The sequence below is a fragment of the Taudactylus pleione genome, unplaced genomic scaffold, assembly GCF_031769625.1.
Source record: "Taudactylus pleione unplaced genomic scaffold, aTauple2 ptg000100l, whole genome shotgun sequence".
NCBI lineage: Eukaryota > Metazoa > Chordata > Amphibia > Anura > Myobatrachidae > Taudactylus > Taudactylus pleione.
The window spans coordinates 10,493,316-10,565,404 of record NW_028284502.1 but is presented as its reverse complement, the minus strand read 5'-3'; the positions used below and the strand labels follow the sequence as shown (position 1 = coordinate 10,565,404).

At 46.9% G+C, this 72,089-nt stretch overlaps 2 protein-coding genes across 2 annotated transcripts; both read right to left on the bottom strand.

Annotated features, from left to right (window-relative positions):
- Nucleotides 1-23,325: 23,325 nt before the first annotated feature.
- LOC148526362 (cytoplasmic dynein 1 light intermediate chain 2-like) lies at nucleotides 23,326-41,043 on the bottom strand. The gene is made up of 4 exons (XM_088470450.1): nucleotides 41,033-41,043; nucleotides 25,441-25,527; nucleotides 23,682-24,316; nucleotides 23,326-23,498 (listed from the first exon to the last, which is right to left on the bottom strand). The coding sequence occupies exons 1-4, from the start codon at nucleotides 41,041-41,043 to the stop codon at nucleotides 23,326-23,328; spliced, it is 906 nt and encodes a 301-aa protein (XP_088326576.1).
- On the bottom strand, nucleotides 40,738-69,694 carry FSHB (follicle stimulating hormone subunit beta). The gene is made up of 3 exons (XM_088470480.1): nucleotides 69,569-69,694; nucleotides 45,071-45,224; nucleotides 40,738-41,672 (listed from the first exon to the last, which is right to left on the bottom strand). The coding sequence occupies exons 2-3, from the start codon at nucleotides 45,221-45,223 to the stop codon at nucleotides 41,448-41,450; spliced, it is 378 nt and encodes a 125-aa protein (XP_088326606.1). The 5' UTR covers nucleotide 45,224; nucleotides 69,569-69,694; the 3' UTR covers nucleotides 40,738-41,447.
- Nucleotides 69,695-72,089: the final 2,395 nt, after the last annotated feature.

Below are 72,089 nucleotides of genomic sequence, written 5' to 3'. Positions count from 1 at the left end.
TCCCACTGCACTAATGTCGGATACCGGACGCACGTCTAACACCAACATAGCAGTCAAGGCCTCAGTTATACGTTTTGCTTCAGGATGACTGCTGTCGTACTTCATCCTCATCGCTAGGGACTGTTGGAGGGTCAATTGTTTAGTAAAAGTAGTGATGTTCCTACTTCCTCTCTGGGATGATGAACAACTCCCAGCAGCAGCAACAGCACTAGTAGGAAGTGGTTCTTGATCTTTCCCTATTTTATTTTTATCAGAGAAAGTTTGGTCCTCCATTTATGTTATATTGATATATATACGTGCGGCTAAAGCGCACACAAACACAGAAAATATTTTTTTATTTTTGCTGGAGAGTAGTGCACTTTGTGGGTTACACCACCCTTTAAGAAATGAGCCAGCCGGCTCTTTACTTATGGGACACAGGCGCACGCTTGGCGCTGCTCCTTTGTTGATGCACGTGCAGCCACAGTGCACACAAGTCACAAACACAGAAAATATATATTTTTTTGGTTTGGAGTGTACTTTGGGGGTTACAGAACCCTTTAACGGTCAAGCCAGCCGGCCCTTTACTTATGACACAGGCGCACGCTTGCCACTACTTTGTTGATGCACGTGCGGCTACTGCGCACACAATTCACAAACACAGAAAATAATTTTTTTTTTGGTTTGGACTGGAGTGTACTTTCGGGGGTTACAGCACCCTTTAATGGTCAAGCCAGCCGGCCCTTTACTTATGACACAGGCGCACACTTGGCACTACTTTGTTGATGCACGTGCGGCTACTGCGCACACAATTCACAAACACAGAAAATAATTTTTTTTTTGGTTTGGACTGGAGTGTACTTTCGGGGGTTACAGCACCCTTTAACGGTCAAGCCAGCCGGCCCTTTACTTATGACACAGGCGCACACTTGGCACTACTTTGTTGATGCACGTGCGGCTACTGCGCACACAATTCACAAACACAGAAAATAATTTTTTTTCGGTTTGGACTGGAGTGTACTTTGGGGGTTACAGCACCCTTTAACGGTCAAGCCAGCCGGCCCTTTACTTATGACACAGGCGCACGCTTGGCACTACTTTGTTGATGCACGTGCGGCTACTGCGCACACAATTCACAAACACAGAAAATAATTTTTTTTTTGGTTTGGACTGGAGTGTACTTTCGGGGGTTACAGCACCCTTTAACGGTCAAGCCAGCCGGCCCTTTACTTATGACACAGGCGCACGCTTGGCACTACTTTGTTGATGCACGTGCGGCTACTGCGCACACAATTCACAAACACAGAAAATAAATTTTTTTTTGGTTTGGACTGGAGTGTACTTTGGGGGTTACAGCACCCTTTAACGGTCAAGCCAGCTGGCCCTTTACTTATGACACAGGCGCACGCTTGGCACTACTTTGTTGATGCACATGCGGCTACTGCGCACACAATTCACAAACACAGAAAATAATTTTTTTTTTGGTTTGGACTGGAGTGTACTTTGGGGGTTACAGCACCCTTTAACGGTCAAGCCAGCCGGCCCTTTACTTATGACACAGGCGCACGCTTGGCACTACTTTGTTGATGCACGTGCGGCTACTGCGCACACAATTCACAAACACAGAAAATAATTTTTTTTTTGGTTTGGACTGGAGTGTACTTTCGGGGGTTACAGCACCCTTAACGGTCAAGCCAGCCGGCCCTTTACTTATGACACAGGCGCACGCTTGGCACTACTTTGTTGATGCACGTGCGGCTACTGCGCACACAATTCACAAACACAGAAAATAATTTTTTTTTGGTTTGGACTGGAGTGTACTTTCGGGGGTTACAGCACCCTTTAACGGTCAAGCCAGCCGGCCCTTTACTTATGACACAGGCGCACGCTTGGCACTACTTTGTTGATGCACGTGTGGCTACTGCGCACACAATTCACAAACACAGAAAATAATTTTTTTTTTGGTTTGGACTGGAGTGTACTTTCGGGGGTTACAGCACCCTTAACGGTCAAGCCAGCCGGCCCTTTACTTATGACACAGGCGCACGCTTGGCACTACTTTGTTGATGCACGTGCGGCTACTGCGCACACAATTCACAAACACAGAAAATAATTTTTTTTTGGTTTGGACTGGAGTGTACTTTCGGGGGTTACAACACCCTTTAACGGTCAAGCCAGCCGGCCCTTTACTTATGACACAGGCGCACGCTTGGCACTACTTTGTTGATGCACGTGCGGCTACTGCGCACACAATTCACAAACACAGAAAATAATTTTTTTTTAGGTTTGGACTGGAGTGTACTTTGGGGGTTACAGCACCCTTTAACGGTCAAGCCAGCCGGCCCTTTACTTATGACACAGGCGCACGCTTGGCACTACTTTGTTGATGCACGTGCGGCTACTGCGCACACAATTCACAAACACAGAAAATAATTTTTTTTTTGGTTTGGACTGGAGTGTACTTTCGGGGGTTACAGCACCCTTAACGGTCAAGCCAGCCGGCCCTTTACTTATGACACAGGCGCACGCTTGGCACTACTTTGTTGATGCACGTGCGGCTACTGCGCACACAATTCACAAACACAGAAAATAATTTTTTTTTTGGTTTGGACTGGAGTGTACTTTGGGGGTTACAGCACCCTTTAACGGTCAAGCCAGCCGGCCCTTTACTTATGACACAGGCGCACGCTTGGCACTACTTTGTTGATGCACGTGCGGCTACTGCGCACACAATTCACAAACACAGAAAATAATTTTTTTTTTGGTTTGGACTGGAGTGTACTTTCGGGGGTTACAGCACCCTTAACGGTCAAGCCAGCCGGCCCTTTACTTATGACACAGGCGCACGCTTGGCACTACTTTGTTGATGCACGTGCGGCTACTGCGCACACAATTCACAAACACAGAAAATAATTTTTTTTTGGTTTGGACTGGAGTGTACTTTCGGGGGTTACAGCACTTTTTAACGGTCAAGCCAGCCGGCCCTTTACTTATGACACAGGCGCACGCTTGGCACTACTTTGTTGATGCACGTGCGGCTACTGCGCACACAATTCACAAACACAGAAAATAATTTTTTTTTGGTTTGGACTGGAGTGTACTTTCGGGGGTTACAGCACCCTTAACGGTCAAGCCAGCCGGCTCTTTACTTATGACACAGGCGCACGCTTGGCACTACTTTGTTGATGCACGTGCGGCTACTGCGCACACAATTCACAAACACAGAAAATAATTTTTTTTTTGGTTTGGACTGGAGTGTACTTTCGGGGGTTACAGCACCCTTAACGGTCAAGCCAGCCGGCCCTTTACTTATGACACAGGTGCACGCTTGGCACTACTTTGTTGATGCACGTGCGGCTACTGCGCACACAATTCACAAACACAGAAAATAATTTTTTTTTTGGTTTGGACTGGAGTGTACTTTCGGGGGTTACAGCACCCTTAACGGTCAAGCCAGTCGGCCCTTTACTTATGACACAGGCGCACGCTTGGCACTACTTTGTTGATGCACGTGCGGCTACTGCGCACACAATTCACAAACACAGAAAATAATTTTTTTTTTGGTTTGGACTGGAGTGTACTTTCGGGGGTTACAGCACCCTTAACGGTCAAGCCAGCCGGCCCTTTACTTATGACACAGGCGCACGCTTGGCACTACTTTGTTGATGCACGTGCGGCTACTGCGCACACAATTCACAAACACAGAAAATAATTTTTTTTTGGTTTGGACTGGAGTGTACTTTCAGGGGTTACAGCACCCTTTAACGGTCAAGCCAGCCGGCCCTTTACTTATGACACAGGCGCACGCTTGGCACTACTTTGTTGATGCACGTGCGGCTACTGCGCACACAATTCACAAACACAGAAAATAATTTTTTTTTTGGTTTGGACTGGAGTGTACTTTCGGGGGTTACAGCACCCTTAACGGTCAAGCCAGCCGGCCCTTTACTTATGACACAGGCGCACGCTTGGCACTACTTTGTTGATGCACGTGCGGCTACTGCGCACACAATTCACAAACACAGAAAATAATTTTTTTTTGGTTTGGACTGGAGTGTACTTTCGGGGGTTACAGCACCCTTAACGGTCAAGCCAGCCGGCCCTTTACTTATGACACAGGCGCACGCTTGGCACTACTTTGTTGATGCACGTGCGGCTACTGCGCACACAATTCACAAACACAGAAAATAATTTTTTTTTTGGTTTGGACTGGAGTGTACTTTCGGGGGTTACAGCACCCTTAACGGTCAAGCCAGCCGGCCCTTTACTTATGACACAGGTGCACGCTTGGCACTACTTTGTTGATGCACGTGCGGCTACTGCGCACACAATTCACAAACAGAAAATAATTTTTTTTTTGGTTTGGACTGGAGTGTACTTTCGGGGGTTACAGCACCCTTAACGGTCAAGCCAGTCGGCCCTTTACTTATGACACAGGCGCACGCTTGGCACTACTTTGTTGATGCACGTGCGGCTACTGCGCACACAATTCACAAACACAGAAAATAATTTTTTTTTTGGTTTGGACTGGAGTGTACTTTCGGGGGTTACAGCACCCTTAACGGTCAAGCCAGCCGGCCCTTTACTTATGACACAGGCGCACGCTTGGCACTACTTTGTTGATGCACGTGCGGCTACTGCGCACACAATTCACAAACACAGAAAATAATTTTTTTTTGGTTTGGACTGGAGTGTACTTTCGGGGGTTACAGCACCCTTTAACGGTCAAGCCAGCCGGCCCTTTACTTATGACACAGGCGCACGCTTGGCACTACTTTGTTGATGCACGTGCGGCTACTGCGCACACAATTCACAAACACAGAAAATATATTATTTTTTTAGCACTTGGGGGGAGCACCCCTGATGGACAGAGCACCCCCTGGACAACACTACAGCACTCCTTTAGGACTGGGACACTGCACAGGACTTTGGAGTGGACACAGCCCCTATGGAGAACTGACTGCACAACACAGTCCAGCCAGCCCCTATGGACTTTGAAGTAGTGGACACAGCCCCTATTAACAACAGCAGCACAGCACAACACAGCCAGCCCCTATGGACTTTGAAGTAGTGGACAACAGCAGCACTACACTACACTACACTACACTACACTACACAGCCCTAACTCCCACCCTCCCTCTTCACTGTCCACAGCCGAGTGAGAAAATGGCGCCGATGCGGGTACCTTATATAGGATCCAAAACCCGCGAGACTCGGAAGGCGGGATGATGACGTTTTGCCTCGATTTCAGATCCGAGTCAGGCGGGAAAAGTCGAGCCTGACTCGGATCGGACTCGGATCGGGGGTGCTCGGGGGGGTTCGGATTTCAGAAATCCGAACCCGCTCACCCCTAATATATATATATACAAATTAAATATATATTTTACACACATATTACATATATACTTATATAAATATGATATATACAAGTACATTTATATAATAAGTATAAATTATATATCACATATACATATCTAGAATATATCACTTTTATATAATAAGTATTTATGTAAATGTGTGTGAAACATGTGTATAATATATATATATATATATATATATATATATATATATATATATATATATTAGGGGTGTGCACCGGCCACTTTTCGTGTTTTGTGTTTTGGTTTTGGATCTGGATCTTTCTTCGTGTTTTGGATCTGGATTGGTTTTGCCAAAACCACCCTTCCGTGTTTTGGGTTCTGGGTTTTGTGTTTTGGATCTGTATTTTTTTTTTAAAAAGCATAAAAACAGCTAAAATCACAGAATTTGTTGGTTTCTCTGCTCCTATGCTATTATTAACCTCAATAACCTTAATTTCCACTCATTTCCAGTCTATTCTGAACACCTCACACCTCACAATAGTGTTTTCATGTCCAAAAGGTTGCACCGAGGTAGCTGGATGACTATGCTAAGCGACACGAGTGGGCGGCACAAACACGTGACCCATCTAGGAGTGACACTGCAGTGGCAGACAGGATGGCAGTTAGAAAAACTAGGCCCCAAACTGTACATAATGCAAAGAAAAAAAAGAAGTGCAAGATGGAATTGTCCTTGGGCCCTCCCACCCACCCTTATGTTGTATAAACAGGACATGCACACTTTAACAAATCAATCATTTCAGCGCCAGGGTCTGCCACACAACTGTGGCTGAAATGATTGGTTCGTTTGGGCCCCCACAAAACAAGCTGGCAATTAATGTGTCCCTGCACAAACTGGCTCTACGGAGGCAAGATGTCATCCTCATCCTCCTCATCCACCGATTCCTCACCCTCTTCAGTGTGTACATCCTCATCCTCACAAAGTATTAACTCGTCCCCACTTGAATCCACCTCCACAGGTCCCTCTGTACATTCTGGAGGCTGGTCTCCCTGGAAGAGCTGATAATTCATTTTGATGAACATCATCTTCTCCACATTCTGTGGAAGCAACCTCCTACGCCTTTCGCTGACAAGGTTCCCGGCTGCACTAAACACTCTTTCGGAGTACACACTGGAGGGGGGGCAACTCAAGTAAAATAGAGCCAGCTTGTACAGGGGCCTCCAAATTGCCTCTTTTTCCTGCCAGTACAGGTATGGACTGTCTGACATGCCTACTTGGATGCTGTCACCGATGTAATCCTCCACCATTCTGTCAATGGTGACAGTATCATATGCAGTGACAGTAGACATGTCAGAAATTGTTGCCAGGTCCTTCAGTCCGGACCAGATGTCCAAACTTGGTCCTGCCTGCCCTGCATCACCGCCAGCGGGTTGCTTAGGATACCTAAGTTTTTTCCTGGCAGCCCCAGTTGCGGGAGAAAATGAAGAAGGAGCCGTTGACGTGTCACGTTCCGCTTCAGCTGACAGTGTGTTCACCAGCAGGTCTTTGCACCTCTGCAGGCTTGTGTCGGCCGGAAAGAGAGACACCACATAGGCTTTAAACCTAGGATCAAGCACGGTGGCCAAAATGTAGTGGTCTGATTTCAACAGATTGACCACCCTGGAATCCTGGCAAAGCGAATGAAGGGCTTCATCCACAAGTCCCACATGCCGAGCGGAATCGCTCCGTCTTAGCTCCTCCTTCACTTTCTCCAGCTGCTTCTGCAAAAGCCTGATGAGGGGAATGACCTGACTCAAGCTGGCTGTGTCTGAACTGACTTCACGTGTGGCAAGTTCGAAGGGCTGGAGAACCTTGCACAACACGGAAATCATTCTCCACTGCGCTTGAGTCAGGTGCATACCCCCTCCTTTGCCTATGGTGGATGTATAGGCTTGTATGGCCTTTTGCTGCTCCTCCATCCTCTGAAGCATATAGAGGGTTGAGTTCCACCGCGTCACAACCTCTTGCTTCAGGTGATGGCGGGGCAGGTTCAAGAGTGTTTGCTGGCGCTCCAGTCTTCGGCACGCAGTCGCTGAATGGCGAAAGTGGCCAGAAATTTTTCGGGCCACCCAAAGCGTCTCCTGCACGCCCCTGTCGCTTTTCAGAAAATTCTGCACCACCAAGTTTATTGTGTGAGCAAAACATGGGACGTGCTGGAATTTGCCCAGATGTAATGCCCGCACAATATTGGTGGCGTTGTCAGATATCACAAATCCCCAGGAGAGTCTAAGTGGGGTAAGCCACTGGGCGATGATTTCCCTCAGTTTCTCTAAGAGGTTGTCGGCGGTGTGCCTCTTACTGAAACCGGTGATACACAGCGTAGCCTGCCTTGTAACGAGCTGGCGTTTCTGAGATGCTGCTACTGGTGACGCTGCTGCTGTTGCTGCGTAAGGTGATACATCTACCCAGTGGGCTGTCACAGTCATATAGTCCTTAGTCTGCCCTGTTCCACTTGTCCACATGTCCGTGGTTAAGTGGACATTGTGTACAACGGCATTTTTCAGGACACTGAGGACACTTTTTCTGACGTTTCTGTACAGTCTCGGTATCGCCTGCCTAGTGAAGTGGAATCTAGACGGGATTTGGAACCGGGGACACACTACCTCCATCAATTGTCTAAATCCCACTGCACTAATGGCGGATACCGGACGCACGTCTAACACCAACATAGCAGTCAAGGCCTCAGTTATACGTTTTGCTTCAGGATGACTGCTGTCGTACTTCATCCTCCTCGCTAAGGACTGTTGGAGGGTCAATTGTTTAGTAAAAGTAGTGGTGTTCCTACTTCCTCTCTGGGATGATGAACGACTCCCAGCAGCAGCAACAGCAGCAGCGGCAGCAGTAGGCATAGCAATGCAGGATCCTCCAGAGGAATCCCGGATAGGAGAGTCAGTCATGCCAGTGACATGGCCTGCAGGACTACTTCCGATCCTGACTAAGGAGGAAATTGACGAGGAGGGAGTTGACGGTGTGGTTTGCAGGCGCTTGGATACAACAGGACAACGGGATTTAGGTGTCCCTGGACTGCTTACGGTCTTAGCCAAAGTTTCTGAACTTGACAGTAACTTTTTATGAACGCGCTGCAGGTGCCGTATAAGGGAGGATGTTCCTAGGTGGTTGACGTCCCTACCCTTACTTATTTCACCTTTACATATGGTACATATGGCAAGACAGTTGTTGTCCGGATTTGGATAGAAATATTGCCAGACCAAAGAGGTGGAATGTTTGGTCTTCTGCCCAGGCATGACCGTGATGGGCTTTTTCATCCCACGGACAACAACTGTCTCCCCCGGAGCCTGATTTAAACAAACCACATCACCATCAGAATCCTCCTCGCCAACTTCCTCCTCAGCGCCAGCTACACCAGTATCCTCATCCTGTTGTACTTCAACAGTGACATCTTCAATTTGCATATCAGCAAGTGGACTGTGGGTGCTCCTTTCAGCACTTGCAGGGGGCGTGCAAATGGTGGAAAGAGCCACCTCTTCCCGTCCAGTGCTGGGAAGGTCAGGCATCGCAACCACCACCACACTTGGACTCTCCTTGGGGATTTGTGATATCTTCTTAGAAAGCACAGTTCTTCGCTGTGCTTTTGCCAGCTTAACTCTTTTGATTTTTTTAGTGGGAGGAGGGCTTCCATCGTCATGTGAAGCTGAACCACTAGTCGTGAACATACTAGGGATCGACCTTAGCCGTTCCTTGCCACTCCGTGTCGTAAATGGCATATTGGCAAGTTTACGTTTCTCTTCAGCTGATTTAAATGTCTTTTTCAAGGTCATTTTCCTGAACTTTGCCATTTGGGATTGTATGTGCCCTCTACTATGACATTGGGCATCGGCCTTGGCAGACGACGTTGATGGCATGTTATCGTCTATGTCATGACTAGTGGCAGCAGCTTCAGCACTAGGAGGAAGTGGTTCTTGATCTTTCTCTATTTTATTTTTATCGGAGAAAGTTTGCTCCTCCATTTATGTTATATCGATTTGATATATACGTGCGGCTAAACACAGAAAATAATTTTTTTTTTGGTTTGGACTGGAGTGTACTTTCGGGGGTTACAGCACCCTTAATGGTCAAGCCAGCCGGCCCTTTACTTATGACACAGGCGCACGCTTGGCACTACTTTGTTGATGCACGTGCGGCTACTGCGCACACAATTCACAAACACAGAAAATAATTTTTTTTTGGTTTGGACTGGAGTGTACTTTCGGGGGTTACAGCACCCTTAACGGTCAAGCCAGCCGGCCCTTTACTTATGACACAGGCGCACGCTTGGCACTACTTTGTTGATGCACGTGCGGCTACTGCGCACACAATTCACAAACACAGAAAATAATTTTTTTTTTGGTTTGGACTGGAGTGTACTTTCGGGGGTTACAGCACCCTTTAACGGTCAAGCCAGCCGGCCCTTTACTTATGACACAGGCGCACGCTTGGCACTACTTTGTTGATGCACGTGCGGCTACTGCGCACACAATTCACAAACACAGAAAATAATTTTTTTTTTGGTTTGGACTGGAGTGTACTTTCGGGGGTTACAGCACCCTTAACGGTCAAGCCAGCCGGCCCTTTACTTATGACACAGGCGCACGCTTGGCACTACTTTGTTGATGCACGTGCGGCTATTGCGCACACAATTCACAAACACAGAAAATAATTTTTTTTTGGTTTGGACTGGAGTGTACTTTCGGGGGTTACAGCACCCTTTAACGGTCAAGCCAGCCGGCCCTTTACTTATGACACAGGCGCACGCTTGGCACTACTTTGTTGATGCACGTGCGGCTACTGCGCACACAATTCACAAACACAGAAAATAATTTTTTTTTGGTTTGGACTGGAGTGTACTTTCGGGGGTTACAGCACCCTTAACGGTCAAGCCAGCCGGCCCTTTACTTATGACACAGGCGCACGCTTGGCACTACTTTGTTGATGCACGTGCGGCTACTGCGCACACAATTCACAAACACAGAAAATAATTTTTTTTTGGTTTGGACTGGAGTGTACTTTCGGGGGTTACAACACCCTTTAACGGTCAAGCCAGCCGGCCCTTTACTTATGACACAGGCGCACGCTTGGCACTACTTTGTTGATGCACGTGCGGCTACTGCGCACACAATTCACAAACACAGAAAATAATTTTTTTTTGGTTTGGACTGGAGTGTACTTTCGGGGGTTACAGCACCCTTTAACGGTCAAGCCAGCCGGCCCTTTACTTATGACACAGGCGCACGCTTGGCACTACTTTGTTGATGCACGTGCGGCTACTGCGCACACAATTCACAAACACAGAAAATAATTTTTTTTTGGTTTGGACTGGAGTGTACTTTCGGGGGTTACAGCACCCTTAACGGTCAAGCCAGCCGGCCCTTTACTTATGACACAGGCGCACGCTTGGCACTACTTTGTTGATGCACGTGCGGCTACTGCGCACACAATTCACAAACACAGAAAATAATTTTTTTTTGGTTTGGACTGGAGTGTACTTTCGGGGGTTACAGCACCCTTTAACGGTCAAGCCAGCCGGCCCTTTACTTATGACACAGGCGCACGCTTGGCACTACTTTGTTGATGCACGTGCGGCTACTGCGCACACAATTCACAAACACAGAAAATATATTATTTTTCGGTTTGGACTGGAGTGTACTTTGGGGGTTACAGCACCCTTTAACGGTCAAGCCAGCCGGCCCTTTACTTATGACACAGGCGCACGCTTGGCACTACTTTGTTGATGCACGTGCGGCTACTGCGCACACAATTCACAAACACAGAAAATAATTTTTTTTTTGGTTTAGACTGGAGTGTACTTTCGGGGGTTACAGCACCCTTTAACGGTCAAGCCAGCCGGCCCTTTACTTATGACACAGGCGCACGCTTGGCACTACTTTGTTGATGCACGTGCGGCTACTGCGCACACAATTCACAAACACAGAAAATAAATTTTTTTTTGGTTTGGACTGGAGTGTACTTTGGGGGTTACAGCACCCTTTAACGGTCAAGCCAGCCGGCCCTTTACTTATGACACAGGCGCACGCTTGGCACTACTTTGTTGATGCACGTGCGGCTACTGCGCACACAATTCACAAACACAGAAAATAATTTTTTTTTTGGTTTGGACTGGAGTGTACTTTGGGGGTTACAGCACCCTTTAACGGTCAAGCCAGCCGGCCCTTTACTTATGACACAGGCGCACGCTTGGCACTACTTTGTTGATGCACGTGCGGCTACTGCGCACACAATTCACAAACAGAGAAAATAATTTTTTTTTTAGGTTTGGACTGGAGTGTACTTTCGGGGGTTACAGCACCCTTAACGGTCAAGCCAGCCGGCCCTTTACTTATGACACAGGCGCACGCTTGGCACTACTTTGTTGATGCACGTGCGGCTACTGCGCACACAATTCACAAACACAGAAAATAATTTTTTTTTTGGTTTGGACTGGAGTGTACTTTCGGGGGTTACAGCACCCTTAACGGTCAAGCCAGCCGGCCCTTTACTTATGACACAGGCGCACGCTTGGCACTACTTTGTTGATGCACGTGCGGCTACTGCGCACACAATTCACAAACACAGAAAATAATTTTTTTTTGGTTTGGACTGGAGTGTACTTTCGGGGGTTACAACACCCTTTAACGGTCAAGCCAGCCGGCCCTTTACTTATGACACAGGCGCACGCTTGGCACTACTTTGTTGATGCACGTGCGGCTACTGCGCACACAATTCACAAACACAGAAAATATATTATATTTTTAGCACTTGGGGGGAGCACCCCTGATGGACAGAGCACCCCCTGGACAACACTACAGCACCTCTTTAGGACTGGGACACTGCACAGGACTTTGGAGTGGACACAGCCCCTATGGAGAACTGACTGCACAACACAGTCCAGCCAGCCCCTATGGACTTTGAAGTAGTGGACACAGCCCCTATTAACAACAGCAGCACAGCACAACACAGCCAGCCCCTATGGACTTTGAAGTAGTGGACAACAGCAGCACTACACTACACTACACTACACAGCCCTAACTCCCACCCTCCCTCTTCACTGTCCACAGCCGAGTGAGAAAATGGCGCCGACGTGGGTACCTTATATAGGATCCAAAACCCGCGAGACTCGGAAGGCGGGAAGATGACGTTTTGCCTCGATTTCAGAATCCGAGTCAGGCGGGAAAAGTCGAGCCTGACTCGGATCGGACTCGGATCGGGGGGGCTCGGGGGGGTTCGGATTTCAGAAATCCGAACCCGCTCACCCCTAATATATATATATATGCAAGGTCCAGTGCATGCTGCTGAAATAGTTAAATACAGTGGGATGGCGGCACAGATTAGTAATGCTGTTTCTCATAAAGGCCTGAAACATATCCTTTAATGTTGCAATGAGTCTATTTCTAATCTGGAGTGCCGCCATCCTACTGTATTGATATATACATATACATACATATAAAAGAAAAGAAATAGGGGGGGGGCCTGGGAAGTTACTGTACCGGGGCCCAGGATTTCTCTTGGTAGCCCTGATCATATTGGCCATTGCCATTGGCCATATCCCTAGTAGGCATCCATAGCAATTCTGTAGTGCTAGGCAGGGCCGGTTCTAGACTTTGTGGAGCTCACGGCGAAAGTTTCCTTTGGCACCCTAAGCTCAAGAGGCGTGTCCTGATTGGGAGGATGTGGCCATTGCCACAAACCTCCCCCACACAAAAACGCAGCCCAGCTCGCTGGGGGACTCAGTTTCCCTGGGGTGGGCACGCAGTTTGCCAGGGGGCGAGGATATTTGCCTGGGTGGCGGGGGCGCCATTTGCACGCTGCAAGTCCCGATACATCGTTAAATGGGTGTATGCAGGGAAGCCGGATGGATGTCGTCTCTCTCCCGTCCTGTGCAGCAGACGGAGTCCAGCAGAGTCAATGATGAGGCTCTCTAATTGGTCCAGAATGATTGCTTCCAGAATGCCATGCGCAACGTTGTCATGTCCGGCATCTGAATTCTGGCAGACTGGGTCTTTCAGTGGGTGCAGCCCTGGTTTATAACTATAGTGGCGGGAACCATGAGCAGATGGGGGCACCGTCAGTGACTGCAACCACGCCCTCAGGCCGCAGCTCCCAATGCGATAGTCCTTATTGCCCGCCCCTAGTACTAGGCCACCTCAATCTCCTTCCACACCTCCTAAATCATCCTTGACTTGCCAAATGCACTGGAGACACGAGCCTCTGCTGCGTGCAGCACCAGTTCTCAATAGACGTGCCTCCCAACCTCCGGCAAGATACCAACAGTAGATTAGTCCTCTTTAATTTTTGACTACCCCATGGAAATAAGGACATTTGGGAGGTGTGCTCCCAGTGTGAGGGAAAGTGGTTAGACAATGGCCTAACACTTTCTAAAATAATGACTTAACTTCTTTAATGATGGTCACTCCCACTTCCGAATGGTTGGTGTCAATGACATCGCCGGCCCATCTCCTGGCTTACTGCCGATTTGGCCAAACCTTCCACATGAGGCAAATTTCAGAATATTTTAGTTTATAATCCAAACTTGCTTAGGTCCCTTTTAAAACTTTGATTACTTCAGCATTAGTATACTGTATAATTAATTGCAATATACTAAATGTTCGCATTCTGCGCATCGCAATGCGCGTGCACGAACCAGTGCAAAAGATTGGGATGTGTTCGCTCGCTGCGCATAGACTGCCCAGCAGAGTGAGTGACAGGTGAAGCCATTTGTGGGTGGTGACAGTGGCTGGCCACTAGAAACGGGAGAGTGGAAGTGCCAACACAGGCGTGCCTGAGTGTTTCAACGCCGTTTCAGAGGCGCGCATAATTAATAGGCAGTGTCATTGTACACATCACTTGGCTGTTCTTTACACTCAAGTGATCGCAATGCTTGAGGTAGGGTATAGTCAAACTCAAGCGCTGCATTCTCTTCCCATGGTACCCGATGTACCGATGCTTGCATACACTTCCTGGAGATGACGTGCGCTAGTGGGCGTCTTAAGACAGGCTGGTGGGCGTCTGCATACACAAAGTGATCGCAGACCAAGACATAGTGGCCGTGGTTATGCCTTGCCGTGCGATCGCCTGCCGCGCTGTCAATTAGCCAAGTTTGCATACGCTGGGTGCGATAGAATGCATCTAGCGAGCGGGTCTGAATGAGCTCCCCTGCTCTAAAAGTATGGTTCCTTTTATATGCAGTTAGGGGAGGATTAAAAAGTTTTCCCACTTTACAGAAACCCTTGTTTGCTATTTAGCGCACCCTTGTCCACCTACCGCTAGTCCAGCCGGCATTCCACACTCTCAGGCGGTGTGGCTGGTGATGTACTGGGAGCTTTTATTTTACCAACACTCTAATAGAATATCTTTTTATGTACAATATGCAGCTTTTGCCTCACAAGAAATATTGATTAAAAAGTCTTTACTCATAACTCACAGAACCATATCAATATCAGAAAATTAATGCAGGACACATGCATTCCAGACGGCACCGTAATTCAAAATGTCTCCATTTCTGCTGCATTAAAGGATTTGTTTTTTTGTGTGTGTGTATATTTCTAAATGAGCTGTTACATTGTAATGACAAGCTATTTATTTCTCTTTGTGCAGTACACCATATTTTTATTCTATTGAGATAGGAGGTGAAGTCAGGTAGCAGACTAAACCAGCTCTTAAAGTAAATAAGTAAAACTATGCATTTTGTGTAACATGTTTTTTTTAAAGTACAACTCCATTAAGGGGCTCATTTTGAGTTGAGAGCAAAGCAAAAGCGTGTAAATTTTTGGAATGTGCGCCAATACCCGTGTTTTTGTTTTGGATCTGTATCTCCTTCAAGGTTTTGGATCTGGATTTGGTTTTGCAAAAGCACCCTCAAGTGTTTTGGTTTTGGATCTGGATTTTTTTTTTTAATAGATAAACAGTTTTAAAAACAGCTAAAATCATGTAATTTATACAATCCAAAACCCGAAATTCGGATTTAAAATCCGAATTCCGAACGCGGATTTACCCGAATGTCCTCATGAGCTCAGAACCGCGACTCGGATTTACCCAGATTCACGAAATTCGGGTGGATTCGGATTTCTGGGGAACCGAACCGTGCATCTCTAGTAAATTTGCACCTTGGTAAAATCATGTTGCCAGCACCATAACTGTCGGATGTGCCCCCCGAGCACATGGCGTTATGATGTCCTGCCGAGGGGGGCGGGGTCACCAACGGCCAGAAGGACAGCAGTGACTGAAGCATCCACAGGAGGGTCCGGTGGGGGTTGTATAGACTGCGGTGCCTATGTCTGGAGTGCCCAGAGGTTGCTCCAGGAAGCACCGCAGCAGCGGTTCTGGATGCAGGTTGCCATTCCAGGTACCCTGCTAGCCAGATGCATGGACTGTGGTGCAGCGACAATGCTGGCTACAGGGCCATGTACACCTAGTTATGGCCCTGCATGTTGCAGGTGGGGCAGATTTAAAATGTGCAGAGATATTTGAGAGGAGTGTGTTTTTATACTCATTTCTAAATTGCAGTGTAAAAATATAGCTGTCTAGTATTTGTCAGAAACATGCAACAGCAGCCAGTATTTACCCTGCATGCAACATACCCCCAAAACTATAAATGTATTTGCAGCCCTTGCATTGCAACATTGTTTGTTCCAGATACAAAGTTACTGTACTTGCTATGTTGCTTCACTCCCAAATCAGAAGCAGCCCATATAGGTTTTATATTGTCGCAAAATTAGTTGTATTAAGGAAATCTCAAGACTAATTTTAATAAGGGTGCAAGTGCACAGAAACATTGCACATGAATCTCATCGAGCAGAGGCGTGCGGTGAGGTCAATGGCTGGGGAGGAACACATGGGGGCGGTTGTGCGTGTCGGGAGCCTGTCTCACCCCCTACTCACTGTAACTCTCCCATCATTGCACTAAGCTTCAGTGTCTATTGATTCTCCTACCTGTATCACAAACTTTGGGCCAAATGTAATAGGGTGAGAGTTTAGAAAATGTGAGAGTTTAGCAGTAAAATTATTACATTGGTCCAGTTTTATCTTCAAAACAGGAAAACATCTGAATGAGATTTTAAAGCGTGAGAGTTTTTTTGAGTCTGAAAAACATGCAAATTTGCTCTGTTGCTTTGTTCTCGGAAACTTTTACAATGGCTGAGTTTAAAAAGTGAGAGAAAACTCTAAACTCTCACCCTATTACATTTGGCTTTATGTCTCTACTCTTCCTCACACTGCTGCTGCTGCTGACTGAACCCCGGTGGGTCTCTGAGCAGTGAACTTCCTGGTCACATGACACATCCAAGGTGTCCATCAGTCCTCAAGGCATCCCCCCACACACACACAGCGAGACATGCCTCTTTTAGCTCTCTTTCTGTGCAGCATTACTGACCGTGGTGTGGCCCTACCCCCAGCTCTGCAAGCAGCGTCTGAGAGGTGAGGCTGAGCTCTTGTTGCCTCACCTCTCGTCTCTCCCTTCAATTCTAGGGAGCTCTGCAGATTTGGCCAGTTTTAACTAGAATATGATTACAATAAACAAAGAAGATGTTTATAAGTTATAAATATCTTCTTTGTATTATTCTAATAATTTTTATATCAAAACTCTGGAGCATGACAGGGAGTATGATAGAGGAGGGCTCTGCCTCCCCTGACTGCACGTCCCTGTCATCGAGTGACTGTAATCTTCAGGAACTTCTAGTGCCACTTGTATAATAGTCTTTTACTGCAGTGAGCGTATGACCCAGTTTTGCTGTTCTATGACTGTGACATTTCTGTGTATGTAAATTTAGCTGTTATGATGTTGCTCGTCTATGATATCAACATGTGGCAGCTCAGCGTATAGAAAAAGTTGCAGGATAGTTAGTAATGTGGCGCAAAAGAAGGAACATAAAAAATAAGTAAATAGAGCACTTTCAGTCCGACACCCAAGAATGCACCTTACATTTAAATCCCCATTAATTTCCTTATCTCTGATGAATTATCTCTTTCATTTACAGGTGACAAAGGACATGAATCATGCCTGCACGAGATGTATGGCGGTATCATGACGCACAGAAGAATGTACTTGAAAGACTCTTTAAAGAATGGATTCCACCCGCTGCTCCCTGTGCTACACCCATGACCAGTTTTCTTAAAAATAGAACAGGGTTAACTCTACCAAATCTCCATCCTGGCCTCTCCTACACAAAGCCAATAAAGATGGACCAGCTTCAACAGTGTAGGCTTTGTGCAAATTACAACTTGCAATTGAATGATATTCATTTACTTATGTCAAAAAGCAAATACCAAGATGGTGCGAAGAAGGCTGTCCCTGCTGAGAGAACTGGCCAACATGGAGTGTTAGCCTCGCACCCAAAGAAAAAGGGCTGGGTGAAAAGGGACTGCGTAAAGACTCCTCAAGTCCATGCTGTCCTCCTACGGTATGGAGGGCCTGAGAGCATCCATGCAGAGACATCCGTTTTTATCAAGACAGCATGTACTCAGAATACAAATCCTGTTTACGAAGTCAATGCAAAGAAAAGTAACATCTCTCCAAAAGCATTCTGCATTGAAATGCCACCGTGTAGACTAAGAGTTGGGAACTTGGAACCCAAGAAATATCTTGCTCAACAGAAAAAGAAAGAAATATTCAAACTGTAATCTGTAATATAGATATGTATAATATATATTGTTTGGGTTATATGGGTCAATGTGGAATAAGATTTTCGAAAAGCCAACCCATGGTTCATGTTGACCAGACACAGTGAAACCCAAGTACGATCAGCGATGTAACAGCCAGACAGGAATATGAACAATGTCAGCGGCAGATGGAATCTTGGAATAGCCCAAGGCTTATTTAAGCAAAATAAATCTTGTCACCTTGTAGACAGCTATGTCGCAGTACACCTGCTGGCTCCTGGAGAAACACGATCTGGGATTTCTAGCTTTGAACAGCTAGGGTCTCTTTAGCCTTCAAGAGATTTCATTTCATAAAGGCTTATACATGTATTTATTCATTACTTTATGCAGGAATTACCTACAGTACTGCAGGGAAAAGAAAAAAAAACAGTCCTGTAAAGCCCTTGTTCAGTTCATGTAGAAGTTAACAATATGTTTTGCCCACTTTGTTACTGAAAAGTCTGAAGAACTTCATTAATTTTTGTATGCATGCTATGCAGCACTTTTTATTGGACAAAGTGGCACATTAGATGGAGGGTCATCACCCTCTCACTGTCACCTTATCATTGAGTCATTCCAAGTCAATTGGACCAATTTTGACGATCGTCCCCACCTGATGATTGTGTACTGTGGAGTCGGTGACAGTTGGACTCAACCCCACTTTGAGGGCCATAGTTTTGCTACTATATGCCAACCTCCATGTTATTCTGTTTTGTACACAATATTGGTGGTTTACATTGACATGGAAATACCCCATGTTATGCTGTTTTGTACACAATATTGGCTATGCATGTACATTGACACTGTTTTGAAATAAAACTAAATTAAATCTGCTACAATCCTATTACAGTAAAATATTTTTTTATTTGCATTTCTACAAAATCACATGGTCCAACTGTCACACAAAGTTTGTCAACTTTATTTCACTATGCAAAATCACTTTTAAATACTATCCCTTGCTTAACCCTCATCTATGTGAAAATCACTAATAAAAGTGTGCTGGTATGCTAATCCATTTTATTGCCCTGATCAAGTACTGAGTTTACAAATCTCATAATTTTCTTCTAAGATGTAGCAAATATATGTTTTGAAGCCCACTAAATGGTATGATTTTCTGCTTATATGCATAGGAAACATGATTATGTTATATGGATTAATTGGGAAGATACATTGGGGCTGATTCAATGCAAAGTGGCTGTAGTGATAGGTAGCCGCGTTAGCCTGATTTATTACCTTATGCTAATGCAAGAATCCATTCAACTAATGCAGTGGATTGTGCATGTGCAAGCAGAAACCTGGCCTGCCCATTGATTTTCCACCAGCCGCTGCAACCGTCATCATTAGTATTTGCATTTAAACCAGTTCCATGCTTGGTGCAGGAGATATGTCTGAAAGAGGCTTCCCTTCTCTATACACATGGCTCAGAATCGCACAGAGTTTTTGACACACACCTATGACACTCCCACAAGTAAGGGTGGTTACTGAAATCGCAATGTCATTGCCCAGTTCACTCCTCACAGTGGTACACTGGAACACTTTGTACTGAGGTCTCTCAAATATGGATCAAGAAAGTATTATTTTGATATATTTTTCCCAATAGTTGGAAGAACCACAGAGTCTTTTCCAGGTAAAGAAATTCCCAGATCTTTTAGCATTTATCTCTAAATAAGCACTCAAAACTAGGTGACAAAAAGTAGGCCTCTGAAAGCAAACCCCTTGATTACTTACTTATACAGTGCTTATGTTATTTAAAACAGCTCATATATTTGGGAGTGATCATGATGACCTTAATATGTTCTTTTTCTGTATAATTTTTTTTTCAAATCCCATTTTTTTTTCCCTTTTTTTTATTTTTTAATATAGTGGATTATATACTTTTCAGTTCCATGTACACCATACTTGCCTACTATTGAATCTTCCTTCCCGGGAGAAAGCTGGGGAGGTGAAGTAGGTAGGCGGAGTTGGGGGTGGGGCCGGCCGAATAGCGCCGATAAGCCCACCCCCTCACGGGAATTCAACGTGATTATGCATAATTAACATAGGGGGTGGGGCTAAATGACGCGATTCTCACAGAATCACGTCATTAGGCCCACCCCCAATGCTCAGAACCGCGTTGATGCCCGCTAATATTCTACCCTTCCGGTGATGCAGGGGGTTACCTGAAAAATCGGGAACCTCCTGCGAAAACGGGAGGGTAGGCATTTATGATGTACACGTGTCTCACACATATGCAGACGGTCCCAGTGAAGCAATAATGAACTCTTACTTTACCAGTCTAGTGTCGCTAGGTCAAAAAAAAAAATAATTAAATGTGCCTAAATACATATACTTATATGAATATATACATTTCACTGCAGTCATAAGATTTTTTTTTTTTTTTCAGAGAATAAATACAACTTTACTAACTGATTGTAGAAGAAAGAACTATTTGAAACATCACGGTAAACCAGATAATACCAGCTAGTGCAGATCTGTACACATTAGACAAACACATCTGGAGACATTAGTTCAAACACAACAGAATTAAGCCAATCTCAGCCTTGTTGAAAACATACCAAAATGTTATTCAGTGCTTGTACTAAGGTGGTAATAGATCCTGCGCATACTCAGGTGACAGGGGGGCACTAAGGGGGACACTCGTACGGGCCCCGAGGTCCAGACAGGCACATCACAGGGCTGCGGACGGCGGACTCGCTGTTCCAGTCACGGCCGCCGGGACCCATAGCCATTGCCTAGCTCCAGGTCCCTTGTAGCCTGGCCCGGGCAGAGCTGGGCTCTAACAGGTGGCTCAGCTGTAGCCCAGGTCAGGCATGACCTTGAACTCTGCAACGTGGCGGCGTGACATCATAGGTCACATCGCCGTGTGTCTTCTCTGCCTGGGCGGAAGTGGACTGACCCCCTGCAGGCTGCCAGACAGGCTGTGCCACTGCAGTGGGAAGGAGTTGCGGCTGCTGTTAAGGATGGGGCTGGGGACTGAGGAAGGTGACAGGGGCTGGGGGCAGAAGGTGGCAGGGGCCGGAGGCTGAGGAAGGTGAAGGAGACTAGGGGCAGAGGAAGTCGAAGGAGACTGGGGGCAGAGGAAGGTGATGTGGGCTGGGGCAGAAGGTGACAGACTGGAAGCAGAGGAAGGTGAAGGGGCAGAGGACGATGAGGGAGGCTGGGGCAGAGGTAGATGAGGGAGGCTGGGGCAGAGGAAGGTGATAGGGCTGGAGCAGAAGGTGACAGGGTCTGGAAGCAAAGGAAGGTGAAGGGGCAGAGAAAGATGATGGAAGCTGGGGGCAGAGGAAGGTGATGGAGCTGGGCCAGAAGGTGATGGACTGGAAGCAGAGGAAGGTATTGGTGCCTGGGGACAGAGGAAAGTAAAGGGGGGCTGGGGACAGAATGTGATAGGGCCTGGGGACTGAAATGGGGGCTGGGGACGGAGAAAGGTGATGCAGGGCTTCTGGGCTGAGGGTGGTGATGAGAAGCAGAATTTGAGGAAGGTAATGCTGGGCTGGGGGCAAAAGGTGATAGGGGCTGGGGACTGAGGATGGGGGCTGGGGAAGGGGAAAGGTGATGTGGGGCTTCTGGGCTGAGGATGGTGATGAGAAGCTAAATTTGAGGAAGGTGATGAGGGGCTGAGGGCAGAAGGTGATAGGGGCTGGGGACTGAGGATGGGGGCTGGGGACGGAGAAAGGTGATGGGGGGCTTCTGGGCTGAGGGTGGTAATGAGAGGCTGAATTTGAGGAAGGTGATGAGGGGCTGGGGACAGAAGGTGATAGGGACTGAGGATAGGGGCTGGGGATGGAGAAAGGTGGGGGGGGGGCTCCTGGGCTGAGCATGGTGATGAGAGGCTGAATTTGAGCAAAGTAATGGAGGCTGGGGATGGAGGAAGGTAATGGGGGGCTTGGGGCAGAGGGTAATAGGGGCTTGGGACTGAGGATGGGTGCTGGGGATGGAGAAAGGTGATGGGGGGCTGAGGACTGAGGATGGGTTCTGAGGACGGAGGAAGGTGATGGGGGGGTTTGTGGGCTGAGGATGGTGATGAGAGGCTGAATTTGAGGAAGATGATGAGGGGCTCAGGACTGAGGATGTCTGGCTGCAGGCACCATCCCTCCTACCCCTGAGGCATCAACAGCACTGTCATCAAGAAGGCCTTGCAAGAGACGGCAGACAAGAACTACAGCCTGCATCATCAGTGACAGAGGGACAGTGCGGTAAGTCATAGTGTATTTTTATTTTATGTAAAGGCTGGCGTATCTTTCAGTTAACATTCTCATGCTTCACATATCACATATGCAGGGGAGGGATGTGCGGGGACGGGGGTGGTGGTGAGAAGGTGGGGCCCCCAGAGACATCAGTGTACCGGGCCCCGAGATTTCTGTTGCCGGCCCTGCGCATACCGTAGGTTAGGTTACTGTATAAGTGGACACACAGCAATATTATTTATTAATGTCAGTTTTAGTTACTCCAAACTTCAGGATGAAATTATCTGTGTCCCACATAGCCCACACAAGATTTGCTAGTTTTTTTTTTTTTCTTTGTTTCTGAAAAACAAACTAGAAAACCTGTATTTTAATATTTTTCATCTTATTGTTTGAAGATGGCAAACCATTAGTAGCTTATGGAATACAATTTTACTCATCTATATTATTCAGATTAGGTAACTAAACAGAAAGTATTGCAGTTGTACCCATTTCACACTGCCATAAAATAACCCAGGTTACTGAACATGAACGGGTTTGTGAAAGGGCCCAGTTGAAATAACCCAGCATTTCAGCCTGTGTAACAAGCAGGGTTGAACACGAGATGAACCCGGCTCGCAGTGCAGTGTGAACGGGTAACCCGGGTCGAGGCGACTGCATAGGGAGAGCTGGCGCTTGGAGATGAGATCATCTCCAAGCGCTGGCTCAGCAGCAATGGCGGTGATGTCACCAACCCAACATTGTTTCCGGATCGGGCCACCAGTCTAAAAGGGGTCTCAGGCGGGTCACTCCCGGGATCGACGCGTGCGACCCGCCAATAGCGATCTGAAATGGGGATTGACAAAAATGAGCATGAAATGTGTCAACATTTTTTTTTATAGATCTGTGTTATTAAAAAAAAAAAATTAAAAGAAAACCAACCAGTCCAGTAATGGATTTCGCTTATGCCACAGGCATCTTTGTTAGATTGGGAGGGGGAGAGAGAAAGCAAAAAAAAAAAGTGAGGTGCTTCTGTCTGCACAGTTCCACGATCATTAAGGCAGAGGAAATTGTACACAACTTTTAGGGGGCATTTGCAATCTTCAAGATGCTTCACTTTCTGCAGGGGACGTTGGTGATGTAGGGGATAGAACATCAGGTTTACGCAGGATTCATTCCAGTTCAGCTTGAACATTCATTAACATTTGCTTTTGACTTGATTTTTTGGCAGACGTTGGCAAACTATTGCCTCCAGTATTGCCTGCAGGGCCTGGCGTACCATCCGATCCAGATGGCCCAGCATTCTTGTCAAGTTGGGATCAATTTTCTCAGTAACTGGTGACACACTGTCAACATTAGGGCCGGGATGTACTAAAGGAGAAAATGCGGTAAAACCCCCGAAACGTGAGTTTTACTGCATTTTCCATATGTACTAAGCACCGTTTTATCCCGGTGGGTGACGCCACCTTCAGATGGCGTTACCCAACAGAAGCCTATGGGCTTCTTAATGGGACGCATACCCTGAGAGGGATCCGATTGGATCCCTCCCATTACCCAGCACTGCCCGCGGCCTTCTGCACATGTGCAGAAGGGCGCTAGAGAGACTTCTTGGTGTTAAACCCGTAAGTTCCTCTGTCCGGGGGTATCGCAAAGGACGTCTTTTATTGGGAGAGCTATCCTTTGTGATGTAAATCGCATTTCTAGGTATATACCGCAGGTAATCAGCCGTGGTATGTACCCGAAGAGAGGCTGGATGTACCGCATCGCGGATGCGATGCCTAGTACATCCCGTCCCAGAAGTCCCTGATCTGCTGGGCGTCCTCGGAAACCCACCAGGGACCCTAGGAGAGGCATCTGTGTGCCTGGCTGAGGTTGGCGGTTGTTTTGCTAATTGTGACTGTTTGATAAGGAATACTTCATCTTCTTCTGCTACAATCTCCTTCCCATGAGCAAGCTTTCGCACAGGTGCCTTGGTGATAATGTCTTCAAAACTGTTCTCTGGTTTTAGTGTTTGAAAATTTCCATGAAAAATGCCAATTTTCTTTTCATTGTCCCATCCGGCTTGAATAAATACTGCTTTCTTTTCAACAACCACAGCAGGCATATTGAAGGGAAATCTGTATACTTGTTGTACTATATATTTATATACTAGGTAAATGTTATTGTTCTCTTTTATGGACGTATAAATGGAATCGGTATGAAATACCGACAGTCGGAATCCTGGCGGTCAGAATTCCGACGCCGGGATCCCGACAGGGTTAACATACCGACAGTTTTTGTTCGGTATGCTAAACCTCCCTCTTTGGTGCCTAACCATAACCACCCCCCCAGTGCCTGAACCTAACCTCCCTCTCCCCGCACCCTAAACCTAACCTTCCCCCCTTAGTGCCTAACCCTAACCCTCCCCCTAGTGCCTAACCCTGGTATGCAGTCGGGAAGCCGGCGGACCTAATCCTGACAGCCGGCTTCCTGACTGCTTAATCCTGGCGAGGGTTAAATGACAGGCATCTAAATGTAGACGCCAATCATTTTACCTGCTCCGGGAGACCGGCGCCCGGCATCCAAATCGAAGGGACGCCGGGCGCCGAGCTCGGATAGCTGCGTGGGGAGGGGGTTAGGTTTAGGGTTCCCAGGGGGGACTTAGGGTTAAGCACCCCCACAGGGAAGTTAGGGTTAGGCTAGGGGGAGGGAGGGTTAGGGTTAGGCACCCCCGGGGGGGGACTTAGGGTTAGGCACCCCCCCAGGGGACTTAGGCTTAGGCGGCAGGGAGGGGGGTGTTAGGGTTAGGCACTGGGGGGGAAGGTTAGGGTTAGGCACCCCTAATGGAGGGTTAGGGTTAGGGGGTAGAATAGGTTAGTGAATACTTACCTGGGGACGATCGGGATTTTCCTCCTTGTCGGGCTGCCGCTGTCAGGATTTGAACCGCCGGGCATGGGTCCGGCAGTAAATCATACTGATTCCCTAACCCTAAACCAGGGGTAGCCAACCCTGGTCCTCGAGAACTACCAACAGTGCATGTTTTCCAGGTCTCATCACAGAATCACTTTTGAAATAATTAGCTGCACCTGTGGATCTTATCAAATGTGTCAGTGAGTAATGAATATACCTGTGCACCAGATAGGTGGTCTGGAAAACGTGAACTGTTAGTAGCTCTCGAGGACCGAGGTTGGCTACCTCTGCCCTAAACCTAACCCTTACCTTCCCCCCAACCCCGTTACTTGCCTTTGGAATGCCGGCGGTCGGGATTCTGGCAGCGGTAAAGTAAGTGTCGGTATTCTGACCGCCGGGATGCCGAACGCATACTGTATAAACGAGTGCAGCACCATACTGTAAACAAAACTTCCTGATATGCGGCTGAATAAAGTGCTCCTCTGTATAGTCGTGTTCTTTTTCCAAAATACTTTGTTCAAGTCATAAGGTTTTAATAATTTGGACCTATTGCCTCTTTAACAGCAATAATGATTTTTAACAGCACAAGGGGATGTGTTGTCGTTACATATGAGGCCAGGTTAAGGTGGATTTGGGTTAGTTTTAGCATGGCCAAATAGCAAAACTGTGGCAGGGCATGCTGTGATGTATAGTTCTACAATAGCTGGGGGGATGCTCATTGCACACCCTAAGTCCATCCGGTAGCAGCGTGGTTTTGTCATTAGGGTTTTTTTATTTTTACATCATACAATAATGGGAGTCCATAAAAAATAATTAACTGTAGCTTTAATAAAGACATCAGTATAATTTGCACTGTGATTACAGTAATAAAAGGTTACTAATAAAATGATCATCAAACATTATTTCTCGGCTCTGACCCTGAGAGAAATGTCACCAAGCATTATATTGCCAGAACCTGAATAATCCAGGTGTTTCAGTTTTGTACTGGCGCTTAATCTTCCTTAAATTTTATTAAATATGTCATAGATACATTACTGTCTGCGAGCTTAGTACAATGCAAATTGTAGCTACAACATTGACCTTGATTGTGTTCAGGCCGGGACAGCAGGAGATCAGCGGTGACGTCTTGTACCGTAAGATGAACAACTTGGCTTAGAATAGAGGTTTATCTGCTTTGCCTTGTCGGGCCAGCACCAGGAAAGGGTGAGTTGGGCAGCGTGCTCTAGTGTAGGGCTCAGTGGATAAAGGATTATTCTCAGAGAACAATCACTATCCGCACAAAGGGCCTGATTCAGAGCCGGACGATATTTGCGCTCGCTCGTCCAGAAAAAGGGGCTGGCTATTTAAATTGACCGTTCGCTCTTTGCGGTCTGTTGACGCCTCTATGTCTGAACGAGCGAACAAAACATGCGGACGTTTTCTTGTAGAAAAAGCGCCCCCTGGCCGCTCGCATCATACGTCATCTCCGCTATTTATTAGATTAATCGAGTACATCGAAAGGCGAATGAACTGCTTGCTATTCATGTGGTTGCATTTTCCTACCGCAATCATGCGAGCAGTTCTGGCTAAAAGACACCCAACTGACGTGGTCGATGACGCTGCTTTGTTAATTATGCACACCCTTAAAACGCCCGTTTTGACGTTTTGGCACGCCTGCATTCGGATCTTCACTCCCCGAGTTCAAGCACCGTCCCTTGTTACCACCCACAAACGCCTTATCCTGTCACTCAAATTAGCAGGCATTCGCTATTTTCCGAGCACATGATTTTCGGCCGCACTGACTGGTTCGCGCATGCGTACTAAAACCCATACGCATGCGCAGATGTGCGAACATCGCTCGGAGCGAACGAGCGGCCGCTTACGAGCGGATCTGAATCAGGCCCAGTGTTTTAACTGGCCGAGTAGCTAAAAACAAATGTTCTAGAGGACACCAGTGACTTTGGTGGAGTTGTATTATTAGGGCACATATTGACATTGGGCTATTTATCTGCTCCTGCAGGAAGCAATAGCGCCAAGATGTATTAACACGTCAGCAGCCGCAGGGTCGTAACAGGGCATAATAGTGCCCTGTGGCGGCCCAGCCCCCTTTGTGAATGACATCATGATGCACCCGGAAGTGCAGCAGTGCCCAGAGCGTCTTCAAGATACTCCGGCAAGCTGTACACACGGCAGAGTGCCTGCCTGTAGTGTCCAAAGGACGCCACGGGAAGTACTGCCGCAGTCCTACTGGCTGCACAGTGCTGTTCCATAAACCCTGCTAACCAGAAGCAAAGGCCGGGGGCGAGCGACAGTGTCGCCCACAGAGCCCTGTTCTCTGTGTGGCGGCACCGGTTGCATATCCCTAATTACGACCCTGGGCAGCCGGAATAGGGGAGAGAAAACAACTACCTCTAGTGATCTCTGCAAATCCTGCAGCACATCAGCCTAGTGCTGTTGAGCTACGTAATGCATCCTGGCCAACCCTAATGTACATACTCAAGATCTCATAGTGAATGTGCAGACGGCTGCCGCTCCACCCAGTGAGACACTACTGTAACATACCGGCAGATAATCCTCAGGATATGTGAAGAAAATGATTAGCCGCTACAGTCAGTTTATCGTTTTAATCAAACCTACCTAGAAATTCACTTTTACTACTTTTGATTTATGGCCGACTGTGTGGGTGGCTGGTCATCACCATGCTGTCATGGTAATGGGACTCATTTTATGTGGAGGCCTAGAGCTGTAGTTCCATCTTCCCTATTACTAATCTGGCCCTGGAGGCAGTGTTAAGCATGAGCTGGGAGTCTGTAGATGATTACATACACAGCGGGAGATGTATTAAGCCAAGATAAAGTACCAACCAATCAGCTCCTAACTGTCATGTCACAGGCTGTGTTTGAAAAATAACAGTGAGGAGCTGGTTGGTTGGCACTTTATCTCCATCCAAGGCTTAGTTAATATACCCATTTATCTCTCTCCACTTTATCTATCTCCAATGCTTAGTATGTCTACCCCACATAGAGGACAACCTCCACAGACATAAATTGAACTCTATTTATTTCACTAATATTCTATTTCATCATTTAGACCAGTGGTTCTCAAACTTGGTCCTCAGGACAACAGACAGGTCAAGTTTTCCAGGTTACCTAGCATGAGCACAGGTGTACTTATTACTTACTGACACATTTTAAAAAATTCACAGGTGGAGCTAATTATTTCACTTATGATTCTGTGAGGGGATCTGGAAAACATGCACTGTTTGGGGTGCTGAGGACCGAGTTTGAGAACCTGTGCACTATGATATGGGATTTAATGGGGGAATGCTTTGAGATTATTACTAGGGCTGCCAGACACCTTGGGGCCTGATTCAGCAGTGCTGATCACAGATTCCTGATTAATGGGAATTTGCGCGTGCGCAGGACCCATTCTGCGAGTTTGCAGAATGGGTCCTGCATAGTCGCACGCAGACCCTTGAATCTCTCTGCCTGACTGACAGGCAGAGGCATTTAAGGGGCAGTGTGGGGATTTGGTCGGCCGGCATTCCCGGAAACGGGGACGTGTACAACCTGTTTTCCGGGAGTGGCCAGCCCAGGATCTGCGTTGATCAACGCAGTGTCCTGGGCTCGCAAGCCGGCCAGCCTGAGTAAGCTGAGGCTCACTCAGCTGGCCAGAGGCCCAGCGCCGTTCACCATTGCGACCATCGGATGGTCGCGATGGTGATCCCAGCCTGCGACCTCCATCACAGTGCTGGGATCGCAAATGCAGCAGGGAGTGTCGTACACCACCTGCTGCATTTGCATAATAGCAAGGATCGCAATTGCAAAGCTGCCTGCATGCATACATCATATATCTATAGCCTGAGGGTATACATCATATATCTATAGCCTGAGGGTATACATCATATATCTATAGCCTGCGTGCATACATCATATATCTATAGCCTGTGTGCATACATCATATATCTATAGCCTGTGTGCATACATCATATATCTATAGCCTGAGTGCATACATCATAAATCTATAGCCTGCGTGCATACATCATATATCTATAGCCTGTGTGCATACATCATATATCTATAGCCTGTGTGCATACATCATATCTATAGCCTGCGTGCATACATCATATATCTATAGCCTGTGTGCATACATCATATCTATAGCCTGCGTGCATACATCATATATCTATAGCCTACGTGCATACATCATATATCTATACCCTGCGTGCACAAATCATATATCTATAGCCTGAGTGCATACATGATATATTTATAGCCTGCGTGCATACATCATATATCTATAGCCTGTGTGCATACATCATATATCTATAGCCTGAGTGCATACATCATATATCTATATCCTGCGTGCATACATCATATATCTATACCCTGCGTGCATACATCATATATCTATAGCCTGAGTGCATACATCATATATCTATAGCCTGAGTGCATACATCATATATTATATAGCCTGCGTGCATACATCATATATCTATAGCATGCGTGCATACATCATATATCTATACCCGATCTGGGCCCTCATTCAGAGCCGTACGCTCTGAGCAGAGCGCACGCTCTGCATGAGGGCCGGGCTCCATTTTCATGGAGCGTCCTCCTGGACGCTCGTATAGCTGTGGGTCACCACCCACAGGCTATACGAGCGTGCATTTTGATGGCCGCGATGGTCGTGACCATCGCGACCATCGAAATTGCGAGCCGGAGCCTGCGGTTGAGGTTTTCAACCGCAAGCTCCGGAGTGATTTTGGCTCTATCAGAGCCAAAATCACTCCCACTGACATCACTAGTGATGTCAGTGGGCCGGCTTCTGACGGGAGGCGTTCCCGTGGGAACGCCCCCGTCAGGGAGGCATGCCCCCGGCACGCCCACCAAAGGGGGCGTGCTGTCAATCAACATTGACAGCACGCCCCCTTTGATCGGACACAACGAGCGAAGGAAAGTCCTTCGCTCGTCGTGTCTGGCGCATGCGCACGACGGAGCTCCCTCCGTCGTGCGCATGCTCAGTGCAGACCATCGACCCACTTGCGAGCGGACTGCCGCTCGCGAGTGGGTCTGAATCAGGCCCCTGGTTCGGGAGCCTCCTGAAAATCGGGTGCCGCTACCGACCTCCCGGGAAGGCAGGCAATTCTCCCAGCTGCCGTCCAACCCTCCTATCCCCCCGCAATGACCCCTGCAACCCCCGCAGCGGGGGGGGCGGTGAAGCGATTTGTGTCATTTTGGCCCCGCCCCCTGCTATTTTATCGGCATTGCATAGCGGGGGCGGGGCCAAACTGACGCGATCGCATTACCCCGCCCCCACCATGCCTACAAGTGATGTCACCCGCCCAGCAACTCCCCCTTGTCCCGACCACGCCCCCCCTGTCCTGCCGATCTGGCTGCTCCCTCCTGGAAGGAGCAGCCAGAAAGTCGGCAGGTATGGTGCTTACATCATATATCTATAGCCTGCGTGCATACATCATATATCTATACCCTGCGTGCATACACCATATATCTATAGCCTGAGTGCATACATCATATATCTATAGCCTGCGTGCATACATCATATATCTATATCCTGCGTGCATACATCATATATCTATAGCCTGAGTGCATACATCATATATCTATAGCCTGAGTGCATACATCATATATTTATAGCCTGCGTGCATACATCATATATCTATAGCCTGTGTGCATACATCATATATCTATAGCCTGAGTGCATACATCATATATCTATAGCCTGCGTGCACTACATCATATATCTATAGCCTGAGTGCATACATCATATATCTATAGCCTGAGTGCATACATCATATATCTATAGCCTGCGTGCATACATCATATATCTATACCCTGCGTGCATACATCATATATCTATAGCCTGAGTGCACCTGTTGGTACTCTTTTACATCTGCCTAATCTGTCACACAATGAAAATGATGGCTTTGTACACTCAACCAGCTCTTCTTCCCCTTGTGAGTTAATGTACTCCTACTGTTCATGAAAGTCCGTCACCTATATAAATACTAGGGGTGAGCGGGTTCGGATTTCTGAAATCCGAACCCCCCCGAGCCCCCCCGATCCGAGTCCGATCCGAGTCAGGCTCGACTTTTCCCGCCTGACTCGGATCTGAAATCGAGGCAAAACGTCATCATCCCGCCTTCCGAGTCTCGCGGGTTTTGGATCCTATATAAGGTACCCGCGTCGGCGCCATTTTCTCACTCGGCTGTGGACAGTGAAGAGGGAGGGTGGGAGTTAGGGCTGTGTAGTGTAGTGTAGTGTAGTGTAGTGCTGCTGTTGTCCACTACTTCAAAGTGCATAGGGGCTGGCTGTGTTGTGCTGTGCTGCTGTTGTTAATAGGGGCTGTGTCCACTACTTCAAAGTCCATAGGGACTGGCTGGACTGTGTTGTGCAGTCAGTTCTCCATAGGGGCTGTGTCCACTCCAAAGTCCTGTGCAGTGTCCCAGTCCTAAAGGGGTGCTGTAGTGTTGTCCAGGGGGTGCTCTGTCCATCAGGGGTGCTCCCCCCAAGTGCTAAAAAAATAATATATTTTCTGTGTTTGTGAATTGTGTGCGCAGTAGCCGCACGTGCATCAACAAAGTAGTGCCAAGCGTGCGCCTGTGTCATAAGTAAAGGGCCGGCTGGCTTGACCGTTAAGGGTGCTGTAACCCCCGAAAGTACACTCCAGTCCAAACCAAAAAAAAAATTATTTTCTGTGTTTGTGAATTGTGTGCGCAGTAGCCGCACGTGCATCAACAAAGTAGTGCCAAGCGTGCGCCTGTGTCATAAGTAAAGGGCCGGCTGGCTTGACCGTTAAAGGGTGCTGTAACCCCCGAAAGTACACTCCAGTCCAAACCAAAAAAAAAATTATTTTCTGTGTTTGTGAATTGTGTGCGCAGTAGCCGCACGTGCATCAACAAAGTAGTGCCAAGCGTGCGCCTGTGTCATAAGTAAAGGGCCGGCTGGCTTGACCGTTAAGGGTGCTGTAACCCCCGAAAGTACACTCCAGTCCAAACCAAAAAAAAAATTATTTTCTGTGTTTGTGAATTGTGTGCGCAGTAGCCGCACGTGCATCAACAAAGTAGTGCCAAGCGTGCGCCTGTGTCATAAGTAAAGGGCCGGCTGGCTTGACCGTTAAAGGGTGCTGTAACCCCCGAAAGTACACTCCAGTCCAAACCAAAAAAAAAATTATTTTCTGTGTTTGTGAATTGTGTGCGCAGTAGCCGCACGTGCATCAACAAAGTAGTGCCAAGCGTGCGCCTGTGTCATAAGTAAAGGGCCGGCTGGCTTGACCGTTAAGGGTGCTGTAACCCCCGAAAGTACACTCCAGTACAAACCAAAAAAAAAATTATTTTCTGTGTTTAGCCGCACGTATATATCAAATCGATATAACATAAATGGAGGACCAAACTTTCTCCGATAAAAATAAAATAGAGAAAGATCAAGAACCACTTCCTCCTAGTGCTGAAGCTGCTGCCACTAGTCATGACATAGACGATAACATGCCATCAACGTCGTCTGCCAAGGCCGATGCCCAATGTCATAGTAGAGGGCACATACAATCCCAAATGGCAAAGTTCAGGAAAATGACCTTGAAAAAGACATTTAAATCAGCTGAAGAGAAACGTAAACTTGCCAATATGCCATTTACGACACGGAGTGGCAAGGAACGGCTAAGGTCGATCCCTAGTATGTTCATGACTAGTGGTTCAGCTTCACATGACGATGGAAGCCCTCCTCCCACTAAAAAAATCAAAAGAGTTAAGCTGGCAAAAGCACAGCGAAGAACTGTGCTTTCTAAGAAGATATCACAAATCCCCAAGGAGAGTCCAAGTGTGGTGGTGGTTGCGATGCCTGACCTTCCCAGCACTGGATGGGAAGAGGTGGCTCTTTCCACCATTTGCACGCCCCCTGCAAGTGCTGAAAGGAGCACCCACAGTCCACTTGCTGATATGCAAATTGAAGATGTCACTGTTGAAGTACAACAGGATGAGGATACTGGTGTAGCTGGCGCTGAGGAGGAAGTTGGCGAGGAGGATTCTGATGGTGATGTGGTTTGTTTAAATCAGGCTCCGGGGGAGACAGTTGTTGTCCGTGGGATGAAAAAGCCCATCACGGTCATGCCTGGGCAGAAGACCAAAAATTCCACCTCTTTGGTCTGGCAATATTTCTATCCAAATCCGGACAACAACTGTCTTGCCATAAGTACCATATGTAAAGGTGAAATAAGTAGGGGTAGGGACGTCAACCACCTAGGAACATCCTCCCTTATACGGCACCTGCAGCGCGTTCATAAAAAGTTACTGTCAAGTTCAGAAACTTTGGCTAAGACCGTAAGCAGTCCAGGGACACCTAAATCCCGTTGTCCTGTTGTATCCAAGCACCTGCAAACCACACCGTCAACTCCCTCCTCGTCAATTTCCTCCTTAGTCAGGATCGGAAGTAGTCCTGCAGGCCATGTCACTGGCATGACTGACTCTCCTATCCGGGATTCCTCCGGAGGATCCTGCATTGCTACGCCTACTGCTGCCGCTGCTGCTGTTGCTGCTGCTGGGAGTCGTTCATCATCCCAGAGAGGAAGTAGGAACACCACTACTTTTACTAAACAATTGACCCTCCAACAGTCCTTAGCGAGGAGGATGAAGTATGACAGCAGTCATCCTGAAGCAAAACGTATAACTGAGGCCTTGACTGCTATGTTGGTGTTAGACGTGCGTCCGGTATCCGCCATTAGTGCAGTGGGATTTAGACAATTGATGGAGGTAGTGTGTCCCCGGTTCCAAATCCCGTCTAGATTCCACTTCACTAGGCAGGCGATACCGAGACTGTACAGAAACGTCAGAAAAAGTGTCCTCAGTGTCCTGAAAAATGCCGTTGTACACAATGTCCACTTAACCACGGACATGTGGACAAGTGGAACAGGGCAGACTAAGGACTATATGACTGTGACAGCCCACTGGGTAGATGTATCACCTTACGCAGCAACAGCAGCAGCAGCGTCACCAGTAGCAGCATCTCAGAAACGCCAGCTCGTTACAAGGCAGGCTACGCTGTGTATCACCGGTTTCAGTAAGAGGCACACCGCCGACAACCTCTTAGAGAAACTGAGGGAAATCATCGCCCAGTGGCTTACCCCACTTAGACTCTCCTGGGGATTTGTGATATCTGACAACGCCACCAATATTGTGCGGGCATTACATCTGGGCAAATTCCAGCACGTCCCATGTTTTGCTCACACAATAAACTTCGTGGTGCAGAATTTTCTGAAAAGCGACAGGGGCGTGCAGGAGACGCTTTGGGTGGCCCGAAAAATTTCTGGCCACTTTCGCCATTCAGCGACTGCGTGCCGAAGACTGGAGCGCCAGCAAACACTCTTGAACCTGCCCCGCCATCACCTGAAGCAAGAGGTTGTGACGCGGTGGAACTCAACCCTCTATATGCTTCAGAGGATGGAGGAGCAGCAAAAGGCCATACAAGCCTATACATCCACCTATGACATAGGCAAAGGAGGGGGTATGCATCTGACTCAAGCGCAGTGGAGAATGATTTCCGTGTTGTGCAAGGTTCTCCAGCCCTTCGAACTTGCCACACGTGAAGTCAGTTCAGACACAGCCAGCTTGAGTCAGGTCATTCCCCTCATCAGGCTTTTGCAGAAGCAGCTGGAGAAAGTGAAGGAGGAGCTAAGACGGAGCGATTCCGCTCGGCATGTGGGGCTTGTGGATGAAGCCCTTCATTCGCTTTGCCAGGATTCCAGGGTGGTCAATCTGTTGAAATCAGACCACTACATTTTGGCCACCGTGCTTGATCCTAGGTTTAAAGCCTATGTGGTGTCTCTTTTTCCGGCCGACACAAGCCTGCAGAGGTGCAAAGACCTGCTGGTGAACACACTGTCAGCTGAAGCGGAACGTGACACGTCAACGGCTCCTTCTTCATTTTCTCCCGCAACTGGGGCTGCCAGGAAAAAACTTAGGTATCCTAAGCAACCCGCTGGCGGTGATGCAGGGCAGGCAGGACCAAGTTTGGACATCTGGTCCGGACTGAAGGACCTGGCAACAATTTCTGACATGTCTACTGTCACTGCATATGATACTGTCACCATTGACAGAATGGTGGAGGATTACATCGGTGACAGCATCCAAGTAGGCATGTCAGACAGTCCATACCTGTACTGGCAGGAAAAAGAGGCAATTTGGAGGCCCCTGTACAAACTGGCTCTATTTTACCTGAGTTGCTCCCCCTCCAGTGTGTACTCCGAAAGAGTGTTTAGTGCAGCCGGGAACCTTGTCAGCGAAAGGCGTAGGAGGTTGCTTCCACAGAATGTGGAGAAGATGATGTTCATCAAAATGAATTATCAGCTCTTCCAGGGAGACCAGCCTCCAGAAGGTACAGAGGGACCTGTGGTGGTGGATTCAAGTGGGGACGAGTTAATACTTTGTGAGGATGAGGATGTACACACTGAAGAGGGTGAGGAATCGGTGGATGAGGAGGATGAGGATGACATCTTGCCTCCGTAGAGCCAGTTTGTGCAGGGACAGATTAATTGCCAGCTTGTTTTGTGGGGGCCCAAACGAACCAATCATTTCAGCCACAGTTGTGTGGCAGACCCTGGCACTGAAATGATTGATTTGTTAAAGTGTGCATGTCCTGTTTATACAACATAAGGGTGGGTGGGAGGGCCCAAGGACAATTCCATCTTGCACTTTTTTTTTTCTTTGCATTATGTACAGTTTGGGGCCTAGTTTTTCTAACTGCCATCCTGTCTGCCACTGCAGTGTCACTCCTAGATGGGTCACGTGTTTGTGCCGCCCACTCGTGTCGCTTAGCATAGTCATCCAGCTACCTCGGTGCAACCTTTTGGACATAAAAACACTATTGTGAGGTGTGAGGTGTTCAGAATAGACTGGAAATGAGTGGAAATTAAGGTTATTGAGGTTAATAATAGCATAGGAGCAGAAAAACCTACAAATTCTGTGATTTTAGCTGTTTTTATGCTTTTTTAAAAAAAAATACAGATCCAAAACACAAAACCCAGAACCCAAAACACGGAAGGGTGGTTTTGGCAAAACCAATCCAGATCCAAAACACGAAGAAAGATCCAGATCCAAAACCAAAACACAAAACACGAAAAGTGGCCGGTGCACACCCCTAATAAATACACGTCCATACTATAATTTAACTTATACCCCTTTTACTCCTATTCCCGGCCTTTTACACTTGTACAATCTTCTCCTATCCATTTTCCCTTCCCTCACCCTTCTTATGTCCTCCACTCCTCCTTGCTGCTCCCTTCCCTTCTCTTTCTCCCTACTCCTATTGCCTCCCCCTCCCCCTCCTCACCATTACACGACGTACAACAGCATAAACATCGGTAACATCGGGCAGCCATGCTGCATATGTGACAGGTCTGACCAGCCACAAACACCACAGCTCTCAGGACACAGAGAGATAAAGTACCCACCGATCAGCTCCTATCATATTACAGGCTGTGTGGTCTATTTATTAGGCCTTGGATGGAGTTAAAGTGAACAGAGATAAAGTACCATCCAATCAGCTCCTAACTGCCATGTCACAGGCTGTGTTGGAAAAATGACAGTTAGGAGCTGATTGGCTGGTACTTTATTGCTTTCCAAGCTTTGATAAATCTCCCACATTGTCTTGATTTACAGACCAATATATTCCACCACCCATTCTAGGCCTTTCTACATCCACATTGTGGGGCTGATTCAGGGTTGAATGCATTGGCGATGTTTACGGAGTTTTGTTACTGCACATGCGCGAGAATCCCTAGAAACTCCTACGCATGGGTTACAGAGAGTGTATGCATAGTGTGATTGAGACATTCCGGGTGATGGCTGGGTGGCGGCTATTCAGACACGCAAAAATGGTCCATCTTCTGGATGTGTTATGGTAGTGTCTCTGGCGTGTCGCTGAAGTGGTTCCGTTCTCAGATGTTTAATTGCTCGTGTAGGAGGCCATTCCCAGACAGAAAATCGGCAGCTACCATAGGGTTGGTGCAAGTACCAATGATGGCATCTAAAGTTGCACCAAGCAGTATTACAGCATCTAAAGACGCTCAAAGTCTCGGTCCCTGGACATACAGACACACGCTTGTTCACCAGGGGAAGGGCCTTACTAGAATTAGCATAAAGTCGCAGATGTGACTACGCAAAAGGCGCTAAAGCAGTGATGTGCGGTCAGGTGAGGCAGAGCCTCTCTTGTCATACTTAGGCATTCTCCATAGTTTTGACTCTAAAAATTATAAGAAAAATTTAAAGAAAATAATATAAATATCTTCTTTGTATTATTCTAATAATTTTTATAGTCAAAACTCTGTAGTAAAAAGTGTATGGCAGGTGAGGCACTGCCTCCACTGTCTACCTTTTCCGCACATCCCTGATCAAAACGCACCAAATTTCCAGCACTATATACTGCTGCATCTTTGTATAATGCCCACATGAACTCTCGAGTTCCTATATGTATCTGGAAATCTGGCTCTGATACTAGCCAGTGCCTCCCCAGCCATTTACCTCACCGCATGTCACTGCGCTAAAACAGTAGCAGCAGCGAGCGTCTCACAATCAGGGCCTGATTGCTTGGAAATAAATGTGGATTATAGTCTGTGCTCAGAGCCTCTCATCAGCACGTATTTGCACCAGTCTTATTCTAAGTGCAGGTGGAGATGCAGATGAGATGTGTGCGACTATGAGTTGCCCATACTTGTGTACGCAGGCTCCGACGCGTTTGCTAAAAATTGTGAGATCCGTGCGCAGAGCTCTGAATCAGTCGCTTTGTTTTCTTGCATCCATTAGCACAGTCTACTTTAGTAACAGTCACATACTTCTACTCAGCTCCCTCTCCAGCCATTTAGGTAGCATTGGCCTGAGTGCAAGTGTAACACAATGATGAATGAGGACCACAAGTAGTAGAACTACGAATGTGTTGGGTCCTGCATACGCAAATTTAAAGCCATTGAGAGTGGAGTGCTGGGGGCAGAGATGTCTCATAGATGTGTCTGACTCATAAAACAGGCCGATGTTTGCATGGGATTTTCCGATCACTGTAAGCAACCAGAATTAAGACCGCATTGCCTTCATCTCAACATCAAGCCTGTTTGTCTCTCGTTTAACGCTAGCCTGACCATCTGGAGCTATTGACTGCACTCACTCCTAGGCTGACTAGTCAGACAATACAGTGATTGCAGCGTATACACACACTCGCCCACTTTAGTTTGGCGCCTGGCGTAATATCGGAATGGTGAAGCAACTTATCAATGCTATTTTAAGCAGATAGGCAAATACTACTTCAAAGTTCATAGGGAGATTGGAGCAAAACAAAAAGGTTTAAATGGTTAAACCTGGCTTGGTACTGGGAAGCAATTACAAACATATGCAAAGGCACTACTACTGCAGTTGTCCATACACAATAGTGTCACAAATGTGTTGATTATGGGTCACCAATCAATAACATCCAACCAATGGCGGTTCTGTGGTCAGAAATGGCTTATATGGTACCACAGAGGGGACGTGACCAGTGGAGGCTTCAGAGGTGGGGCTGCAGCACAGTCCAAAATTAAAATAGGGGAGCCACACCAACTGGCCTTCCAAACACTGCCAAACATCGCCAGCATGGACTCATTGGAGGTTGGTGTTGCTCCCCTATTTGAATTTTGGACTGCGCTGCAGCCCCACCTCAACAGCCACCCAGGCCCGCCAAGAGCCGCGGCGGGCCTGGGTAACAGGGGGCGTGGTCTAATTGCGGAAGGCGTGGCCATGCCCCCTTCGGAAAGAATGAAAAAAAAAGATTTTCAGCGCGCTGGCGTGTGGGGCGCTCTGAGCCCCCTCAGCCCAGCGCAAAGCCAGGGGGGCGCGATCAGTGTGAGCATAGGAGACTGCTGTGGCTGCTGCTCAGCAGCCACAGCAGTCTCCCACTGCAGCTCAGCACACCCTGCAGGGGCGGCATCAGATCCGGGCCCCCGCCGGGCCCCTCAGGAAGCCCGGGTCTGGGTAATTTGCACCTGCTGCCCCCTCCTCTCAGCACCCCTGCAGCCACCACTGCATGTGGCTTATGCTGAATAACAGGTGAGTTACAATTAGGAAATTTAGGGGTCTATTCACTAAGCTTTGGAGAATGATAGAGTGGAAAAAGAAGTACCAACCAATCAGCTCCTTTACTGTCATTTTTCGAACACAGCCTGTAACATGACTGCATGATATTGGGGCAATGTCTTTAGTACATACAGTATGTCACGTATATGTTTTGCAATGCATTAATGACTGTTTTCTTTCCTAGAGCAGACAAGTAATGGGTGTTATTCTTCCCCTCTCCCTCCCTGTCTCCTCTCCATCTCCCACGTGGACAAGTGTAATGTACTTCTACCTTCAGTAGAGAAGGGGAGCGGTACACATAGGTGAAAGTCTTATATAAAAAGATAATACAAAGTTAGGGAGACCCTGCCTGTATACATTTCCATAGAAATATTTTATCACTCCATTGTATGGATTTAACCCCACAAAATAGGGTTACTGTGCCTTTATCCAGGCTCACTCTTCAGAGGAACTGTATATTTCCTATCCTCCCTTAGCAAAGAACTTGTGGAAACCAAGACATCTACAGCATGAACTTACCAGGCATGCCTAACTGCAATTCTTTTAAATGTTTAAATACTGACCTCAGGGCATGAATCAGCAAGGATCGCAAAATAGGCTATCGCAGTGCTAATTTATGCACGCCCCCGCAACGGTGTGCGAACGCACTGGCACTTCTGCGTTCGGCCGACCACCCCCTTGTTACCACCCACAAACGGCACTTCCTGTCAATCACTCTGCGATGGGTCTGTGTAGCTGCTGCAGTCCCCATTGCAGCGGCCGGTTCACGAAGGTGTACTGCGTATGCACCATACGCATGTGCAGAGCGAAACAATCAGCAGATTGCGTGCGTATTCACAGTTGCGTACGGTATTGAATCAGGCCCTCAGTACAGTGGGTTTCTAAATAGTGCAGTGATAGACATAAAAATTACATTTGTATCTACTATAAAGAGCCCCTGTTTAAAAAAATAAAAATACAGGGATCACTCCCCACCAGCAGCCAATCTTACCTATACACATATTCACATATTATATCAGTGCAATAATGATTTTGGGAAACTCTACTCCCACTGATATTGGGGCACTCTACTCCCACTGATATTGGGCCACTCTACTCCCACTGATATTGGGGCACTCTACTCATTATGATATTGGGGCACTCTACTCCCTCTGATATTGGAGCACACTACTTATTCTAATATTGTGGCACTCTACTCACACTGATATTGGGGCACTCTACTCACACTGATATTGGGGCACTCTATTCACACTGATATTGGGGCACTCTATTCACACTGATATTGGGGCACTCTACTCCCACTGATATTGGGGCACACTACTTATTCTAATATTGGGGCACTCTACTCACACTGATATTGGGGCACTCTACTCACACTGATATTGGGGCACTCTACTCACACTGATATTGGGGCACTCTACTCACACTGATATTGGGGCACTCTACTCACACTGATATTGGGGCACTCTACTCACACTTATTGGGGCACGCTACTCACACTGATATTGGATTACGCTGCTCCCAATGATATTGGAGTGCTCAGAGTACCTGCTGTGTGTGTTATTTTTACATGTGTCCAATCCACACAAGTAGAAGAGTACACAAATAAGTATGTGAACATAACATCCACAGCGTTCATGATACAGGTTTATTAAAAATCAACATAAACAGATGACTTCGTTTTTTTCATCTCAGTGCTCATAACAGTGCATTTCTAGTCTAATACAAAAACATGGTACAAAAAGTTAACCATAAAAATCACATCTTGATACGAGCTGCTACATAAGTCATTACAGTTCCCTGGCACAGAGTGGAGATGGTATCATGGGGATTTACTAGGCACCAGTAGTCTGTCACCGAGTAAGTGGGCTATCGCAAAAAGTGTCTTATTGAAGCCAATGGTTCAAAAAAATTAATGGGCTGCCCTCACAAAACCGCCATCTCCGCTGTGCGTAGTAGGGAAATCAAAATTGAAACAAAAATACAGAATTGCAGATTTCTCCCTAATTGTACTTTGAAATGTAACATTTGAGAGGCTGTTTTTTATTTCAGTAATAACATATGTAATGTATATACAGTATATTCGCTAGATAAAAGGTTACAACATTCACCCAGACAATAATACTATAAAGATACAATAATACAAACTGAAATGCAAAATGCAGTGTAACGTTTCATACCAAGAGTTCTAGATTCCTTTAATGTGCTCTGAACACATGCAGAAATGTGAGCGTATACTTTAACTTAGTCACAGCTATGCAGTAATATTATACAGCTTTAGGTATATGTTTTTACAAATGTTGCGGTTTTTACAGGTCTTATTATAATCCCATAATCTTCAATATTCAGTCTTGGCTGAGGGAACAGTAAGCAGGTCCTAAGCCCCTGACTGTACAATCAGTTGTTTCAGAATCACACCGTCCACAGTGACAATCTACCGCCACCGGATAAGTGTAGAAAGGATTTATGTTCTCAGCGCATCCAGGGATTTTAACCGTTTCGTAGGTAACCTCTGTGTATGTGCAGACTCCCTGCCTCTCTGATTTGTGGGGGTACATCAGATTTGGATCCTGAAACACAAGGAGAATAAATGATCTATAATAGATTGTATACAGGCATCAATGTTGCCTATGCTTCATTTCTGAACAAATGAATGAATAAGTGAAGCTTTTTAGGTCCTTATATATAGTAGCAGCATAGCACTGAAGACTGGGTTCTGGGTTCTATCTACACCGCACACTCACCCTGCTTCCCCTCTACAATTCTCTCCTGTCTCTTCTTACCTTGAACCAGGAGCTGTACATCTCCTGCTAGCAGGCTGACAGACACAAGATTTTCAAAGTCTGTACAGTAGTGTTTCAATGCATTATTTATACAGAAGATTCACAGACAGGACACGATTTACATAGTTCAATTCCACAGGCACCGCTGACCCTTCATGTGCATTAGTCACACCTCATTGGCTTGCTATACAGCATGCAATCTTTCCGGTCCTGTCCTACAGCAGAATATGGAGTGTATCTTATAGTCAAATTCTTACCCTGGGGATTACTCAGACTGCCCGCTGCTGCCACCTTCTGGTCCGAGGCAGCGTCTACGGATGCTGCACCCGGATCGCTATTGCTGTCAGGAGGTGTCTGCTTCCTAAAGATGCCTCCTGCAGTATTATAATGTTCGCCGGACGGCGGCAGCGGCTCCTGCCCTCTTACCTGAGGGGGCTGCTGGCCTGAGTCCCTCATGTGCACGCTTTGTTTGCAGCCCTGAGAAACCCTGTAGGGCTTCCCGAAAGGCAGAGCAGCGGGTTCCACTGGAAGTCGTTCTCTGCTGATCGCAGCCCGGACTGGCAGTCCCAGGGGGAGGAGACACCTCCCCCCTGGCTGCCTGTCTTCAACGTGACTGGCAGGTGGCGCTTCCAATAGGAAGCCACCTCCAGTCACAGTGAAGCCAGTGCATTCACGGACTGCACTGGCTCACTGAACAGTGGAGGATTTTACTGGGGGGCTGCAGCCTCGCAGCCCTTAGGCAAGATCCGCCACTGCTGGACTGTATTGCAAAGCTGCTTCCTTGCGGCTGTGCAATAAATACCGTCTGAACATGAATCAGGCCCTGTATCCCTAGGCCAAATGTTTCTTATTAAGAAATTTTGCAAAAATGATTAAATTAAGTAAATTATGTGAATCAGTCATCCTTACGGGTCAGTGGGTGGACAGGGCTGCACTTCTGTCTGCCCACATATTTTATTTTTTCATAAATGGTTTGATTCGGTCCTGGACCACCAACCCGTGTCACCCCTGCAAATGTTGGGGTGCCGTGGCACCCAGTTTGGAAACCACTGATACAGGGGCTTATGTAATTGCCTGCAATTTGCAGATGAGTTAGCCCATCATTTTTAAAGTGGCAATCATTTAAAAGGTAAATAAGGTAGGTCTTGCCTTTTAAAATATTGCCACTTTAATAATACGTGCTAACTTGCCAGAATTGCACCCATGCCCGCAGCTTGCAGGCAATTACTTAAGCCCCGTACATACAGTCCATACAAGCAGATTTTTGGCTGTTCAAAGAGTGTTAGAATAAAAATAAACTTTTGTCGGCCTAATTTCATTTTCATTCTATCCCCCAAACCTGCGTAGCAGAAGTCCTCTCTGATCTCTCTTTTCAACTAAACGGAGTGCTTGCTTATCTGTCTCCAATCGGTATCTTGCAAATAATGCTACCAGCAGCTACAAAGAACATTAATCAGAAACTATAGAGCATTTACAAAGTAATCTGATAATTAGATCTGCCAGTATTTCCCTTGTATGTACATGATGCCTATGCTGAAAAACTAAACACCAGCTATGATGATAACGGATGACAATGTAAGGCTGAAATGCAGATATGGCTACGATGGAAGTATTGGTGAGGAACCGGAATCCTGGGTAACTTCATTAGACGTAATGATAATGATCTCTGCAGGCTTATCTTTCAGATTTCCATAAAATACATCTCATATGCAGTATATTTGTTTTTAAATGAAAAGATCATGTTCCCCAAATTCTAAACGTAAATGAGTAGTTATTTATACATTCCTTGTTACGGTCACATCCCTCTCTATTGCTTATACTACATGGCACTGTCAGATACATCGTTGCTATACAACTATTTCAAGTTTGATAATACTTTGTCCATTCCTTTGACTCGTCTTATAGAGCAGTGTTTCCCAAATATAGGGGGAGATGTATCAAACCTTGGAGACAGATGAAGTGGAGATAAAGTACCAACCAATCAGCTCCTAACTGTCACTTTACAGGTTGTGTTTGACAAATGACAGTTAGCAGCTAATTGGTTGGTACTTTTTTTCTCTTCACTTTATCTCCCTCGAAGATTTGATAAATATCCCCCATAGTCCTCAGAGCCTTCTAACAGTCAGGGCTGAAGGCTATCCATGCTTGAGCACAGGTGATTTCATTAGTATTGCAACCATTTTGATTTAATCATCTGTGCTCAAGTATGGATATTCTTAAAACCCAGACTGCTAGGGGGCTTTGAGACCAAATTTGGGGAACACTGTCAGAGCAAGAAACTGATTAACTTACTTGAGCCAACTTCTCTTTGCTTATTTGTCTAAATGATGTTAGCCACTTAACTTATCATTTAACCTCTGCCATATACTCTCTCTCATTATAACAGTATTTCTAAAATAAGTTATTAGGGGTCTATTTACTAAGCAGTGTTAGGAGAGAGAGTGAAAAGTGATAAGAAAGTGATAAGGTGGCAGCCAATCAGCTCCCAACTGTCATTTTTCAAGCACGGCCTGTGAGATGACAGTTGGGAGGTGATTGGCTGGCACCTTATCACGTTCTTTTCAGAGCCAATGGCTCTGAAAATCTGCATCTTCCATGGCAAATTGTGGAGAGTCAGAAATAAATATTGTGCAGTACCTTCAGGAATATTAATGAATAGACCCCCAAAAAGCAGACATATTTTCCCATTTATAAAATAGCACTGATCACATTTACATAAGCTACTGTATGTAGACCATATAAAGTAATTGCTACATAGAGGTTTAGGGGTCTATTTACTAAGCAGTGTTAGGAGACAGCTCCTAACTGCCATCTCACAGGCTGTGTTTGAAAAATGGCAGTTGGGAGCTGATTGGCTGGCACCTTATAACTTTCTTATCACTTTTCACTCTGTCTCCTAACACTGCTTAGTAAATAGACCCAAGAGTGACATGTGATAAGGAGCCAGCCAATCAGCTCCTACATGCCATCTCACAGGCTGTGTTTGAAAAATGACAGTTGGGAGTTGATTGGCTGGCACCTTATCACTTTTCCCTCTGTCTCCTAACACTGTTTAGTAAATAGACCCCACAATGTCAGTTGTTGGCATTTGGGTTGGGTTACATTTTGCCCAACCTTCAGCTGAATGAGTACTAATGAGCAGCCTAATGAGTTTTATGAAAGCGGTGATGATTTCCCCCACTCACCTTTGTCTGGCAGTATCCCGAGCACCACGTTACGTTTACTGACATGCAGGTGCCGCATTCCTCCTTCTCCAGCACTATGGTAATATTAGAAAGCTCACAGGTGGCGCAAAGAATTATCTTCCAACACAGAACGTACAGGAATAACTTCTCCATTCTGTTGAGATATGGCACCAAATAGTTCTAAACTAAATATTTAAAAAGTTATACACAACATTTCATATCTAAGAATGAGCCTGATGCAATGGGCGTTGTACACTAGGACATTCGCAGCTGTGATTTCTCATGCAGCCTATAGCGGCATATTCAATTAGGTGTGAAAAGTCAGTTTCTGCAGAAAAGTATCGCCGGTGACGTCATTTTGCCAGGTGATAAAACTTATCCCCGGGTCAATTCCAAAGACTTTTTGCCGGTGTGGAAAGTCAATGTATTAGAATAGGCGAAAAAGATTGGCCTGTGAAAGTTGTAAAAAAAAGTGCAGAATTCGGGTTTTGGGGTGCAAACTTGCGGGAAACCACCCTGCACCATTGGGACAGCCCCCCAAAGGTAAACTGTGTCAAAATAAGTTTAAAAAATACTTAAGAACACCCCAAAAAATGACTTTGAAAAGTGGGGCGAAAACGTGCAAAGTTGGGGGACAAACTTAAAAATAGACACCAGGGGGGTCCCCAAAATTGCAGGTGCTTGCGCCAGGTGTTTTTTTACATTTTTTTTAAACTTCACTTTAGCAACTTTACAATATACTAGCACCCATTTTTATGTACCCCAAATTTGCTGGGACTACTTATTTTCTGCAAAATACCTGCTAAATGATATTCTTCACCACTTCTGCAAAGATGTTAATTAGCAGCTATTGAGAGCATTTACGTACCCTAAATACCTTTAGCAGGCCTATTCAGGGGGATCTATAGTGATCCCCAATGTCAGTGCATCTTTTGGAGGGTGTCAGGCTGATCTCCCCAAATCTGACAGCTGGGTCCCGTTTTCGCCGATTTCTAATTGAGTACGAGAATAACCTGGGACGAGCGCGATACTTTTTCGCATGGAAAACCAGCGATGTCGGCGAAAAAAGTCCGGCATGCGATAAGTACGGGACTTTTCGCACCTAATTAAATATGCCCCTTAGTGCGTAAATATGCTAATTTCTGGTAACAGCCTCACCACTTGCAACGGACCGAGCAAATGCTGCTACACCAGCTTTCCTTTTCTGCGTTATGAGTATATCCGCTGGGGGTCACACCATCATGGATGCAACAACAGCCGCAGATTGACTCCTCGAGTAAGTCCTGGGCTTCACCCATTAACACCCATGGATCGCAATGATCTTCACAAGACATTACGAACACTTTGCAAAAGCCGTCTCAAACTTTAGCTCACACACGCGCAGCGAGACTTTCTTCTGCAATTATTTTATAAAACTGTAAATGACACTAATAGGAGATAAATATATCACTTCCCCACATAGGTGATTGATTCATTGCTGACACACGTGGATGCATGAGATCTACAGTCAGTAAAGCAGATTTGCTACATTACCTTCAGTCTTGCGCTAGCAGCTGCTGGACACTGAGAACAAGGGGGGAATCACTTTTATACACAACTCTCACCTTGAGGATTTATCAGGAACTGTAACAGATCTGGGTTTGGCTGATGGAAGGATTAGTGCCTGGCTAGACACTCCAACCTTGAGGAAGAAATGGACATTTGCAGCCTACGCAAATCATGCTTAATAGATATTGTAGCCATGGAACGGTGCTGAGGGTCATTAGTTTATGTGTTGTTTTTATTTTGTAACTGCACAACAGTATCCTGACATTTGTCCCAAGTAGACATCTCTGGCCCATACCTCCTGTCTGATATTTACCAGATTTTGTGGGGATGTTGGTTCTCAGTGGCGTATCTATAATGGGCCCCCGGGTCCAGGGGGGCACCGCACACACTACGGCACCCATATTTTTTTAAAACGTACCTGTCTAAGGTCCCGTGTCGGGTGTCACTGCTGCTCAGAACACCTGAAAAATGGCCACCGCGGCCATTTTTCGGTGTTCTGCGCATGCGCAGTAGACTCCGGGCCCGGAATCTACTAATGCTCCGGTGGCTGGCCAGCTGCGTCAGTCGGCTGCCAGCCACCAGGGAGAGAGGAGGGGGCCCCGCACGAGGAGTGCACACGGGTCCCCTCCTCTCCTAAAACGCCCCTGTTGGTTCTATTTTGGTGGATTTTACTTTTAGTAAATTTACCCCTAATGCTCTGAATATAAGATTCCATACCTGTACATACATCACATTTCAAAAGATGTTAACCAGAAGCAGTTGCAGAACAAGGAGCAAATACATTTTTACGCTTGGATGAAGGCAGGGCCGTTTCTAGGGGCGGGCGACCCGTGCAATCGCACGGGGCGCTCCGCCCTGACCTCTTCTGCTTAGGCGAAACTGCCTCGGCCGCCATTTTGCAGCTGTATTGGCCGGGAATCAGGGCGGCGGTAATGCTGCTCAGACTAACAGGGAGCGGAGAGAACCTTCACAGTATGTAGCTCTGCCTTCCCTGTGTAGCACCAATCGAATCAACCCTCTGGTGTCTGGTGCACGAGCGCGCGGTGACGACGACGTCAGACCATGCGCGCTCGCGTGTCAGTGAGGAGCGGAGGAAGATGTTTTAACTTGGTTACCTACAACCGGAGGAGGAGGAAGTGCCGCCGTAGCCTCACCCACGCTGTCTCCTTACAGAAGGAAGTGTCAGGTGAGGGAGGGGGGTGGTAGTGTCTGGTGAGGGAGGGGGATGGTAGTGTCTGGTGAGGGAGGGGGCTGGTAGTGTCTGGTGAGGGAGGGGGCTGGTAGTGTCTGGTGAGGGAGGGGGCTGGTAGTGTCTGGTGAGGGAGGGGGCTGGTAGTGTCTGGTGAGGGAGGGGGCTGGTAGTGTCTGGTGAGGGAGGAGGCTGGTAGTGTCTGGTGAGGGAGGAGGCTGGTAGTGTCTGGTGAGGGAGGAGGCTGGTAGTGTCTGGTGAGGGAGGAGGCTGGTAGTGTCTGGTGAGGGAGGGGGCTGGTAGTGTCTGGTGAGGGAGGGGGCTGGTAGTGTCTGGTGAGGGAGGGGGCTGTTAGTGTCTGGTGAGGGAGGGGGCTGGAAGTGTCAGGTGAGGGACGGGGTGGAAGTGTCAGGTGAGGGACGGGGATGGGAGGAATCAGTGGAGTGAGTGGGGAGTGAGGAAGTCATGGTGAGAGGAGCCAGATAATGGAGGCTGTTTGATCTGTCAGGTTTTGAAGGGAGATAAATAGAGACAGGTGGTGGAGCGGAATGAGAGGACTCGGACGACTTGGATAATGGAAAAGGTGGGAGGAATTAGTTAATGTGTTGGGGTATATGGAAGTCGGCTAAAGGAAGGGGATGAGCAGAATAAGATAATGGCACACAACCTCTGAACCACCGCCCGGCCTCTTGCGTGTGTCGGGTGCCCGCCTGCCCGTGCAGGGCACTTGGTGCCTGTCCCCCGCCAGTAGGTCTCTGCAATGTCCAGTACATGATGCAGAGTCCGGAATTGTACCTCCGCCGCCTGCCAGGTAGAGGTGTGCTCGTCCTGTGCTTTTAGTACAACTAAAGGATTTATGCTTGCACCCTCCTGATCATGCGAGCAAAAATCCAATTAAAGTGCTGGACGCGATGCTGTTTTTCAGTTTAGCACGGCGCTGACAACATCGCAGCACTTCAGTTGGAAAATGCACACTTAAACATCTGGCTCAAAGTGCGCTAACCGGCATTTCCCAACTTAGTGTTGGGCGCAGGAGAAACAATTGAATAGCTGTGGGAACTTCTTTTTTGCATGGCCAAACCCCTCATGACACATGCCCCTTATGTCTTGTGACCACGACCATTTTTTTGGGAGTGCACCTTCTGCGTGCACACATATTAGTTCTCTATACTCCTACATGAAAATATCCACTTCAACCACAGTGTATGTGTGTGTGTGTGTATATTAGGGATGTGCAGGCTCGGATAGGTTCGAGTTTGCACGTGGAGTTCGGATTTTTCCCTCCAAAAAAACGGAACTCAGAACGAGGCAAAACGTCATCTTACATGGACGAACATCATCATTCCTGGTCTTTTGTCCAGGAATGATGATGTTCGTCCATGTAAGATGACGTTTTGCCTCGTTCTGAGTTCCGTTTTTTTGGAGGGAAAAATCCGAACTCCACGTGCAAACTCGAACCTATCCGAGCCTGCACATCCCTAGTGTATATATATATATATATATATTTATATTTATATATATATATATATATATATATATATACAGACACACGCACACGCAACTAAAAGCTTTTGACAGTTTTAGTGAAAATATTATAACGGGGGGGGCGCATTTTGAATGCTCGCACTGGGAGCCAGATTGGCTAGAAACTGCCCTGGATGAAGGCATAGTTGCCTACCCTCCCGAATCCTGCAGGAGACTCCCGGTTCCCAGTAGAGTCTCCTGTTGCCCCGGAAAAGAAAAAAAATCCCCCGGATTAACAGACCAATTAGAACAAGGCAATGTACAGCCTATCCCAAGGCTGCTTTCAGCAGCAGTGTAGCACAATGACCTGCCCCCTGGGTGCTGCAGCTGCCTCCCATGTGAGCTCTGCTTCGTGTAGTCAGGGTTAGGTCTAGACTATACAGCGCTGATGGACCTGTGACGTCACACCCACGTTACCCGGCCTGAAAGGGGGAGGGGCGGGGATGCTAACGGGGGACCAAAAGTGTCTCCTCGCGGGCTCGCTACGCTCGCCACGCTTCGGGCACGGTGGCTCGATGCGCTCGCCACAAATATTTATTCCCCCACTATGCCCACATGGATGCTAACACAGGAGCAGTCCAGCCTCCTGCAGCGGTCACGTGGTGGGTACATCACAGAGGTCCTTTAGCCACATAGGAAATAGCAGCAACCGTGTAGGGTAGTCAGCTGCTCTGTCCACCAGGGAGCTTCAACTGCCTGCCCACCACTAGTGCACTGCCTGCCCATGTCTTTCACTATCTGGAAGAGACCAAGCTCTGCAGCATTCCGAGGTGAGTGACTTCCTCCTGGTGCTCATTGAGCAGTCATGGGGACGGGTGATGATTAGTTACAATGTTTACAGCAGCAGGGTTTCTTCCTTGTCGTGTAAAGGTAGCACAGGTCCAGCACCACTTGCTCATGTGCCCTGGGGCTGCTTGCTCAGTGAAACTCCCTTATAGCCTGCTTCACAGCAGGAGGGAATGCCCATTACATTGGTGCTTGTACCAACTGTGGGAGGCAGAAAGATACTCAGCATACTAATACTCTGATATCCATTCATGGGACCTGTTCGGCCTATGACACTGCATTTCTCAAATGATGGCTGCTGTTGGAACATAAAGTACATGACTTGTGATATGATTTATTGGTGTCATATACAGCATGCTGTAAAATCTATTTTTTTGAATCACGTTACCTAAAGTTTCTCTTAAGTTTTCTATAATATGGTTGATTTCAAATTCTTTTGTAGCCTATTAGCATATATGGTATGTTCCCACCTACACATGTTTTTTTCAGTTTTTTTTTTATTTTAATGAATCAGTATATTATATATTTTTTAGTTCCATTCCTTTCTCAGAATACTTTTGTACTCCAGTGGTAGGGGAACTTGGGGCCTGATTCAGACCCGCTTGCGAGCGCTCGCAAACGGGTCGATGTTGGGGCAGTGCGCATGCGCTAAACGGACCCGGCTCCGACGTGCGCATGCACGAGACCCGGATAGCGATGGGCAAGCCATAGCTATGGGTCTCGCTACAAAGGGGGCGTGCTGTCAATGGTGAGTGACAGCACGCCCCCTTTGGTGAGCGTGCCGAGGGCGTGGCTGGCCAGACAGAGGCGTTCCCATTGGAACGACAACCATCTGGGGCCGGCCCCACTGACATCACAAGTGATGTCAGTGGGAGTGTTTTCGGCTCTGATAGAGCCAAAAGCACTCCAGGGCTTGCGGCAGACGAGACCCTACCACAAGGGTCTCGTCGCAAGCCCGATGGTCGCGATGGTCTTGACCATCTTTTTGGCCGCTCGCTATAGCTGTGGGTGGTCACCCACAGCTATGTGAGCGGCTAGGAGGCCGCTCTATAAAAGAGAAGGACGGCCCTGATTCAGAGCGAGCGCTCTGAAAGAGTGTCCGGCTCTGAATCAGGCCCTTTGTGTGTATGTGTGTATATGTATGTGTATGTACGAGTATATGTATGTGTGTGTGTGTGTAAAAAACCTGATTGGCAATAGAAACATTCATGGGGGAATCTAGACATGCCCTTTGGGCGGAGCATGGCACACCCCCTCGCGCGACGCATACTACTGCTGATTATGATCTCCCTGAAACTCGTTTTCAAAAGTAGGCAAGTATGGATGAAGGTGATGAGAAATCTTATACCACTCTAAGGACATATATTCAGCCTCTAGAAGGGCTGCGCAATACTGTTTGTCTCACTAATGTGTTAAACACATGTAATAATATAGATGTCCCGACCGTTGCCAGTGAATGCATCTGTGTATACAGTTGCATTGGCTCCAGTGGCTTACCTCCGACGGGTATTTGATGGTGCAACCGATGGCACATCTTTGTATGCAAGTGGCGGATCATAGATGCCGTCGTTGGGAGTCTCTGTACCAGTCCCGGTGGCTGCGGCATTTTCATACTTTCACATTACTGCTGCGTACGGATATGCAGTGGCGATGGTATCAGAGCCAACCTCTTAATCACGCCCATAATATGAAACACAGCATATATATTATTCATTCCCGTGTTTAAGAGTCATCACAAAATGACCAAATTCTCGCAAACAATGTGAACACTGACACTGTCTAATATGAACCACAAATTGAAATTCACAAAATAAAATAAAATATTATTCTCTCTCTGCGTTCCAAAGCAAATGCTGCCAGCCTAAACTAAGGGTACCATCTGTTAACTAATTGAAATCAAGCTCAAAAAATAGAACAGGCACTTGTGGCCAAGTCTCATGCAGCCGGCCACTTATCGAGCAAAAGTGGGGGCGAGGACACGATGACACAGTTCCACCCACTTTCCAGATGCACGCCCCCTCCACTGAGACAAAGGGAGCAACCAGGAGTCGGCAAGTATTGTGTTAACCCTAAAAGGTTCTGAACTGAAACAAGGGTATTCTAATATGAAAAGTTCCTAGTCCTAAAACTTCCTGTAAACTGACCCCCCAAAAAAGCATAGTTTTGCCAAATAGGAAGTGGCCACATTTTAAACTTTAGACTATTCCAAATTTTCGTGAAAGTTGGCTTGCAGCAGTGCATTATGGGGGCGATGTATCAAACCTTTTAGAGAGATAAAGTGATGAAGTTGTCCATACAAACCAATCAGCTTCTGTCATTTTATACGCATCGCATTCAGGATGAGATGCATCCCGCCACTCTTTGCATACATGCCGGCGTTAATTACACCGCTATGCATGAAGAAAATCACAGAGGACAGCTCTCTCGGTAACAGAGCTGTCTATGACCCAGAAGTCCCTCTGGCCAACTGGCTAATGGCATAACTACGTCCCCCGCAGCGGCTTGGGGGCACTGGGGGCCATTGCTTCACCACTGCAGCTGTGTACACTGGCCTCTGAAGTGATCGGAGGCCAAGGAAGGCTCCGTTCGCTTCAGAGGCCAGCGTTTCCAGTGATGCAATGCGCGGGTGATGTCATGACGTCACCCGCGCATGAGGAGCCTGCGCGGCCATGCCTGCTGGATCAAGTTAGATCCAGTCAGCATGGCAGTGTGAGCAACAGCCCAGCGACGTCTGCGTAGAGTCAGGTAAGTACTGGGATCAGGTAAGTACTGGGGGGGGCACAACTACAGGCTCAACTACAGGGGGCACTGCATATGGGCTCAACTACAGGGGATCACTGCATATGGGCACAACTACAGGGGCAATACATATGGGTTCATCTACAAGGGGGCACTGCATATGGGCTCAACTACAGGGGGCACTCCTACTACAGGGGACATTGCATAAGGGGCACTACTACAGGGGCACAATGTGCTATAAGGGGTATTACTTAGTGTGGCATAATGTGTTACAAAGGGCATTACTGTGTGGCATTATGTGTTATAAGGGGCATAATGTGTATGGGGCATTACTGTGTGGCATAATGTGTTGTAAGGGGCATTACGGCATGGCATAATTTATTATAAGGGTATTACTGTGTGTCATGTGTTATACGTGGCATTATTCAGTGGCATAATGTGTAAGGGGCATTACTGTGTGGTATAATGTGATGTATGCAGCATTACGATGTGGCATAATGTGTTACAGGGGCATTAATTTGTGGCATAATTTGTTATAAGGGCATTACGGTCTGGCATGTGTGATATGATCGGGGTAGGGGGTCCCTCTCCTGGGGTAGATGGACACCTCCTTACACACAGCAGCCAGGAAATAGCACTCCAGTCGTGGATTTTCGTGCAAGCTGGTCGGCACCAGTTTTTATTGTGCAACATCAATAATCAAATAAACGAACATAAAATAAACCCTAGCCCATCTGGGCTCTTAACTAGACAGTAAATTCCATCACTAACCGAACACTAAAATATGTTCACGTCCACAGTACCTTCTGGTTTGTAGCAAACAGCGTCTCAGAGCAAGCTAACCTGCGGGCCTACTCTCTCAGGTATGAGGCCACAAGTAAACCTAGCTTATCACATGCATTTACAGGTGCAAGCCCTAATGACCAGCTACCAGGCTGAAAGGCCCAATACCCGGAGTGGCCTGTGGATGGAGCCCTCCCTTTCCTGATGTCCACACCCCCAGGACCCATTCCGGCTTTTCACAAAAGCCGACATTTCTAGTCTGCTTTGTCCAACAGACTTCTCCTGGGGGTTTTAAAACATGTAGGACAGGAATCTGGAACAGATATAGAAGCCATTCCACACTTCTCCAGTGCTTCTATCACACATGTGTTATAAGGGGCATTATTTAGTGTGCCATAATGTGTAAGGGACATTACTGTATCATGAAACAAGACACCTTAAATGTTGTTTTTGGGTGTGTTTGTTTCTTGTGCGGGGGGCATGAAACTTTTTTGGCAGGGGGGAACAAAATTTATAGTTACGCCACTGCCTCTGGCATCCTTCTGTGCATGCGCAAAAGGATGTGCGGTGCGCGGGGTGCTGGGAAGGATCCAAATGGATCCCTTTCAGGGTGGAGGCCGTGAAGAAAAGCCCATGGGCATCTATTGGGCAACGTTGCCCACCACATCAAAGCCCTGGAATATATCGCATTTCGGGGCTTGGTGCATTAGAGAACTGTGGTCAAACCCCCAAAAACTGCATTTTCCGGGATTTGACCGCGTTATTGACTTTGCTGCATCCCGCCCCTTATCTCTCAAAGATTTGACACATCTCCCCCCATGTCTGATACTTTTTGACATGAAGCCCCTCAAACATAATGACCCGCTCTCCCAAGATTAACATGGTAGAATGCTGTTTGTTCAATTTACTTAATAAGGGCACAACTGTACCATTATAATACATTCAAAAATCTTTACCCAAAAACAAGGAAATGGGTTGAAGTGTTTATGGAAAACATGGCTACAATAAAAACAGAGTGGAGGTTTATAGGAAAGACAAATTCAACCGCAAGCCCCAGGGAGCTTCCTGCTCTGATCGAGCAGGAAGCTCCCCACTGACATCACTGCTGATGTCAGTGCGGCCGCCCACAAAACGGCAGGCGTTCCTTAAGGAATGCCTCCGTTTGTGAAGCCACCCCGGCTGCGAGCGCTCCGGCTGCGAGAATCGACCCGGCTGCGAGCGTTCAGCGCTTGCGACTGGGTCTGAATGAGGACCTATATTTGGTGCAAATGATACGCCAGGAGTATTTACACATATGGCCATCTCGCTATTACCCGCAGTTCCATCTACAGTATATGCCCTCTCTGAACTCTACCTACATGAGAAGGCCCTGTTTTGCATTTTGGAAATGACCCCCAGTGTGTGCACAGATGTACTGATAGGTTTTTTTTTTATTTTCTCAGCTACTGTTCTCTCCAACAGCAGAACTGAGAGCCTGATTCAGCTTGGAACGCAACTGCTAATACGCACGCAATCGGCTGATTGTTGCGTACTGCACATGCGTTTGCATTGCAATGTGCGTGCGCGAACCAGCCACTGCAATCGCAGAGTGATTGAAAGGAAGTGCCGTTTCGAGGTGCTGACGGGGGGGGGGGGGTCGCCGAAACGCAGGCGTGCCATTGCGTTTGAACGCCGTTGCAGGGGCGTGCATAAATTAATCACTGAGATGCCTTACGCAGCTTGAGGACTCATAGCGTGCGCTGAAGTTAGCAATTTCTGAGTAAGGTCTGACCTTGTGCAAGTGTGTGTGAGGGTACGATGGTACTCTAGGTTACCGATGGTTTTGCAGTCTTGCTAAACATTACGGATGTATGTGAGGTAAAGTGGGCGCCCTTATGTAGTGCTGCAGCGGCAAAGCGATTGCAATGGATTAGCATACTATCACAGTTGAACTGCGTGCGTAATCGCTATTGCGATCGGTAGTGAATCAGGCCCTGAGTACACTAGGAAATGCCAAATATCATGTGCTGTAGTAAACAAAGCAGTACGCGCATGACCACTAGTGGGTGCTGATGAGTTGCAAATGTTCTAACTGTTCTTTTCTTCAGCAGTAATTGCTGCAGATCAATGGAAACAAACCATTAAATATATAAATATTGAAAGACGTTTACCTTAAGTCATCTTTGTATAAACAAGCTGCCCATGATAGTTTGGGGTGAATAATAAAATTGAATAAATGAAGACTAATCTTATACATTTTTAATGAGTAAATTGGTTACATTTTATGACAATAAGGAGTTTTATACTTCTTTAATACATTACCAAAGTACATCATGCTGCTGCAATTATTACAGATTGTCTCTATCTGTTCTAGTTACATTCATTTTATAGCTTTTTTTTTTAATTTTCCATACAATTAATTTTGTTTTGTGCATTAGGAAAAAACTTAACAAATATAAAAAAAACAAAAAACAAACAAAAAACAAAACAAATATAAATATTAAAAGTACTCCGAGAGATTTGTCCACTCTGTCAGGCAACCAGGAGTGCCACATGATTATCGGGAGGCTCTCGGCCGTTCCGGGGGGAGTAGGCAAATCTGATGTAACCTTGTTCTTCTAATGAAGACTATAGATCAGAGGGGACCTATCTGTGTTGCATAACACTGTGTTAAAACATGAATATATGTATATATAAGGATTGTCTAGTGATCTGCATTATGTTGCTTACTGGCATGTTTAAACTTACAACACCAGTATGGTGAAAATACTCTCAGTAGCATCACTACACCTGAGTTGGGATCCGGCAATGCCATGACGACATACTCACTGTAGAGTACACAGGCCTCGTGTTTTAGAGCTGAGCAGTTTGGTTTTGACTCGGTTCTTATCGTCAAATTAGAGCAAGTTCGGATTTATCCCTTGGCTATCCCAAACACGTTAGAGCTGGATAGCTGATAACATTCCCTTTTTGAGATCTGAACATAACCAAGTAAAACCAAACCGCTCCTCTCTGCCTTGTTTTGGTTCTAAATTATTGTTGTGTTTTGGTTTTGGCAAAGCCACCCTCAAGTGTTTTGGTTTTGGATTTCTTTAATAATTGATAACAGCTAAAATCATGTCACTTGGACCTGTTTTTGTTCCTATTGTATTATTATTAACATCAATAACATTCATTTCCTGTCATCTCCAGTCAATTTTGACCACCTCACAGCACCTTAGATCATGAGGGAGGGACTTACATGTAATCCAAAACACGTGAGATTCAGTTTTTAGATTCCAAACTTGGTGAGAAGACCTGAGTCGGGACTCAGTCCTACTCGGAACCCCAAAGTGATCCGAGCCAGGACACGGTTCAACTCAGAACGCCAAAGTTCAGGTGTTCGGTTTTCAGCAAAACCAAACTGCTCACCTCTAACTAATTGTGGACATTGGGCCTGATTCAGAGCCGCTCGTAAGCGGCAGTACGCTCGTTCCGAGCGATGTTCGCCCATCTGCGCATGCGTACGGTTTTTAATACGCATGCGCGAACCAGTCAGTGCGGCCAAAAATCATTTGTTCGCTATATAGCGAATGCCTGCTATTTTGAATGACATGAGGAGGCGTATGTGGGTGGTAACAGGGGAAGGTGCTTGAAAACGGGGAGTGGAGATCAGAACGCAGGCGTGCTTAAAGGTCAAAACGGGCGTTTTATGGGTGTTCATAATTAATACAGCAGCATCACTGACCACGTCACTGGGTTATTTTATAGCCAGAACTGCTCGCAAATTTGTGGTAGCAAAAACCAACCACAAGAATAGCGAGTAGTTCATACGCTGGGCGATGTACTCGATTAATCTAATAAATAGCGGACATTACGTAGGATGCGAGCGGCCAGGGGGCGTATTTTTCCAAAAAACGACCGCAAGTTTGGTTCGCTCGTTCAGACCTAGAGGCGTGAACAGACCGCAAAGAGCGAACGGTTCATTTGAATAGCCACCCCTATTTTCTGGACGAGCGAGCGCTAATTGCGTCCGGCTCTGAATCAGGCCCATAGTGAGTGTCGACAGCCTGACCGCATCCCAGCCAGACCTCTTTTGCATGCGTCTTTTCAAATAAGAGATATTAAGTGTGGAAGCAGCAAAATGCATATGAATGCAGCATGGCAGGAAAGTAGTCAGCATTGCAGACTTAGAACACAGGGATCATGGGTTCCATTTCTACCACCAACCTCTTTGTGTGTGTCAAAAATTAACCTATGTGTGTGTCTCCATGTGGCAGAGAATATACTGTAGATTGTTAGCTCCTCTGGGGGAGGGTTGGGTCAGGTACACCACTTTTCATTATGGGCTTTGCTAAGATTGTGTGTGTTTGATAAGCAGTGTACTGTTTATTACTGGGGCATTCATGTTTTTTTGTATCTTGCAATGCCATCTGTCATCAGTTTCTCATCCAGGCATATAGGCATCATTTCCTGCATCTTCTCTGCAGATAGAGACAAGTATCATCAAATCATATAATTAATAATTAATTAATAATGACTAGGCTGTTACTCTCCTATGAATCTTGAGGAATTAATCTCATTGTAATTTTGGATTATTGTTTTTAATAGTGTTTTATATGTCTCTGATTTGTTTTATTCTGTAATCAATCAATCAATCAATCAATGATTTACCTGGCTTCCACTAAATAATTCTTCACCTCCTTTTACCTGTCTTGGTCTGGAGCCTCTTACTAGTTTTTTATTAATAAAAACATTGTATCGCATCGTATAGTTAATATTAAATTGCCATCCTGTCTGCCACTATGTTTCCTATATGTGCTACATTCTTTTTTAAATTGCAATGTGTTTGTGCCGCTGCCTTGTCGCTTAGCTTAGCCAGTCAGCTTGCTGCAGCCTTTGGTCAATTTGCATGAAAACTGAAAACAATATTGTGAGCTGTGAGATGGTCAAAATTTACTGGAAATTAATATTATTTATGGTAATGGTACTATAGTAACAGAAACAGGCCCAAATTACATGATTTTAGCTGTTTTTATAATTTTTGAAAGAAATCCAGATCCAAAACCAAAACCTTTGAGGATGGTTTTGGCAAAACCAAAACACGTGGGGTCCGCGCACATCTCTGCATGTTACACACACTGGCCCTGATTCATAGCCGGATGCTCTTTCAGAGCGCATGCTCTGAATCAGGGCGGCTTTTTTTTTTTTTGGTGCCGGCCTCCTGGCCGCTCGCTAAGCTGTGGGTGACCACCCACAGCTTTTGCGAGCGGCCAGGTGATGGTTGCGATGGTTGCAACCATCGGGCTTGCGAGGAGACCCTTGTGGTAGTAGAGCTGGAAGTTCACTACTGACATCACTCATGATGTCAGTAGGGCCGCCCCAAACAGCAGGTATTCCTTCTGGATCGTCTCCGTTTGTCCAGCCCCCTGACCCGCCTACCAAACGGGGCAAGCTGTCGATCAATATTGACAGACTCCCCTTTTGGATGAGAGCGCCGGAGCGAGTGATTTCTCGCTCGCTCAGGGGCTCACGCACGCTCATCGACCCGCTTGCGAGCACTAAGCACTTGTGAGTGGGTCTGAATCAGGCCTACTATCCTTAGTGAGACAAGGGGTGTTTTCATTTATAAATGCCATTCTATGCTTCATTATCTTATGCAACATTGGTAATAATTACCACTATTAATGTATTTTCCTTTTGTGCTCATGTTCTTAATAATGGTATGGATACTACTACAACCAACATTTTATAAGTTTCCAAGTTACATTAATGTAACTTGGAATAAAAATCAAATGTTTTAACTTAATTATCTCTCATTAAAGTGTGCCCCTTTTCCTGGGGGGATGTAGTTGGCATCACGACTGTCAGAATCCTGATACTCGCTATATCGGCTGTGAGTCAAAATGCTGACAACTTAAAATGGTATTAGGGGGAGGGTTAGGGTTATGCTGCAGGAGGGGAGAGTTGAGGTGCACAGTTACAGCCCTAATTGGGGTGAATATGTTGTGGACAATGGAGAAGGTGCCCCTTCAGAGCTGCAGCCCGGCGGCAGGCGCCTCCGTTGTCTCCTATAGTTCTGCCCCTGGTGCTCAGGATATCATTACGATCAGTGGGTTTTGACAGAGAATTATACACGCTGGAAATAGCACAACTTTCATTACCAAATTATTCAATTAATAGAAGGGAATGGGTATGTAATGCTGGCAGTTGGGGTGCCTCCTGTCAAAATACCGACAGCGGCATCCCTATGCTTGGCATACTTACCCTCCCTGCTTCTACCCATAACCCTAACTCTACCTTCTTGTAGCCTTACCCTCGGCACCCCGCACCCTAACCCTCCTCGATGTATACGCAGGACTGCAAGATATCATCAGTGGGCGTCTCTATGTTGGCTGTGCGACGGCTTTGCGATTGCAGCAGCGATCGCAATAGTGATCCATGCTGAATCAGGCCCATGACCAACAATTAGAAGCATTAGTGAGCTGTGAGTGTTCTATCATCATCAGTTTTACACTAAGTACCAGGGCCGGCTCCAGGGGTGGGAGCACCCTGTTCCAGCCCCCTTCAGCGCGCCCTATCTTCACAAAATGGGGGCGTAACCTAATTACCATAGGCTACACCTCCTATGTGACGTTATTAGGAGGCGTGTCCACCTCAAAATAATGTCAGGCTTGGGGGAGCCTCACTAGCTGGGCTTCCCCCAGCCCTCTCCCGTCACTGAAAGGATGCACGCGCATGCGCGCAGCATCCATTCAGAGTCTCCGGGGTCCGGCACCGCTGCACAGCTGCGGCAGTGGGGGGTCCCCAACCTCCCGATTTAACCTTCCGCGGGCCACTTCGGCACACGGGTGGAACAGCAGGACAGTAATGTCCCGCTGAAATCGGGATGTTGGGGAGGGGTGCGCCCTCTGGGAACACCTCTAGAGTCAGCCCTGATTAGTACATAGCAGTAGTATGATTAATACTATACTTACTAATATTTTCCATCCACACCATATTTTAAGATGACTGAAACAATGGGAAAAAAATTTAGTTTTGGGATATGTTGTTCAATTCGTGTTTTAAAAAAAATTGGGGTTTGAAACAAAATTGTCTTTTCATATATTTTTCTATGAAAAAAAAGAAGCGAAAAATAACATATTAAACATATTTACAGTATAAAAAAACGTTTATGACATTAAAACATCTTTTAAACTATTTTTTTAATTTGAAGAAGAAGCAATAAAACATTTGTGCTGGAACTTGTGGTTCCACAACAGCTGGAGGGCGCAGGCTGTGAACCTTACCAAACTCTCTTGTAGAGCACAGTGTAATCCAAACAAGATCCCAGCTGTAACACCGCTTCTGATGTTGGATTGAACTCTAGTTTGATCCAAGAGTAACAGAGCTCTGGCAGGCTCCGGTTACCAGAGTTTCCAGGAATCTATGACCTCCTGCACACTTCATTTGTTCAAGAGATAGGATTGCCACCTAGTTACAGCTAGTGGGATTTGCATCAGCCTTCTGGTTATTCTAGACTCATTAACATTACATCCATAACTATGAGCTGGAACCATGGGAGACTACTAAATTCTCACTTAAACTCAGTAATGAGGGCCTGAGCAATTACGGATCGCTATTGCTATTACGCACGCAGGTCTGCTGCGAATATATGCTAATGTTTGCAACTGCTCAGCCAGCATAGAGACGCCTACTACTATCTCACATCCGTAATGCCTCGCAGTCCTGCGTATGCATCAGTAACATTGGCCCCTCACGCAGAATTACAGCAGGTCTGACCTGTCTCAGAAATTTAAACTTTCATCACACGCAGTGAGTACTGAGGGGTCTAGTTACTAAGCAGTGTGGTAAGGTGGCAGCAATCAGCTCCCAACTGTCATTTTTCAAACACAGCCTGTGAGATGACAGTTGGGAGCTGATTGGCTGGCACCTTATCACAGACTTATCACTTTTCACTCTGTCTCCTAACACTGCTTAGTAACTAGACCACTCAAGCTGTGAATGCCGTCGCAGTCAGGGCCGGCGCTAGGCTTTGCTGCGCCCAGCGCCGTCCTGTGTGGCTGGGAGGGAGGGCGGGCGTTTCCAGCGCCCGCCGGACACCATGGCGCTCCGGGCGACGGCCCGGCTTGCCCGGGCCTAGAACCGCTACTGGTCGCAGTGGCTAATTTATGCATGCCCAGTAAACGGCGTTCAGCAGCTCCCCCATCACCACCTCCAAATGCTGACATCCCGTCACTCACTCTGCGATGGCTCTGAATCTGCATACGTGATCAGAGTGCAATCGCAATACTGGCCTGCGTACGAGAACTGCAGTGCATACACATGCGTAGTACACACCATCGGCCGATCTGCGTACATGGTTGCAATTGCGATCCAAAATGAATCAGGCCTAAGAGCGCAGAAACTGCTTTTACCAGATTTTACCGGAAGTCTGTGATTTTACCGGAAGTCTGTGATTTTACCGGAAGTCTGACTGATTACGGATATTAAAGCTACATTACTACTATACACCATTGGCGTATCTATAATGGGGGCAGGGTGCGTGGTGCACGCAGGCCCCTGGGTTTAAGGAGCTCACACCGTACACCCTGTACCCATATATAGTTATACTTACCTCCCTGCAGTCTCCAGAATCACAGGGAAAATGGCGGCGCAGTGGAGAAATCCCCGGGAATAAGGCACGGTCACCATTTTCCGAGAGACCCGTTCACCACGCCAGAATCTATTGCGCTGCCAGAGAGGAGGGCCCGTATTGAGTCTGCACACAGGCTCTCTCCTCTCTTAAAACGCTCCTGCTGTACGCCATACCAACCATCCGTTTGGCCCTTGATGTCTATATATCTATCTATCTATCTATCTCATATATATATATATATATATATATATATATATATATATACACACACACACATGAGTCCAAGCCTCTCCGCTCATTGTTTTTCTGTCACCATTACCATTGAGACTTACACCCACTCACCTCTGGTCGCAGGCCGCGAATGACCACGGGAGTCCGCCCACACTCCCCTGACACTCCCACAAGACCAATCAGTTCTGTGCCGCCCAGAAACGCCCATATCACTGAAAGAGTGACCTGTCACCAGATGGATCGCCTACATCCTTCAATCTCTGTCCATGTTCTTATCTATGTTACGACGCATGGGCAATCTGCGATTACTTCCCACGGCGCATATGCAGTTTGCGAATATCTAAGAGATCTATTTGCCTTCATCCTACTCAGAATCAGGCCCTATGTCTCTGCCTGACAGGCTATCTTGTTTTCCCTTCAGGAAGGTTTTGAAAAGAATGTAATGATATGTACAAGACAGCTGAAAAAAATTATGCATGCTTAAAAAGTAATTTTGATATTTAAATAAACAACCCTAATAGGTTGCTGCCCCACGGACCCTGCATCTGGTTAGCGGCACCCTGCAGCCAATATCACTGCAGCAGTGCAGCCCGGGGCACCATGCACCCTGTACAGCCACCCAGAGTGTCCTGAGCAGTGCCGTAGTTCCAGGTGCTGGTGGCCCCGCCCCCAGGGGCGCCAAGGGGGAGGGAGCGAATACTAATTACCCAGGGTTGTTGGAGGGGCCTGGCGTGGGCCCAGGTCTGACGCCACCGCCCCACCCTCTTACCTGTCAGCAGCCCAGAACATGCTTCTGTCGTGGTGGGCTGTAGTGGGAGACCAGGGAGACTGCTGTCTCCTCTCCTCTGCCTGTGGGGGTGGGGGGCAATCACACTGATCGCACCCACCTGGATTTGCACCAGACTGAGGGGCTCACAATGCTCCCTCCCCAGCGGACAGTGTCGCAGGTTTTTTATTTTTACTTTTGCTAAGGGGGTGTGGTCACACTTCCCGCAATTAGGCCACACCACCAATAGTAATGGGCCCCGGGACGGCTCTCTATGGCCCTGCCCGCCCCCCTCAGCACAATGTCATGATGTCATACGCTCAGGGGGCGGCACTGTCGCCCTGTTACGGCGCTGTATGTGGGATAGCTGCTTTAACATAAGCAGATGCACCACGAGCAATCAATGAGAACTGGGTGATTGCTGTGTTGCTCTAATAAGAACATGACAAGAATAAGAATATGACAGCTTAGTAGCCATGGTATATTTCAGAAGCAGGAACTGTATAATTCTACATGTACAGGATGACATCTACTATTTGAGATGTCCTGACCCTGACACAATGGCCTGCATTTCTGATGTGCTTTGCCCCAGTCCCTTTAGACATCTCTTGCTGTGCACTGATGTACATCCCTGTCTGGAGCAGCGTAAGGGAGAGATTGCCCTAACCTTCGCCTGTCAAAGGGAAAATGAACCGATAAGGCCACATGCAGTAATATAGCTTCACCTTGTACCTCTCTAGATGGTGGTAATATGTTATTTCATACTCTGTTTTCTTGTAACTGTAGATTGCTTTCCAGACAGAGAACCTGAGACACAGACAACGTGAAGCTTTGCAACTATTTATAACTTTATTTTCTCTCTATGGGGCCTATTCATCAACACTAAAATAATGTTTTAAGGACATTTTCCTTAAATAACGTTATTTTAGTATTACTGAAGAACCTTAACACAGGAGATGTCACTGATATCTCCTGGTTAAATCCCCCTGCGTTAATTATCATACTCCCATACATTAGTACATTAGTATGGGGATATGGAAATTATGGTTTCATCAAATTCCGAAAATTATGTATTTTCGGAATTTGATGGAGGTACTATCCGCCACTGTGAGGTGGCGAATAGCAGGTGAGACTTACCTTTGTCAGTGTGGACAGGTCCCACGCCGTCTCCCTCCAGCGCTCTGTTCCCTCCTCTGGCTCCGGAGGCTGGTCTGACAAGTGTTCTCCCAGCAGAACATAATAAAGTTTAGAAAAAAAAAACTTTTTTTTTTTTTCTAATCTACTGTGGTGAGCTGGGAGAACACTTGTCAGAGCAGCGGGACGGAGCCGGAGGCGCTGCAGCGGGCAGGTAAGTGCGGGGACGGGGGGAGGTGAGCGGAGGGGGAGGGGGGGGTTGGAGGGGTACACAAAATTACCGCAGCTGTAAGTAGTGCTGCGCATGCGCTGGGTTTACGAATGTAACAGCGTATGCGCAGCATGGATTCCAACTGCGGTAAGTTAGTGTAGAGAGGGAAAACTATCTATTTCCCGAAAAGCTGTCATCGCAAAAATGACATCTTTTCGGAATAGATAGTTATGGAGAGGAGGAATGATGAATTCCTCCTGTAATTGGGTAGAACTCCATGCGAGTTCTAAACCTAATTACCTCCATCGAATTTTAAGGTATGATGAATAGGCCCCTGTAACTTTATTCTATTACAGTACAATAAATACTAATTTCTGTGCATTATCTGTTTATGGGCCTGATTCATATTTGGGAATAGATTAAGATAAAGCAAGTAACTGTGGACCTGATTCAGGTTTGGTAATAGCGTAAGATAAAGAAAGTAATTATGTACCTGGACAAACCATGCTGCATTGCAAGGGGTGCAAATACAAAACATTTTTTAGCATGTGGGGTAAATACTGGCTGCTTTTCATACTTCCCTACTCTCCCGATTTGGGCGGGAGCCTCGTAAAAATCAGGCGACGCTCCAGCCCTCCCAGAAAAGCAGTCAGGCCTCCTGGCCAGCCGCCGACCCCCCCAGACCCCCACAAACAACACACAAACCCCCGCAACGGGGGGCGATGTCGTGATTAGCGCTGAATCGCATCATCATGACCTCGCTCCCTGCTTCACAATGCCAAAAATGTCAGCATTGTGTAGCGGTTGCGGGGCTAAAATGACACGATGCCATTGCCACGCCCCTGCTTCACCCCCATTACCGGGTAGTATCCTCGACCACACACCCCTCTATCGCGTCCCAAACCCAGAGGGGGCTGCCAGAATGTCGGCAAGCATGCGGCTTCTGCATGTAGCCCAGAAATGCTGGACAGCTTTATTTTTATACTGCCATGTAGATGTCAGTTTGGACACCTCCCCTCCCAAATCTAACTCTACCTGCACATTGTACATCTGCCCCACCTGCAGCGCAGCAGGGTTTTACCAAGATGCTCAGTTACTTGCTCTATCTAATGACCCCCATACACCTGTGACGGAGTGCCGCGATCCAGCGTTCCTGAGATGCCAGTTCGGAGGATCAGTGAAATCCAACATGTTGGATTTCACAGATTTGCCGATCACGACCATAAGCTGATCGTGATTTGCAAATCTGTGAAATGTATTATTTCGAGGAACATCGATAGCTGCCGGTTGGCATTTCCGACTGGTGGAACTGTGTTTCTGATCCCATCGCAGGATCGGGAGACCTGACGGCAGATGTATTGGGACAATTATTCTATTCCCAACCCTATTGTACGTATTTCATACTTTTTACTACTGGTGTGCACCGGCCACTTTTCGTGTTTTGTGTTTTGGTTTTGGATCTGGATCTTTCTTCGTGTTTAGGATCTGGATTGATTTTGCCAAAACCACCCTTCCGTGTTTTGGGTTCTGGGTTTTGTGTTTTGGATCTGTATTTTTTTTAAAAAAAGCATAAAAACAGCTAAAATCACAGAATTTGTAGGTTTTTCTGCTCCTATGCTATTATTAACCTCAATAACCATAATTTCCACTCATTTCCAGTCTATTCTGAACACCTCACACCTCACAATAGTGTTTTTATGTCCAAAAGGTTGCACCGAGGTAGCTGGATGACTATGCTAAGCGACACGAGTGGGCGGCACAAACACGTGACCCATCTAGGCGTGAAACTGCAGTGGCAGACAGGATGGCAGTTTGAAAAACTAGGCCCCAAACTGTACATAATGCAAAGAAAAAAAAGAGGTGCAAGATGGAATTGTCCTTGGGCCCTCCCACCCACCCTTATGTTGTATAAACAGGACAGGAACACTTTAACAAACCAATCATTTCAGCGCCAGGGTCTGCCACACAACTGTGGCTGAAATGATTGGTTCGTTTGGGCCCCCACAAAACAAGCTGGCAATTAATCTGTCCCTGCACAAACTGGCTCTACGGAGGCAAGATGTCATCCTCATCCTCCTCATCTACCGATTCCTCACCCTCTTCAGTGTGTACATCCTCATCCTCACAGAGTATTAATTTGTCCCCGCTGGAACCACAGGTCCCTCTGTACGTTCTGGAGGCTGGTCTCCCTGGAAGAGTTGATAATTCATTTTATGAACATCATCTTCTCCACATTTTGTGGAAGCAACCTCCTATGCCTTTCGCTGACAAGGTTCCCGGCTGCACTAAACACTCTTTCGGAGTACACACTGGAGGGGGGGCAACTCAGGTAAAATAGAGCCAGTTTGTACAGGGACCTCCAAATTGCTTCTTTTTCCTGCCAGTACAGGTACGGACTGTCTGACATGCCTACTTGGATGCTGTCACCGATGTAATCCTTTAACAGACAGACGCACGCTTGTCACTGCTGCTTTGAGGATGCAAGTGCGGCTACAGCCCACACAATTCACAAAGACAGAAAAAAAAAGAACAATATTTTTATTGTTTGTGTAGCACACTTTGAGGGTGTCACCACCCTTTAACAGACAGACGCACGCTTGTCGCTGCTGTTTTGAGGATGCAGGTGGAATCTAGACGGGATTTGGAACCGGGGACACACTACCTCCATCAATTGTCTAAATCCCACTGCACTAATGACGGATACCGGACGCACGTCTAACACCAACATAGCAGTCAAGGCCTCAGTTATACGTTTTGCTTCAGGATGACTGCTGTCGTACTTCATCCTCAAAGCTAGGGACTGTTGGAGGGTCAATTGTTTAGTAAAAGTAGTGATGTTCCTACTTCCTCTCTGGGATGATGAACAACTCCCAGCAGCAGCAATAGCACTAGGAGGAAGTGGTTCTTGATCTTTCCCTATTTTATTTTTATCGGAGAAAGTTTGGTCCTCCATTTATGTTATATTGATATATACGTGCGGCTAAAGCGCACACAAACACAGAAAATATATTTTTATTTTTGCTGGAGAGTAGTGCACTTTGTGGGTTACACCACCCTTTAAGAAATGAGCCAGCCGGCTCTTTACTTATGGGACACAGGCGCACGCTTGGCGCTACTCCTTTGTTGATGCATGTTTAGCCACAGTGCACACAAGTCACAAACACAGAAAATATATTTTTTTTTGGTTTGGACTGGAGTGTACTTTGGGGGTTACAGCACCCTTTAACGGTCAAGCCAGCCGGCCCTTTACTTATGACAGAGGCGCACGCTTGGCACTACTTTGTTGATGCACGTGCGGCTACTGCGCACACAATTCACAAACACAGAAAATATATATTTTTTTGGTTTGGACTGGAGTGTACTTTGGGGGTTACAGCACCCTTTAACGGTCAAGCCAGCCGGCCCTTTACTTATGACACAGGCGCACGCTTGGCACTACTTTGTTGATGCACATGCGGCTACTGCGCACACAATTCACAAACACAGAAAATATATTATTTTTTTAGCACTTGGGGGGAGCACCCCTGATGGACAGAGCACCCCCTGGACAACACTACAGCACCCCTTTAGGACTGGGACACTGCACAGGACTTTGGAGTGGACACAGCCCCTATGGAGAACTGACTGCACAACACAGTCCAGCCAGCCCCTATGGACTTTGAAGTAGTGGACACAGCCCCTATTAACAACAGCAGCACAGCACAACACAGCCAGCCCCTATGGACTTTGAAGTAGTGGACAACAGCAGCACTACACTACACTACACTACACAGCCCAGCCAGCCCTAACTCCCACCCTACCTCTTCACTGTCCACAGCCGAGTGAGAAAATGGCGCCGACGCGGGTACCTTATATAGGATCCAAAACCCGCGAGACTCGGAAGGCGGGATGATGACGTTTTGCCTCGATTTCAGATCCGAGTCAGGCGGGAAAAGTCGAGCCTGACTCGGATCGGACTCGGATCAGGGGGGCTCGGGGGGGTTCGGATTTCAGAAATCCGAACCCGCTCACCCCTAATTTTAATTTGTATCACTGTAATATTAAACAAAACATGTAGCTGGTCTTTACGATCATTCATAAATAGGGCCCAGAATATGAAAAATAATAATTGTGGCGCTGCACGTGGGGGGTGGATGCCATGATCAGTGCTCCCCTCAGCCAGGAACAAATTCAGGAAGGGACACAGTCAGTGCAGTTGCCCCCCCTGTCCTGCACATCAAGTGCAGGTAGAGGAGACTGCTGCACTGCTGAGCTCATCAGCAGCAGCCTCCCTGGGCACGCCACAGCCCAGCATACAGCAACATGTGCTGGGCTGGGGTGTGAGAGGCTGTTGCAATGGTGTTGCAGGTGGCGAGCCAGGGCCAACCTCTGGGCCCCTCCAACAAGCTCATGTAATAAGTACTTGCTCTCCTCCTCTCTGCCCCGCTGGCTCCAGCAAGTAGATATAGAAAACATGCACTGTTAGTGTGTCCCGTGGCCTGGATTTGGGGAAACACTGTGCTACAGTATCTGTCTGGTGGGAACTCCTGCTGTAATTAACCAATAGGTGGAAAGTTCTGATAAGCACAATCATCCAGGTAAGATGTCCTACCTGCACTTGCCACTAGGTGAGAGGTCCTGCCATATTTTAGCTACCAAATGGAAGCCTTGTTATGCAATACCTATCATGGGGAATTCTACCATGAACTAGCCCTGCTACACTGTTATAATTGCAACCACAAAGGGCTCTGCTTTAAGAATTAACCACCAATGAGGACTCCTTCTTCTCGTCACTGGTCTATAGGGTGAAGCAGACTAGAACCCTGTTTATCAAACTGTAGATGATGTTGATCCTTCAACCATGCAATGGCTTCTGCATACCATATAGATTATAATCTGGAGTGTTTATAAACCATACAAATGCAAGGCGTTCATCCATAGTGACTATTATACTATTATCTGAATATAAACACCTCAGCAGTGACAAGCAGCTCTTTCATGAATTGCTTTACCTGTCTCCGTGTTCCACTCCCCCTTCCCCTGAGACTCATCTCCTAGGTGCCTCACAAGCAAAGACTTCAGGTTTTCTAACCTTTCTTAGTGGCTGGGGCTGTTCCCTCAGTTACCTGAACAGCTGCAGGTGCTCAACTGGGAGCTGTTACTGGTTACCTGGCTTTCAGCTCCCTGTAATTGCATAGTATTATTAACCCATAGTAGGTCCTAATAGACAGCAATACATATATAGTTTATAATGCTAAAACAAATGACAGTTCATATAATTTTCATTACTGAACAAAACAATTATAGTACTTTACTGCACACTTTGAGCAAAGATAATTGCGGTTATTACATCCCCCATTTTATTTTATTTTTATTTAGTTCCCATTATTTACTTATGTCACTTATGAAAAAGTGACATAAATTCTTCAAAAGTATCAACATTTTGTAAAATTTTATTTTATTTTAGTTTATATAGCACTCTGTGTGTTTTTAAAGATATAGCTGCTCCAATTTTACTAAACAGAACTTATAAAATCCTCTCCTGAAAAAAAACACCCTCCACCCACCCCTCTGGCGTTACTGGTATACGCTCAAGGGGAAGGAAAGGGTCAACAGCGCAGCACAGGACAGTGCTGGGCGCTGAGAAGTCTAGCACCGCCACTGTTTGCTTTACTGCCTCACACTGAGGTCATGGGTTTGATTCCCATCACGGCCCTAATGCCAGGTACATACCAATACAATAACTTGGCCGATCACCCGTTATCGGCCCGATACTTGTATAGGTGTCTATACTCTCCTGCAAATGGTTGAATCGGGAACTCACATATCATGTGTAGTTTAATAAATAAATAATTAAGATGCCTGATCTCCCGATCCATTTTAGAATAGTTGAGCGTGTACAGGGGTCACAACAATGACTGGATAAACAATACATGTATCATATAGTTTATCTGATTATAGTTTATCTGATTTGGCGAGTGATCAGCATTTATGTGTACTCAGCTTTAATGTGTGGAGTTTGTATATTCTCTCCGTGCTTGCGTGGGTTTCCTCCGGGTGCTCCGATTTCCTCTGTGTGCCCTAAATAAATAACTGGTAATAATTAATTTACTTTGTGCCCGGACAAAGTGCCCCAATAAAAGTAGTGGGCAAGTTTTAAACACCACTAGTTCCCAGGTGGTGTACAAATGGCTATCTAGACTAAAGATCTAAGTATTATCTCCCCACTTCATTATAGACAGCTCAAGCTCCCTCCACTCCTTTAGTACAGAGTCTAAATGGGATCTGTCACACGCACACGCAGGGGGGGGGGTTCTGAGTACCCAGAAACTCCCCCTGCCTGCCGATCAGTAACTGTAGTGCGAACCGCAGTGAGTGCGGTCCGCACTACACAGTAACACACAAACCGCTGCCGGCACCGGGTAGTACACTCATACTACCCGGTGGCGATTTGTGTGTTTCAGCAGCCAATGAGAGTGGGACCACTACTGGGGCCACTGTATATGGGGCACTACTGGAGGCACTGCATAAGGGGCACTACTGGGGCCACTGTATAAGAGGCACTACTGGGGGCACTGTATAAGGGGCACTACTGGGGCCACTGTATAAGAGGCACTACTGGGGCCACTGTATATGGGGCACTACTGGAGGCACTGCATAAGGGGCACTACTGGGGCCACTGTATAAAAGGCACTACTGGGGGCACTGTATAAGGGGGCACTACTGGAGGCACTGCATAAGGGGCACTACTGGGGGCACTGTATAAGAGGCACCACTGGGGGCACTGTATAAGGGGGCACTGCATAGAGGGACCACTACTGGGGGCACTGTATAAGGGGACACTACTGGGGGCAGTGTATAAGAAGCACTACTGAGGCACTGTATAAAGGGGGACTTAAGAGGCACTACTGAGGGCACTGTATAAGGGGCACTACTGGGGGCAGTGTATAAGAAGCACTACTGAGGCACTGTATAAAGGGGCACTGCATAAGGGGCACTATGTAAGAGACACTACTGAGGGCACTGTATAAGGGGGACTGCATAAGGGGCACTATGTAAGAGACACTACTGAGGCACTGTATAAAGGGGGACTGCATAAGGGGCACTATGTAAGAGGCACTACTGAGGGCACTGTATAAGGGGCACTATTGGGGGCACTACATAGGGAGCACTGTATATGGGGCACTACTTTGGGCTCTGCATAAGGGGCACTACTGGGGGCACTGCCTAAGGGGCACTATTGGGGGGCACTGTATAAGAGGCACTACTGGGGGCATTATATAAGGGGCACTGCATAGAGGGACCACTATTGGGGACACTATAAGGTGCACTACTGGGGGGAGGGGGTTCTTTAATAAATCATTCTGGCTGTGTTTATTTGCCTGTTGCATTCATGTTTTTTAGTGATAGATTAGATTAGTGTGTGTCTGTGTGTGTCTGTACCCCGTCATAGGCTGAGTGGTATATTTTACTGTAGTGGTCCTATTTATTTGTGGCTAGACATTTTTTCATTGGTTCAGTAACCAATGATTT

Bases quoted from the DNA above. Each gene is read 5' to 3' on its own strand.
- FSHB (XM_088470480.1), bottom strand. From the start codon at position 45,223: ATGGAGAAGTTATTCCTGTACGTTCTGTGTTGGAAGATAATTCTTTGC. The intron at 41,673-45,070 runs GTGAGTGGGGGA...CTTGTGTTTCAG, and splicing joins CGGGATACTGCCAGACAAAG to GATCCAAATCTGATGTACCC.
- LOC148526362 (XM_088470450.1), bottom strand. The intron at 24,317-25,440 runs CGTTTATACAGT...TCATACCGATTC, and splicing joins TTACAGTATGGTGCTGCACT to CATTTATACGTCCATAAAAG. The intron at 23,499-23,681 runs GTAATGGGAGGG...TTTCTCCTTTAG, and splicing joins AAGGCCGCGGGCAGTGCTGG to TACATCCCGGCCCTAATGTT.